General features: G+C 46.5%; 1 protein-coding gene across 1 annotated transcript; it reads right to left on the bottom strand.

Moving 5' to 3' along the window:
- Positions 1 to 24,921: 24,921 nt before the first annotated feature.
- On the bottom strand, positions 24,922 to 28,499 carry LOC123045217 (tRNA (adenine(58)-N(1))-methyltransferase catalytic subunit trmt61a). Its single transcript, XM_044468181.1, has 3 exons — positions 27,905 to 28,499; positions 26,487 to 26,731; positions 24,922 to 25,529 (listed from the first exon to the last, which is right to left on the bottom strand). Exons 1-3 carry the CDS (start codon positions 28,387 to 28,389, stop codon positions 25,252 to 25,254), a joined length of 1,008 nt encoding a protein of 335 aa, XP_044324116.1. The 5' UTR covers positions 28,390 to 28,499; the 3' UTR covers positions 24,922 to 25,251.
- Positions 28,500 to 72,089: the final 43,590 nt, after the last annotated feature.

Genomic DNA, 72,089 nt, shown 5'->3' with positions numbered 1-72,089 from the left:
ATGCTGCTTCCGCACTCCACTTGGAGCTATTCCAAATGGTTGCTCCACTATACGTATCTGGTTTGCTACTCAGAGTCATTCAGATAGGTGTTAAAGCTTGCATCGACATAACCCTTTACGCCGAACTCTTTATCACCTCCATAATTGAGAAACCTGTCCATATTTACTCCAAGGACAATTTTGACCGCTGTCCAATGATCCGTTCCTGGATCATTCTTGTACCCCTTGACTGACTCATGGCAAGGCACACTTCCGGTGCGGTACACAGCATAGCATACTATAGAGCCTACGTCTGAAGCGTAGGGGACGACCTTCGTCCTTTGTCTCTCTTCTGCCGTGGTCGAGCTTTAACTCTTAACTTCATACCTTACAACTCAGGCAAGAACTCCTTCTTTGACTGATCCATCTTGAACACCTTCAAGATCATGTCAAGGTATGTGCTCATTTGAAAGTATTATTAAGCATTTTGATCTATCTTATAGATCTTGATGCTTATTGTTCAAGTAGCCTAATCCAGGTTTTCCATTGAAAAACACTTTTCAAACAACCCTATATGCTTTCTAGAATTTCTACATCAATTCTGATCAACAATATGTCAACAACATATACTCATCAGAAATTCTATAGTGCTTCCACTCACTTCTTTGGAAATACAAGTTTCTCATAAACTTTGTAAAACCCAAAATCTTTGATCATCATATCAAAGTGTACATTCCAACTCCGAGATGCTTACTCCAGTCCATGGAAAGATCGCTGGAGCTAGCATACCTTTTAGCATCCTTAGGATCGACAAAACCTTTCTGATTGTATTACATACAACCTTTCCTTATGAAAACTGGTAAGGAAACTCGTTTTGACATCCATCTGCCAGATTGCAGCTAATGCTAACATGATTCTGACGGACTTAAGCATCGCTACGGATGAGAAAATCTCATTGTAGTCAACTCCTTGAACTTATGAAAAACTCTTCGCCACAAGTCGAGCTTCATAGACGGTGACATTACCGTCCATGTCCGTCTTCTTCTTAAAGATCCATTTATCTCAATAGCTTGCTGATCATCGGGCAAGTCCACCAAAGTCCATGCTTTGTTCTGATACATGGATCCTATCTCGAATTTCATGGCTTCTAACCATTTGTCGGAATATGGGCCCACCATCGCTTCTCCATAGCTCGTAGGTTCATTGTTGTCTAGCAACATGACCTTCAAGACAGGATTACTGTACCACTCTGAAGCAGTACGCATCCTTGTCACCCTACGAGGTACGGTAGTGACTTGATCCAAAAACTTCATGATCACTATCATAAGCTTCTACTTCAATTGGTGTAGGCGCCACAGGAACAACTTCCTGTGCCCTGCTACACACTTGTTGAAGTGACGGTTCAATAACCTCATCAAGTCTCCACCATCCTCCCACTCAATTTTTGAGACAAACCTTTCCTCGAGAAAGGACCCGATTCAAGAAACAATCCCTATTGCTTTCGGATCTGAATTAGGAGGTATACCCAACTGTTTTGGGTGTCCTATGAAGATGCATTTTATCCGCTTTGGGTTCGAGCTTATCAACCTGAAACTTTTCACATAAGCGTCGCAGCCCCAAACCTTTAAGAAACGACAACTTAGGTTTCTCCAAACCACAGTTCAAACGGTGTCGTCTCAACGGAATTACGTGGTGCCCTATTTAAAGTGAGTGCGGTTGTCTCTAATGCCTAACCCATGAACGATAGTGGTAATTCGATAAGAGACATCATGGTACGCACCATATCCAATAGGGTGCAACTATGATGTTCGGACACACCATCACACTATGGTGTTCCAGGCGGTATTAATTGTGAAACAATCTCCACAATGTCTTAATTGTGTGCCAAACTCGTAACTCAGATACTCATCTCTATGATCATATCATAGACATTTTATCCTCTTGTCACAATGATCTTCAACTTCACTCTGAAATTACTTGAACCATTCAAATTCAGACTTGTGTTTCATCAAGTAAATATACTCAACATCTACTTGAATCATCTGTGAAGTAAGAACATAACGATATTCACTGCATGCCTCAGCACTCATTGGACTGCACACATCAAAATGTGTTACTTCCAACAAGTTGCTATCTTGTTCCATCTTACTGAAAACGAGGCTTTTCAGTCATCTTGCCTATGTGGTATGATTTGCATAGCTCAAGTGATTCAAAATCAAGTGAGTCCAAACGATCCATCTGCATGGAGTTTCTTCATGCGTATACACCAATAGACATGGTTTGCATGTCTCAAACTTTTCAAAAACGAGTGAGTCCAAAGATCCATCAACATGGAGCTTCTTCATGCGTTTTACACCAATATGACTTACATGGCAGTGCCACAAGTAAGTGGTACTATCATTACTAATTTTTGGCATGAAAATGTGTATCACTACGATCGAGATTCAATAAACCATTCTTTTAGGTGCAAGACTATTGAAGGTATTATTCAAATAAACAGAGTAACCATTATTCTCCTTAAATGAATAACCGTATTGCGATAGACATAGTCCAATCATGTCTATGCTCAACGCAAACACCAAATCTCGATGATAGAGGGAGCGTGCGATGCTTGATCACATCAACCTTGGAAACACTTCCAATACATATCATCAGCTCACCTTTAGCTAGTCTTCGTTTATTCCGTAGCTTTTATTCCGAGTTACTAACACTTAACAACCGGACCGGTATCTAATACCCTGGTGCTACTAGGAGTACTAGTAAAGTACACATTAACATAATGTGTATCCAATATACTTCTATCGACCTTGCCAGCCTTCTTATCTACCAAGTATCTAGGGTAATACTGCTCCAGTGGCTGTTCCCCTTATTACAGAAGCACTTAGTCTCGGTTTTGGGTTCAACCTTGGGTTTCTTCACTAGAGCAGCAACTGATTTGCCATTTCATGAAGTGTCCCTTCTTGCCCTTGCCCTTCTTGAAACTAGTGGTTTCACCAACCATCAACAATTGATGCTCCTTCTTGATTTCTACTTTCGCGGTGTCAAACATCGTGAATACCTCAAAGATCATCTATCCCTGATATGTTATAGTTCAGCATGAAGCTCTAGCAGCTTGGTGGCAATGACTTTGGAGAAACATCACTATCTCATCTGGAAGATCAACTCCCACTCGATTCAAGTGATTGTTGCACTCAGACAATCTGAGCACAAGCTCAACGATTGAGCTTTTCTCCGTTAGTTTGCAGGCTAAGAAAATTGTCGGAGGTCTTATACCTCTTGACGTGGGCACGAGCCTGAAATCCCAATTTCATCCCTCGAAACATCTCATATGTTCCGCGACGTTTCGAAAAACGTCTTTGGTGCCTCAACTCTAAACCGTTTAACTGAACTATCACGTAGTTATCGTGTATGTCCGATATTCGCAACATCCACAGACGACGATTGGGGTTCAGCACACTAAGCGGTGCATTAAGGACATAAGCTTTCTACTGTCCGCATAATCGCTACTGTCAACTTTCAACTATATTTTCTCTAGGAACATATCTAAACAGTGGAACTAAAGCGCGAGCTTTGACATAATTTGCAAAGGGCCTTTTGACTATGTTCAGGATAATTAAGTTCATCTAATGAACTCCCACTCAGATAGACATCCCTCTAGTCATCTCAGTGATTACATGATCCGAGTCAACTAGGCCGTGTCCGATCATCACGTGAGACGGACTAGTCATCATCGGTGAACATCTTCATGTTGATCGTATCTACTATACGACTCATGCTCGACCTTTCGGTCTCTTGTGTTCCGAGGCCATGTCTGTACATGCTAGGCTCGTCAAGTTAACCTAAGTGTTCTGCGTGTGTAAATCTGGCTTACACCCATTGTATGTGAACGTAAGAATCTATCACACCCGATCATCACGTGGTGCTTCGAAACGACGAACTTCCGCAACGGTGCACAGTTAGGGGGAACACCTTCTTGAAATTTTAATGAGGGATCATCTTATTTACTACTGTCGTTCTAAGCAAATAAGATGCATAAACATGATAAACATCACATGCAATCAAATAGTGACATGATATGGCCAATATCATTTTGCTCCTTTTGATCTCCATCTTCGGGGCTCCATGATCATCATCGTCACCGGCATGACACCATGATCTCCATCATCATGATCTCCATCATCGTGTCTTCATGAAGTTGTCTCGCCAACTATTACTTCTACTACTATGGCTACCGGTTAGCAATAAAGTAAAGTAATTACATGGCGTCGTTTAATGACACACAGGTCATACAATAAATTAAGACAACTCCTATGGCTCCTGCCGGTTGTCATACTCATCGACATGCAAGTCGTGATTCCTATTACAAGAACATGATCAATCTCATACATCACATATCATTCATCACATTCTTCTTGGCCATATCACATCACATAGCATACCCTGCAAAAACAAGTTAGACGTCCTCTAATTGTTGTTTGCATGTTTTACGTGGCTGCTATGGGTTTCTAGCAAGAACGTTTCTTACCTACGCAAAACCACAACGTGATATGTCAATTGCTATTTACCCTTCATAAGGACCCTTTTCATCGAATCCGTTCCGACTAAAGTGGGAGAGACTGGCACCCGCTAGCCACCTTATGCACCAAGTGCATGTCAGTCGGTGGAACCTGTCTCACGTAAGAGTACGTGTAAGGTCGGTCCGGGCCGCTTCATCCCACAATACCGTCGAAACAAGATTGGACTAGTAACGGTAAGCATATTGAACAAAATCAACGCCCACAACTACTTTGTGTTCTACTCGTGCAAAGAATCTACGCAATAGACCTAGCTCATGATGCCACTGTTGGGGAACGTAGCAGAAATTCAAAATTTTCCTACGTGTCACCAAGATCTATCTATGGAGAAACCAGCAATGAGGGGAAGGAGAGTGCATCTACATACCCTTGTAGATCGCTAAGCGGAAGCGTTCAAGAGAACGGGGTTGAAGGAGTCGTACTCGTCGTGATCCAAATCACCGGAGATCCTAGTGCCGAACGGACGGCACCTCCGCGTTCAACACACGTACAGCCCGGTGACGTCTCCCATGCCTTGATCCAGCAAGGAGAGAGGGAGAGGTTGAGGAAGACTCCATCCAGCAGCAGCACAACGGCGTGGTGGTGATGGAGGAGCGTGGCAATCCTGCAGGGCTTCGCCAAGCACCGCGGGAGAGGAGGAGTGCTTGGGAGAGGGAGAGGGCTGCGCCAGAACTTGTGGTGCGGCTGCCCTCCCACCCCCCACATATATATAGGGGCAAGGGAGAGGGGGGCCGGCCCCCTCAGATCCAATCTGAGGAGTGGGCGGCGGCCAAGGGGGGAGGAGTGCCTCCCAAGTCAAGTGGAGGCCCTCCCCCTTAGGGTTTTCCCCTTCCCATGCGCATGGGCCTTGGGGGGCTGGTGCCCCTGGCCCATTAAGGCTAGGGCGCCCCCTACAGCCCATGCTACTGTATTGGACGTGGTGGACAAATTTCCGGACCTCCGTACCCCTCCGGAATCCTCCGGAACCTTCTGGAAGCTTCCCGGTACAATACCGAAAAAACCCGAACTTTTTCCGGAACCCGAACAACAACTTTCCATATATAAATCTTTACCTCCGGACCATTCTGGAACTCCTCGTGATGTCCGGGATCTCATCAGGGACTCCGAACAACATTCGGTAACCACATACAAACTTCCTTTATAACCCTAGCATCATCGAACCTTAAGTGTGTAGACCCTACGGGTTCGGGAGACATGCAGACATGACCGAGACGTTCTCCGGTCAATAACCAATAGCGGGATCTGGATACCCATGTTGGCTCCCACATGTTTCACGATGATCTCATTGGATGAACCACGATGTCAAGGACTCAATCGATCCCGTATACAATTCCCTTTGTCTAGCGGTATTGTACTTGCCCGAGATTCGATCGTCGGTATACCGATACCTTGTTCAATCTCGTTACCGGCAAGTCTCTTTACTTGTTCCGTAACACATCATCCCGTGATCAACCCCTTGGTCACATTGTCCACATTATGATGATGTCCTACCGAGTGGGCCCAGAGATACCTCTCCATCACACGGAGTGACAAATCCCAGTCTCGATTCGTGCCAACCCAACAGATACTTTCGGAGATACCTGTAGTGCACCTTTGTAGCCACCCAGTTACGTTGTGACGTTTGGTGCACCCAAAGCATTCCTACGGTATCCGGGAGTTGCACAATCTCATGGTCTAAGGAAATGATACTTGACATTAGAAAAGCTTTAGCATATGAACGACGATCTTTGTGCTAGGCTTAGGATTGGGTCTTGTCCATCACATCATTCTCCAAATGATGTGATCCCGTTATCAACGACATCCAATGTCCATGGTCAGGAAACCGTAACCATCTGTTGATCAACGAGCTAGTCAACTAGAGGCTTACTAGGGACATGGTGTTGTTTATGTACCCACACATGTATCTGAGTTTCCTATCAATACAATTATAGCATGGGTAATAAACGATTATCATGAACATGGAAATATAATAATAATAACTAATTTATCATTGCCTCTAGGGCATATTTCCAACAGGTAGAACATCAGAATCGTCACCACGCCGTCGTGCTGACGGATCTCTTCCCCAACATTCTGCTGGATCGGAGTACGGGGATCGTCATCGAGCTGAACATGTGCTAGAACTCGGAGGTGTCGTAGTTTCGGTGCTTGATCGGTCGGGCCGTGAAGACGTACGACTACATCAACCGTGTTGTTCTAACGCTTCCGCTTTCGGTCTACGAGGGTACATGGACAACACTCTCCCCTCTCATTGCTATGCATCACCATGATCTTGCGTGTGCGTAGGAATTTTTTTGAAATTACTATGTTCCCCAACCGTGGCATCCGAGCCTGGTTTATGCGTAGATGTTATATGCACGAGTAGAACACAAGTGAGTTGTGGGTGATACAAGTCATACTGCTTACCAGCATGTCATACTTTGGTTCGGCGGTATTGTTGGATGAAGCGGCCCGGACCGACATTACGCGTACGCTTACGCGAGACTGATTCTACCGACGTGCTTTGCACACAGGTGGCTGGCGGGTGTTTGTTTCTCCAACTTTAGTTGAACCGAGTGTGGCTACGCCCGGTCCTTGCGAAGGTTAAAATATCACTAACTTGACGAACTATCATTGTGGTTTTGATGCGTAGATAAGAACGGTTCTTGCTCAGCCTGTAGCACCATGTAAAATTTGCAACAACAAAGTAGAGGACGTCTAACTTGTTTTTGCAGGGCATGCTGTGATGTGATATGGTCAAGACGTGATGCTATATTTTATTGTATGAGATGATCATGTTTTGTAACCGAAGTTATCGGCAACTGGCAGGAGCCATATGGTTATCACTTTATTGTATGAAATGCAAATGCCCTGTAATTGCTTTACTTTATCACTAAGCGGTAGCGATAGTCGTAGAAGCAATAGATGGCGTAAATGACCATGATGCTACGATGGAGATCAAGGTGTCGCGCCGGTGACGATGGTGATCACGACGGTGCTTCGGAGATGGAGATCACAAGCACAAGATGATGAAGGCCATATCATATCACTTATATTGATTGCATGTGATGTTTATCCTTTATGCATCTTATCTTGCTTTGATTGACGGTAGTATTTTAAGATGATCTCTCACTAATAATTAAGAAGTGTTCTCCCTGAGTATGCACCGTTGTGAAAGTTCTTCGTGCTAAGACACCACGTGATGATCGGGTGTGATAGGCTCTACGTTCAAATACAACGGGTGCAAAACAGTTGCACACATGGAATACTCAGGTTAAACTCGACGAGCCTAGCATTTACAGATATGGCCTCGGAACACGGAGACCGAAAGGTCGAACGTGAATCATATAGTAGATATGATCAACATAGTGATGTTCACCATTGAAACTACTCCATCTCACGTGATGATCGGACATGGTTTAGTTGATTTGGATCACGTGATCACTTAGATGACTAGAGAGATGTCTGTCTAAGTGGGAGTTCTTAAGTAATATGATTAATTGAACTTAAATTTATCATGAACTTAGTACCTGATAGTATTTTGCTTGTCTATGTTTGTTGTAGATAGATGGCTCGTGTTGTTGTTCCGTTGAATTTTAATGGGCGCCTTGAGAAAGCTAAGTTGAAAGATGATGGTAGCAATTACACGAACTGGGTCCGTAACTTGAGGATTATCCTCATTGCTGCACAGAAGAATTACGTCCTGGAAGCACCGCTGGGTGCCAGGCCTGCTGCAGATGCAACTGACGACGTTAAGAACGTCTGGCAGAGCAAAGCTGATGACTACTCGATAGTTTAGTGTGCCATGCTTTTCGGCTTAGAACCGGGGCTTCAACGATGTTTTGAACGTCATGGAGCATATGAGATGTTCCAGGAGTTGAAGTTAATATTTCAAGCAAATGCCCGGATTGAGAGATATGAAGTCTCCAATAAGTTCTATAGCTGTAAGATGGAGGAGAATAGTTCTGTCAATGAACATATACTCAAAATGTCTGGGTATAATAATCACTTGATTCAACTGGGAGTTAATCTTCCTGATGATAGTGTCATTGACAGAATTCTTCAATCACTGCCAGCAAGCTACAAAAGCTTCGTGATGAACTATAATATGCAAGGGATGGACAAGACTATTCCCGAGCTCTTCGCAATGCTAACAACTGCGGAGGTAGAAATCAAGAAGGAGCATCAAGTGTTGATGGTCAATAAGACCACCAGTTTCAAGAAAAAGGGCAAAGGGAAGAGAAGGGGAACTTCAAGAAGAATAGCAAACAAGTTGCTGCTCAAGATAAGAAACCCAAGTCTGGACCTAAGCCTGAGACTAAGTGCGTTTACTGCAAGCAGACTGGACACTGGAAGCGGAACTGCCCCAAGTATTTGGCGGATAAGAAGGATTTCAAAGTGAACAAAGGTATATGTGATATACATGTTATTAATGTGTACCTTACTAATGCTCGCAGTAGCACCTGGGTATTTGATACTGGTTCTGTTGCTAATATTTGCAACTCGAAACAGAGACTACAGATTAAGCGAAGATTGGCTAAGGACGAGGTGACGATGCGCGTGGGAAATGGTTCCAAAGTCGATGTGATCGCGGTCGGCACGCTACCTCTACATCTACCATCGGGATTAGTTTTAGACCTGAATAATTGTTATTTGGTGCCAGCGTTAAGCATGAACATTATATTTGGATCTTGTTTAATGCGAGACGGTTATTCATTTAAATCAGAGAATAATGGTTGTTCTATTTATATGAGTAATATCTTTTATGGTCATGCACCCTTGAAGAGTGGTCTATTTTTATTAAATCTCGATAGTAGTGATACACATATTCATAATGTTGAAGCCAAAAGATGCAGAGTTGATAATGATAGTGCAACTTATTTGTGGCACTGCCGTTTGGGTCATATTGGTGTAAAGCGCATGAAGAAACTCCATACTGATGGACTTCTGGAATCACTTGATTATGAATCACTTGGTAGTTGTGAACCGTGCCTCATGGGCAAGATGACTAAAACGTCGTTCTCCGGAACTATGGAGCGAGCAACTGATTTGTTGGAAATCATTCATACTGATGTATGTGGTCCAATGAATATTGAGGCTCGCGGCGGGTATCATTATTTTCTCACCTTCATAGATGATTTGAGCAGATATGGGTATATCTACTTGATGAAACACAAGTCTGAAACATTTGAAAAGTTCAAAGAATTTCATAGTGAAGTGGAAAATCATCGTAACAAGAAAATAAAAATTCTACGATCTAATCGTGGAGGAGAATATTTGAGTTGCGAGTTTGGTTTACATTTGAAGCAATGCGGAATAGTTTCGCAACTCACGCCACCCGGAACACCACAACGAAATAGTGTGTCCGAACGTCATAATCGTACTTTACTAGAGATGGTGCGATCTATGATGTCTCTTACTAATTTACCGCTATCGTTTTGGGGTTATGCTTTAGAGACGGCCACATTCACGTTAATAGGGCACCATCAAAATCCGTGGAGATGACGCCTTATGAACTGTGGTTTGGCAAGAAACCAAAGTTTTTGTTTCTTAAAGTTTGGGGCTGCGATGCTTATGTGAAGAAACTTCAACCAGATAAGCTCGAACCCAAATCGGAGAAATGTGTCTTCATAGGATACCCAAAAGAGAGTATTGGGTACACCTTCTATCACAGATCTGAGGGCAAGATTTTTGTTTCTAAATTCGGATCCTTTCTAGAGAAGGAGTTTCTCTCGAAAGAAGTGAGTGGGAGGAAAGTAGAACTTGATTAGGTAACTGTACCTGCTCCCTTATTGGAAAGTAGTTCATCACAAGAACCGGTTCCTGTGACAACTACACCAATCAGTGAGGAAGCTAATGATAATGATCATGAAACTTCAGATCAAGTTACTGTCGAACCTCGTAGGTCTACCAGAGTAAGATCCGCACCAGAGTGGTACGGTAATCCTATTCTGGAAGTCATGTTACTTGACCATGGCGAACCTACGAACTATGAGGAAGTGATGATGAGCCCAGATTCCGCAAAATGGCTTGAGGCCATGAAATCTGAGATGGGATCCATGTATGAGAACAAAGTATGGACTTTGGTTGACTTGCCCGATGATTGGCAAGCCATCGAGAATAAATGGATCTTCAAGAAGAAGACAGACGCTGATGGTAATGTAACTGTCTACAAAGCTCGACTTGTTGCGAAAGGTTTTTGACAAGTTCAAGGGGTTGACTACGATGAGACTTTCTCACCCGTAGTGATGCTTAAGTCTGTCCGAATCATGTTAGCAATTGCCGCATTTTATGATTATGAAATTTGGCAAATGGATGTCAAAACTGCATTCCTGAATGGATTTCTGGAAGAAGAGTTGTATATGATGCAACCGGAAGGTGTTGTCCATCCTAAAGGTGCTGACAAAGTGTGCAAGCTCCAGCGATCCATTTATGGACTGGTGCAAGCATCTCGGAGTTGGAATAAACGCTTTGATAGTGTGATCAAAGCATATGGTTTTATACAGACTTTTGGAGAAGCCTGTATTTACAAGAAAGTGAGTGGGAGCTCTGTAGCATTTCTGATATTATATGTAGATGACATATTGTTAATTGGAAATGATATAGAATTTCTGGATAGCATAAAGGGATACTTGAATAAAAGTTTTTCGATGAAAGACCTCGGTGAAGCTGCTTACATATTGGGCATCAAGATCTATAGAGATAGATCAAGACGCTTAATTGGACTTTCACAAAGCACATACCTTGATAAAGTTTTGAAAAAGTTCAAAATGGATCAGGCAAAGAAAGGGTTCTTGCCTGTATTACAAGGTGTGAAGTTGAGTCAGACTCAATGCCCGACCACAGCAGAAGATAGAGAGAAAATGAAAGATGTTCCCTATGCTTCAGCCATAGGCTCTATCATGTATGCAATGTTGTGTACCAGACCTGATGTATGCTTAGCAATAAGTTTGGCAGGGAGGTACCAAAGTAATCCAGGAGTGGATCACTGGACAGCGGTCAAGAATATCCTGAAATACCTGAAAAGGACTAAGGATATGTTTCTCGTTTATGGAGGTGACAAAGAGCTAGTCGTAAATGGTTACGTCGATGCAAGCTTTGACACTGATCCGGACGATTCTAAATCGCAAACCGGATACGTGTTTATATTGAACGGTGGAGCTGTCAGTTGGTGCAGTTCTAAACAAAGCGTCGTGGCGGGATCTACATGCGAAGCGGAGTACATAGCTGCTTCGGAAGCAGCAAATGAAGGAGTCTGGATGAAAGAGTTCATTTCCGATCTAGGTGTCATACCTAGTGCATCGGGACCAATGAAGATCTTCTGTGACAATACTGGTGCAATTGCCTTGGCAAAGGAATCCAGATTTCACAAGAGGACCAAGCACATCAAGAGACGCTTCAATTCCATCCGGGACCAAGTCCAGGTGGGAGACATAGAGATTTGCAAGATACATACGGATCTGAATGTTGCAGACCCGTTGACTAAGCCTCTTCCACGAGCAAAACATGATCAGCACCAAGACTCCATGGGTGTTAGAATCATTACTGTGTAATCTAGATTATTGACTCTAGTGCAAGTGGGAGACTGAAGGAAATATGCCCTAGAGGCAATAATAAAGTTATTATTTATTTCCTCATATCATGATAAATGTTTATTATTCATGCTAGAATTGTATTAACCGGAAACATGATACATGTGTGAATACATAGACAAACTTAATGTCACTAGTATGCCTCTACTTGACTAGCTCATTAATCAAAGATGGTTATGTTTCCTAACCATAGACATGTGTTGTCATTTGATTAACGGGATCACATCATTAGGAGAATGATGTGATTGACTTGACCCATTCCGTTAGCTTAGCACTTGATCGTTTAGTATGTTACTATTGCTTTCTTCATGACTTATACAAGTTCCTATAACTATGAGATTATGCAACTCCCGTTTATCGGAGGAACACTTTGTGTGCTACCAAACGTCACAACGTAACTGGGTGATTATAAAGGAGCTCTACAGGTGTCTCCAAAGGTACATGTTGAATTGGTGTATTTCGAGATTAGGTTTTGTCACTCCGATTGTCGGAGAGGTATCTCTGGGCCCTCTCGGTAATGCACATCAAAATAAGCCTTGCAAGCAATGTAGCTAATGAGTTAGTTACGGAATGATGCATTATGTAACGAGTAAAGAGACTTGCCAGTAACGAGATTGAACTAGGTATTAGGATACCGACGATCGAATCTCGGGTAAGTAACATACCGATGACAAAGCGAACAACGTATGTTGTTATGCGATTTGACCGATAAAGATCTTCGTAGAATATGTAGGAGCCAATATGAGCATCCAGGTTCCGCTATTGGTTATTGACCGGAAACGAGTCTCGGTCATGTCTACATAGTTCTCGAACCCGTAGGGTTCGCACGCTTAAGGTTTCGATGACAATTATATTACGAGTTTATGAGTTTTGATGTACCGAAGTTTGTTCAGAGTCCCGGATGAGATTACGGACATGACGAGGAGTCTCGAAATGGTCGAGACATGAAGATTGATATATTGGAAGCCTATACTTGGATGTCAGAAGTGTTCCGGCTGAAATCGGGGTTTTACCGGAGTACTGGGAGGTTACCGGAACCCCCCGGGGGCTTAATGGGCCTACATGGGCCTTAGTGGAGAAGAGGAGAGGAGGCTAGGGCAGGGCCACGCGCCCCTCCCCCCTTAGTCCGAATAGGACAAGGAGAGGGGGGCGGCGCCCCCCTTTCCTTCCTCTCTCCCTCCTCCTTCCCCCTTCTCCTAGTCCAACAAGGAAAGGAGAGAGTCCTACTCCCGGTGGGAGTAGGACTCCCCTTGGCACGCACCTCCTTGGCCGGCCGGCCCCTCCCCCTTGGCTCCTTTATATACGGGGGCAGGGGGGCACCTCTAGACACAACAATTGATCTCTTGATCTCTTAGCCGTGTGCGGTGCCCCCTCCACCATAGTCCTCGATAATATTGTAGCGGTGCTTAGGCGAAGCCCTGCGACGGTAGAACATCAAGATCGTCACCACGCCGTCGTCCTGACAGAACTCTTCCCCGACATTCTGCTGGATCGGAGCACGGGGATCGTCATCGAGCTGAACGTGTGCTAGAACTCGGAGGTGCCATAGTTTCGGTGCTTGATCGGTCGGGCCGTGAAGACGTACGACTACATCAACCGCGTTGTTCTAACGCTTCAGCTTTCGGTCTACGAGGGTACATGGATAACACTCTCCCCTCTCGTTGCTATGCATCACCATGATCTTGCGTGTGCATAGGAAATTTTTTGAAATTACTACGTTCCCCAACAGTGGAGACACGTTCGCTCTGGAGAGGTGTTGACAAGCATGAATGCGCGATGCCAATAGGGTTTTCGGGCAGAGAGGATTTTGGATGGGACTTAAGTGGCGGACGTGTATGTGGCAGCGGTACGAACGCGCTCAAAGCCCCGTGGTTTGCGTCCCGTTTGCGGGAAAACAGAAGTATGAACCTGTCTGCAGGCGAAAGAGGATATCGTGTTGGATGCCAAACTGTATCCGAACTGCTGGGTCCAGACGGTTAGTTTAAGGGTCCACATTGAAGATGCCCTTACACTTTGCAGCAATCCACGCTCGTGGACAATGACTAGGGCATCTCCAAGGTGAATCACAAGTACATGGATAGTCAGACCGGGCGGAGGCCATCCTATGCAGTTAGTAAATAAAAACAAATATGATTTATTTTTAATATCACAGAATAGACACCGAGCTAAATTAAACTTATAAAACCATAAGAAAAACGACTACTCATCGTGAGAGTTCGACGATCCCCTTGCCAGAGCCACTGGCCTCGTCGGTGTTAGTAGCCGGTGTAAACCAGCCGGAGCTGACGACAGATGCCTCTTTAGCATCATCATCATGTTGCTCCGGCGCCTCATCATTCGAGACCTCGAGCACCCCAAAGAGGAGGTCGTGTTACGCATCATTGATGCGGACCTGACGGCGCTCACGCTCGATGTTGCAGTGCCTTTGCATGGATGCGAGCATCATCCAGTTCTCGTTGAGGACGCCCGGTCTGGAGAAGAGCTCTGCCCAGTGACGGCATCCGTGTGCTCCATCTCGAGTTGAGCCACCGTTGCGTGGTGCTCCTCCAGGAGGGCCAGGTTGTACTGTTGCATTGCCTACAGCAATGTGAACCTGGACGGCCGGGCTACATGTCGTCGACGACCATCTCCTCCCCCCTCCCCCCCCACCACCACCATGGGAGTCTCCTCCTCCACTATGGTCATGGCCATGAGATCCCGCTTCTCCTCTGACCTCGGCTCCAAAGAGCTTGGAGGTTGGCTTGCCTTAATGTAGGCCTGGCGTCGGGCGTCCACCGCGACCTCGGCATTGCGCTCAGTGTCAGGTGCTTGTATCAAGTTACCAATGAGCACACCATGGCGGACGGCGAACTCGACGGCGGGCTGTGTGTTGGGGAACGTAGCAGAAATTCAAAATTTTCTATGCATCACCAAGATCAATCTATGGAGTAACCTAGCAACGAGGGAAGGGGAGTGCATCTTCATACCCTTGAAGATCTCTAAGCGGAAGCGTTCAAGTGAACGGGGTTGATGGAGTCGTACTCGTCGTGATCCAAATCACCGATGATCCTAGTGCCGAACGGACGGCACCTCTGCGTTCAACACACATGCAGCCCGGTGACGTCTCCCATGCTTTGATCCAGCAAGGAGAGAGGGAGAGGTTGGGGAAGACTCCGTCCAGCAGCAGCACGGCGGCGTGGTGGTGAAGGAGGAGCATGGCAATCCTGCAGGGCTTCGCCAAGCACCGCGGGAGAGGAGGAGGACTTGGGAGAGGGGGAGGGCCGCGCCAGAACTTGGGTGCGGCTGCCCTCCCACCCCCAACATATATATAGGGGCAAGAGAGAGGGGGCCGACCCCCTCAGATCTAATCTGAGGAGGGGGCGGCGGCCAGAGGGGGTTGCCTTGCCCCCCAAGGCAAGGGGGCGCCCCCTTTAGGGTTCCCCAAACCCTAGGCGCCTTGGGCCCTGGTGGGGGGGCACACCAGCCCACATGGGGCTAGTCCCTTCCCACTCTTGGCCCATGCAGCCCTCTGGGGCCGGTGGCCCCACCTGGTGGACCCCCGGGACCCTCCCGGTGGTCCCGGTACGTTACCGATAGCACCCGAAACTTTTCCGGTGACTAGAACAGGACTTCCCATATATAAATCTTTACCTCCGGACCATTCCGGAACTCCTCGTGACGTCCAGGATCTCATCCGGGACTCCGAACAACATTCGGTAACCACGTACATCTATTCCCTATAACCCTAGCATCATCGAACCTTAAGTGTGTAGACCCTACGAGTTCGGGAGACACGTAGACATGACCGAGACAACTCTCCAGCCAATAACCAACAGCGGGATCTGGATACCCGTGTTGGCTCCCACATGTTCCACGATGATCTCATCGGATGAACCACAATGTCGAGGATTCAATCAATCCCGTATTCAATTCCCTTTGTCTATCGGTATAGTACTTGCCTGAGATTTGATCATCGGTATCCCGATACCTTGTTCAATCTCGTTACCGGCAAGTCTCTTTACTCGTTCCATAACACATCATCCCGTGATCAACCCCTTGGTCACATTGTGCACATTATGATGATGTCCTACCGAGTGGGCCCAAAGATACCTCTCCGTCACACGGAGTGACAAATCCCAGTCTCGATTCGTGCCAACCCAACAGACACTTTCGGAGATACCCGTAGTGCACCTTTATAGCCACCCAGTTACGTTGTGACGTTTGGTACAACCAAAGTATTCCTACGGTATCCGGGAGTTGCACAATCTCATGGTCTAAGGAAATGATACTTGACATTAGAAAAGCTTTAGCATACGAACTACACGATCTTTGTGCTAGGCTTAGGATTGGGTCTTGTCCATCACATCATTCTCCTAATGATGTGATCCCGTTATCAACGACATCCAATGTCCATGGTCAGGAAACCGTAACCATCTATTGATCAACGAGCTAGTCAACTAGAGGCTTACTAGGGACATGGTGTTGTCTATGTATCCACACATGTATTTGAGTTTCCTATCAATACAATTATAGCATGGATAATAAACGATTATCATGAACAAGGAAATATAATAATAATAAATAATTTATTATTGCCTCTAGGGCATATTTCCAGCAGACTCCCACTTGCACTAGAGTCAATAATCTAGTTCACATCGCCATGTGATTAACACTCACAGGTCACATCGCCATGTGACCAACATCCAAAGAGTTTACTAGAATAATTAAACTAGTTCACATCATCATGTGATTAAGACTCAATGAGTTCTGGGGTTTGATCATGTTTTGCTTGTGAGAGAGGTTTTAGTCAATGGGTCTGCAACATTCAGATCCATATGTACTTTGCAAATCTCTAGGTCATATTGTAAATGTTGCTTCCCCACTCCAATTGGAGCTATTCCAAATGGTTGCTCCACTATACGTATCCGGTTTGCTACTCAGAGTCATTAGGATAGGTGTTAAAGCTTGCATCGACGTAACCCTTTACGCCGAACTCTTTATCACCTCCATAATCGAGAAACATATCCTTATTCCTCTAAGGATAATTTTGACCGCTATCTAGTGATCCACTCCTTGATCACCTTTGTACTCTCTTGCCAGACATGTGGCAAGGCACACATCAGGTGCGGTACTCAGCATAGCATACTGTAGAGCCTACGTCTAAAGCATAGGGGACGACCTTCATCCTTTCTCTCTCTTCTGACGTGGTCGAGCTTTAAGTCTTAACTTCATACCTTACAACTCAGGTAAGAACTCCTTCTTTGACTGATCCATCTTGAACACCTTCGAGATCATGTCAAGGTATGTGCTCATTTGAAAGTACCATTAAGCGTTTTTGATCTATCCTCATAGATCTTGATGCTCAATGTTCAAGCAGCTTAATCCAGGTTTTCTATTGAAAAACACTTTTCAAACAACCATATATGCTTTCTACAACATTTCTGATCAACAATATGTTAGCAACATATACTCATCAGAAATTCTATAGTGCTCCCACTCACTTCTTTGGAAATACAAGTTTCTCATAAACCTTGTATAAACCCAAAATCTTTGATCATCTCATCAAAGCGCACATTCCAACTCCGAGATGCTTACTCCAGTCCTTAGAAGGATTGCTGGAGCTTTGCATACTTGTTAGCGTCTTTCAGGATTGTCAAAACCTTCTGGTTGTATCACATACAACCTTTCCTCAAGAAAATCGTCGAGGAAACAATGTTTTGACATCCTATCTGCAAGATTTCATAAATAATGCAGTAACTGCTAATATAATTCCAACAGACTCTTAGCATCGCTACGAGTGAGAAAGTCTCATCGTAGTCAACTCCTTGAACTTGTCGGAAAATATCTTAATGACAAGTCGAGCTTTCTTAATGGTGACACTTACCATCATTGTCCATCTTCCTTCTAAAATCCATCTGTACTCAACAGCCTTACGACCATTGGGTAGTTCTGCCAAAGTCTACACTTTGTTTTCATACATGGATCCTCTCTCGGATTTTATGGCATCGAGCCATTTGTCGGAATCCGGGCCCACCATCGCTTCTCCATAGCTCGTAGGTTCATTGTTGTATAGCAACATGACCTCCAAGACAGGATTACCGTACCACTCTGAAGCAGTACACGTCCTTGTCATCCTACGAGGTTCGGCAGTGACTTGATCCTAGGCTTCATGATCACTATCATCAGCTTCCACTTCAATTGGTGTAGGTGCCACAGGAACAACTTCCCGTGCCCTGCTACACACTAATTGTAGTGACGGTTCAATAACCATATCAAGTCTCCACCATCCTCCACTCAATTTTCGAGACAAACTTTTCCTCGAGAAAGGACCCGATTCAAGAAACAATCCCTATTGCTTTCGGATCTGAATTAGGAGGTATACCCAACTGTTTTGGGTGTCCTATGAAGATGCATTTTATCCGCTTTGGGTTCGAGCTTATCAACCTGAAACTTTTTCACATAAGCGTCGCAGCCCCAAACTTTTAAGAAACGACAACTTAGGTTTCTCCAAACCATAGTTCAAACGGTGTCGTCTCAACGGAATTACGTGGTGCCCTATTAAAGTGAGTGCGGTTGTCTCTAATGCCTAACCCATGAACGATAGTGGTAATTCGATAAGAGACATCATGGTACGCACCATATCCAATAGGGTGCAACTATGATGTTCGGACACACCATCACACTATGGTGTTCCAGGCGGTATTAATTGTGAAACAATTTCCACAATGTCTTAATTGCGTGCCAAAGCTCGTAACTCAGATACTCATCTCTATGATCATATCATAGACATTTTATCCTCTTGTCACGATGATCTTCAACTTCACTCTGAAATTACTTGAACCATTCAATAATTCAGACTTGTGTTTCATCAAGTAAATATACTCAGTATCTACTCAAATCATCCGTGAAGTAAGAACATAACGATATCCACTGCGTGCCTCAGCACTCATTGGACTGCACACATCAAAATGTATTACTTCCAACAAGTTGCTTTCTTGTTCCATTTTACTGAAAACGAGGCTTTCAGTCATCTTGCCCATGTGGTATGATTTGCATGTCTCAAGTGATTCAAAATCAAGTGAGTCCAAACGGTCCATTTGCATGGAGTTTCTTCATGCATATACACCAATAGACATGGTTCGCATGTCTCAAACTTTTCAAAAACGAGTGAGTCCAAAGATCCATCAACATGGAGCTTCTTCATGCGTTTTATACCAATATGACTTACATGGCAGTGCCACAAGTAGGTGGTACTATCATTACTATCTTATATCTTTTGGCATGAACATGTGTATCACTACGATCGAGATTCAATAAACCATTCATTTTAGGTGCAAGACCATTGAAGGTATTATTCAAATAAACAGAGTAACCATTATTCTCCTTAAATGAATAACCGTATTGCGATAGACATAATCCAATCATGTCTATGCTCAACGCAAACACCAAATAACAATTACTTAGGTTTAACACCAATCTCGATGGTAGAGGGAGCGTGCGATGCTTGATCACATCAAGCTTGGAAAAACTTCCAACACATATCGCCAGCTCACCTTTAGCTAGTCTCCGTTTACTCCGCAGCCTTTTATTTCGAGTTACTAACACTTAGCAACCGAACCGGTATCTAATACCCTGGTGCTACTAGGAGTACTAGTAAAGTACACATTAACATAATGTATATCCAATATACTACTATCGACCTTGCCAGCCTTCTCATCTACCAAATATCTAGGGTAATTCTGCTCTAGTGGTTGTTCCCCTTATTACAGAAGCACTTAGTCTCGGGTTTGGGTTCAACCTTGGGTTTCTTCACTAGAGCAGCAGCTGATTTGCCGTTTCATGAAGTATCCCTTCTTGCCCTTGCCCTTCTTGAAACTAGTGGTTTCACCAACCATCAACAATTGATGCTCCTTCTTGATTTCTACTTTCGCGGTGTCAAACATCGCGAATATCTCAAGGATCATCATATCTATCCCTGATATGTTATAGTTCATCACGAAGCTCTAGTAGCTTGGTGGCAATGACTTTGGAGAAACATCACTATCTCATCTGGAAGATCAACTCCCACTTGATTCAAGTGATTGTTGTACTCAGACAATCTGAGCACAAGCTCAACGATTGAGCTTTTCTCCCTTAGTTTGCAGGCTAAGAAACTCGTCGGAGGTCTTATACCTCTTGACGTGGGCACGAGCCTGAAATCCCAATTTCAGCCCTCGAAACATCTCATATGTTTCGCGACGTTTCGAAATCGTCTTCGGTGCCTCAACTCTAAACCGTTTAACATTACTGAACTATCACGTAGTTATCAAAACGTGTGTGTCAGATGTTCGCAACATCCACAGACGACGTTCGAGGTTCAGCACACTGAGCGGTGCATTAAGGACATAAGCCTTCTTCGAAGCAACAAGGACAATCCTCAGTTTACGGACCTAGTCCGCATAATCGCTACTATCAACTTTCAACTGAATTTTCTCTAGGAACATATCTAAACAGTAGAACTAAAGCGCGAGCTTACGACATAATTTGCAAAGACCTTTTGACTATGTTCAGGATAATTAAGTTCATCTTATGAATTCCCACTCAGATAGACATCCCGCTAGTCATCTAAGTGATTACATGATCCGAGTCAACTAGGCCGTGTCCGATCATCACGTGAGACGGACTAGTCATCATCGGTGAACATCTTCATGTTGATCGTATCTACCATACGACTCATGCTCGACCTTTCGGTCTCTTGTGTTCCGAGGCCATGTCTGTACATGCTAGGCTCGTCAAGTTAACCTAAGTGTTTCGCGTGTGTAAATCTGGCTTACACCCGTTGTATGTGAACGTTAGAATCTATCACACCTGATCATCACGTGGTGCTTCGAAACAACGAACTTTCGCAACGGTGCACAGTTAGAGGGAACACTTTCTTGAAATTTTAATGAGGGATCATCTTATTTACTACCGTCGTTCTAAGCAAATAAGATGCATAAACATGATAAACATCACATGCAATCAAAAAGTGACATGATATGGCCAATATCATTTTGCTCCTTTTGATCTCCATCTTCGGGGCTCCATGATCATCATCGTCACCGGCATGACACCATGATCTCCATCATCATGATCTCCATCATCGTGTCTCCATGAAGTTGTCTCGCCAACTATTACTTCTACTACTATGGCTAACGGTTTAGCAATAAAGTAAAGTAATTACATGGCGTTGTTCATTGACACGCAGGTCATACAATAAATTAAGACAACTCCTATGGCTCCTGCCGGTTGTCATACTCATCGACATGCAAGTCGTGATTCCTATTACAAGAACATGATCAATCTCATACATCACATATCATTCATCACATTCTTTTGGCCATATCACATCACATAGCATACCCTGCAAAAACAAGTTAGACGTCCTCTAATTGTTGTTTGCATGTTTTACGTGGCTGCTATGGGTTTCTAGCAAGAACGTTTCTTACCTACGCAAAACCACAACGTGATATGTCAATTGCTATTTACCCTTCATAAGGACCCTTTTCATCGAATCCGATCCGACTAAAGTGGGAGAGACTGGCACCCGCTAGCCACCTTATGCAACAAGTGCATGTCAGTCGGTGGAACCTGTCTCACGTAAGTGTACGTGTAAGGTCGGTCCGGGCCGCTTCATCCCACAATACCGTCGAAACAAGATTGGACTAGTAACGGTAAGCATATTGAACAAAATCAACGCCCACAACAACTTGTGTTCTACTCGTGCATAGAAACTACGCATAGACCTAGCTCATGATGCCACTGTTGGGGAACGTAGCAGAAATTCAAAATTTTCTACGCATCACCAAGATCAATCTATGGAGTAATCTAGCAACGAGGGAAAGGGGAGTGCATCTACATACCCTTGTAGATCGCTAAGCGGAAGCGTTCAGGTGAACGGGGTTGATGGAGTCGTACTCGTCGTGATCCAAATCACCGATGATCCTAGTGCCGAACGGACGACACCTCCGCGTTCAACACACATGCAGCCCGGTGACGTCTCCCATGCCTTGATCCAGCAAGGAGAGAGGGAGAGGTTGGGGAAGACTCCGTCCAGCAGCAGCACGACGGCGTGGTGGTGAAGGAGGAGCGTGGCAATCCTGCAGGGCTTCGCCAAGCACCGTGGGAGAGGAGGAGGACTTGAGAGAGGGGGAGGGCTGCGCCAGAACTTGGGTGCGGCTGCCCTCCCACCCCCCACATATATATAGGGGCAAGGGAGAGGGGGCCGGCCCCCTCAGATCTAATCTGAGGAGGGGGCAGCGGCCAGAGGGGGTTGCCTTGCACCCCAAGGCAAGGGGGCGCCCTCCCCCCCCCCTTTAGGGTTCCCCAAACCCTAGGCGCCTTGGTCCCTGGTGGGGGGGCGCACCAGCCCACCTGGGGCTGGTCCCTTCCCACACTTGGCCCACGCAGCCCTCTGGGGCCGGTGGCCCCACCTGGTGGACCCCCGGGACCCTCCCAGTGGTCCCGGTACGTTACCGATAGCACCCGAAACTTTTCCGGTGACCAGAACAGGACTTCCCATATATAAATCTTTACCTCCGGACCATTCCGGAACTCCTCGTGACGTCCGGGATCTCATCCGGGACTCCGAACAACATACGGTAACCACGTACATCTATTCCCTATAACCCTAGCGTCATCGAACCTTAAGTGTGTAGACCCTACGGGTTCGGGAGACACGTAGACATGACCGAGACAACTCTCCGGCCAATAACCAACAGCGGGATCTGGATACCCATGTTGGCTCCCACATGTTCCACGATGATCTCATCGGATGAACCACGAAGTCGAGGATTCAATCAATCCCGTATTCAATTCCCTTTGTCTACCGGTATAGTACTTGCCCGAGATTCGATCGTCGGTATCCCGATACCTTGTTCAATCTCGTTACCGGCAAGTCTCTTTACTCGTTCCGTAACACATCATCTCGTGATCAACCCCTTGGTCACATTGTGCATATTATGATGATGTCCTACCGAGTGGGCCCAGAGATACCTCTCCATCACACGGAGTGATAAATCCCAGTCTCGATTCGTGCCAACCCAACAGACACTTTCGGAGATACCCGTAGTGCACCTTTATAGCCACCCAGTTACGTTGTGACGTTTGGTACACCCAAAGTATTCCTACGGTATCCGGGAGTTGCACAATCTCATGGTCTAAGGAAATGATACTTGACATTAGAAAAGCTTTAGCATACGAACTACATGATCTTTGTGCTAGGCTTAGGATTGGGTCTTGTCCATCACATCATTCCTAATGATGTGATCCCGTTATCAACGACATCCAATGTCCATGGTCAGGAAACCGTAACCATCTATTGATCAACGAGCTAGTCAACTAGAGGCTTACTAGGGACATGGTGTTGTCTATGTATCCACACATGTATTTGGGTTTCCTATCAATACAATTATAGCATGGATAATAAACGATTATCATGAACAAGGAAATATAATAATAATAACTAATTTATTGTTGCCTCTAGGGCATATTTCCAACACTGTGCACTTGGACGGCAGGGAGTGGACTCGGACAGCGGACCAAGGGACTCGGATGGGCTCGGAGGTGCATTTTTAGGGGTGGCCAACCTGCTTTAAATAGTTTGAGTAGTGCAGGTTGAATGTGGGCAGCCAGAATAGGCCTCTTAGGCAGCGCGCCGGCGTGAATGCGAGTAGGCAGACAACTGGCCAAGCTGTGTGAATGCGCGGAGGTTCAAGAATCAGCCGATAAGCGGAGCGAAGAGTGTGTTTGGGGTGGGTTTAGGGTGTCGGAGTTCGATGTGGCGGACGTCCGGACGCTCTACTTGGGGCTGGTTTGTGAGATTTTGGGCGTCTAGACTGATGGCCCCCGATTTGCGGCTGGTGTGTGAGATTTTGGACATCTAGACTGGGCTGGCCTCGTGTTGGATGGCTAAAAATATTTTGTATGATTGGCGTTGAAGATGCTTTTAGTAGGAGTATTGTTATAAGAAGGTGTAGATACTACACTTTTAGCACAACGCTAGACAGCCAAAAAAAATGTTTTGTATGTAAAAGCGAACACTAGGTACACTAGTAATCGGCCCTCAGTAGCATACACTCATATGCTGCCATGCTCCAAGGTACAAAACATAAATTTGAATGTTTCAAAAAGATTCCAATTTTTTTGTGGGCGCTCACAAGACATTTATTGCTACATCCTCCCGGAAGTCCAAATCCAAGTTTGAAACGCACATAGAAAAACAAAAATGACATATACACCATGTATAGTGTCAAAAAAAAGAAACACTATTCACATCTACTCCTCCATCACATAATATAAGATGTTATTACAACGAATATACTCACGTATTGATTGTAATAACATCTTATATTACAGGACCGAGGGAGTAGATTTGTCTTTTTGTTTCTTAATGTGTATTTTGGTTTTAGATTTGAAATTTTTAGGGATAACGGATACATGTCTTGAGAACATTCAGAATTTTGTACGTATCTCTTTCGTGGTTCATCTCTCAGCGAGTAATTCCGCTTTGCTTTTCTTCTCAAGCAACCTAACCTGTCACAAGAATCTTGTACGTATCGATTTCCATGCGATTACTATAGTCAATCATACTAGAAATCATCTAGCTCGATTGGAGTTTGATGTAACTCCACGAAGGAGACGAGAGAGGAGGACGATGTTTTTTCAACTGTGTGCAGCATAGCACTTACGCTATCAGCACAAGACGATGTCAAGCTCAACGCATCAAACCAAATGAAAGATGACCAAAACTAGCATAGAAAACTAAGGCCTGCATGCAGAGATGACGTTACAGATATACGTTGAGATCACAAAGACAAAGATAGATATATAAATCATTTATAAGTTCGATAGTTACTACAACGCCGTTCACAACAATCTGAAGGTATCATGCCCATTGGCTACGACCATATCATAATTCATCAAGTAGATCCACTGGCCGCATCACGCCACGACTTTGCTTCACACTTTGTTGTTCCCTAAGGCATAATATTCTCCCTACCACGTCCGCAAATGGTTACAACTCAGTGCAGGTTAGAGGAATTCTGCAGCGGTGTGCACTATGAATGAAGGAATAACAGCGCATACTTCGGATGGGAAAAATTCGGGCACCAATGTGCATTTTTACTGGTCTAAGATGTGGGGCAAACTTCAGTGGCCCCAGTTTGGCTCCCATGCACACTTTTCCTTGCAAACGTCAAGTAGCCAGTGTGTCCTCTAGCTGTGCTGCAAGGCCTAGCAATAACAGAGGATGTCTGAGTGCTGTCTAAGGCTTCTCCAGCTGACCGAATTTTCCGTTTCTTCCCAGGAAGTGAAGAACCCTCGCTAGAGGCTTCGTTGGCGGTTGCACTCTTCAGAGCACCTTCATGTACTTCATAGGTGCGAAGAAGAATTTCAAAAGTTCTAATATCTGCACAACACAACAGTATGAAAAATAAACTTTCTGCCTGCGCACTATTCTTGAAACGGAGTAACTCAGGAATAAGAGATCGCCATACTTTTAGGCAAGTTCTGTAGTTATTTATTTTCCCCTAAACAGGATAAACTATGATCATTTTATCATTCACGGTTCAATCATCAACAAAAACCAAGAACTCCAGGATGCAATGTCTCGTGCACTAAATCATGGTGAGTCCATTAAAGAAACCATTAAAACACATAAACAAATTAGAACTATATACGTGACATGGGAGATGATAGGGATGTGGCAATCTGTGCCCGTGGAAGAGATTGTATGAAAGAGGCAGAAATGAGATTAAAATTATGCTCGAGTCAATGAATCTGCTTCGGTAACTAATTCGGAGCATTTTTACGTATGCAGGTTTCCGATAGACTTCAGATAAATACCCCACAACTTTAGATGACCACAACAAACTTTTTGAACACTCCAGGCTTATGCTTGGACTGCAAATGCACAAGAACTTACAATTATGTATGTTATCGTACCTCTGAAATAAGCATACCAAAATTGAGCTATATTACAAATCAATCAAGCGAGTTCATCACAAGGGCGTACCCAGTGCTGAAAGCTCTCACACAAGGTGGGTCCGAGGAAGGGAATTTCTAGACAGCCTTACCCCTTGCACAATAATTCTGCGAGGAGGCTGGTTCAAACCCAGGACCTCAAGGCCACACACAAGTGGAGAGACTCTACCACTGCGCCAGACCCACCCTTGTGAGAAATGACAGTTTCAGACAGATCATTGGAAAAGAACCAGCTGGGAAAAGTACAGCCTAACTCCATTCAGTGTCAACTCCATAAAGTTTCTAACTGAAGTAACTATACGAGTCTGTGAATCATGTTCACTCGTATCAGAACATTATAAAGTTTCTAGCATAAGTAACAAATTCAGAGCAACATACCAACCTGTGAAACAAGACCTCATAGTTTCGCAAGCACGCTGTACTTGTTCAATGCAAGGTGAAAAGGAGCATAGAACACCATCTTGTCGTAGCATTGTACCAGCTGACGGTATTGCCAACCAAGGCTGGGGTAAGTCCAGGAACACACCATCAGCAGCTCCAGAGTACTCATCTGGGAATCCTTCTCCTTGTATGTCCCGAACAGCAACTGTAATAAGGCTGCTTAGGCCATTCTTCTCAAAATCTTCCCTATTTACCAAAGGAGCTCAAGTCACAATAGCACAAAGCATATATCAATTAAACCACATGACTGACAAAAACATTCAGCCTTGTAGCAACATTTTTTTTCCAAGTAACCGGCAGGAGCACTGCCTTTCAAATAGAAGAAAAGAAATTGTTACAGGTATTTACACCGGGCTTTTTGAAGGATAAAGCTAAGAGGAACCACATGCGGATTACTCACGCAAGAGGAACCTACTAGGTCTATGCATACAGAAATCTCCCAAAGCAAGACGCGCCACCTCACAGTGGGACATCTTTTGGGCCGTGAATACTTCCCGGTTCCTCTCCTTCCAGATGCTCCATGAGGCAAATCAAGAGGCTACTGCGCTCACATGTCAAATGATCACAAATACTATCTATTACCGCAAAGATAGGTAGTAGCTAGCCAGAGGCTTCTGTGCTCTTGTAAAATATATATTGCATTATTTGTGAAATCATGAGGTAACGGGTTCGAGTCCTGGAGATAGCCTCTTGCAGAAATGCAGGGAAAGGCTGCGTACTATAGACCCAAAGTGGTCGGACCCTTCCCCAGACCCTGCGCAAGCGGGAACTGCGTGCACCAGGCTGCCCCCTATGAAATCATACAGTTGTACTTCAATTGATGTCACTGTACTCTGAGTTGCAAGTGCTGCTTGAAAAAGAAGTGATACTGAAGTCATATCTTTGTGCCGTTTAAGAGGTCACCCTTGAAAGTTTGATAAACCCTAGATGTTGCAAAGACATGGATAGTTTTTAGGCAACAAAGCATGGGTTTTCTTAAATCTTGTATATCTTATTTGTAATTGCAGGCAATCTATTGTATGTTTGTATCCAATACCATGTCACAGATGTTTAACAGATTGTTTCTGATTGTATCTGTTCTCATATCTAAGCTCGCTCATTTACAAACTAATAGTTCTATATACTGCAAAACAAGTTTAGAAAACCCATGCAAGAAAAACATCAAAATCATCCTTCTTGTGCATTGTTCCCATGCTCTGTATTGCAAATACAGATCCAAAAACTATGCTGCACATGTAAGGTTGTTAGTTTCCACATAATAGTCTAAATCGAATCTCGTAGAGACTCCTGAGCTTTGATTTGTGAAGCAAGCAGACAATCACCTCTGAGATGTTAATTAGCCCTCAGGTGTTTGCTTACCTTGCCGAGTCTGCCCTCTGGTCGTGGAAATCAAACGTGTACACGCGCCCATGCGGCGCGACGGCGCGGGCCAGAGAGGTGGTGAGCGAACCGCTGCCCGTCCCGGACTCCAGCACGACGCACCCAGGGACGAGCTCGAGGTAGGCAACCACGAGGCTGATATCGGCAATGTAGAGGATCTGTGTCCGGTGGCTGAGCACAAGCGTCCAAAGCAACGGGGTGGGCGCGAGGAGGTGGACGAACCCGCCGCCGGCCTTGCGACCGCCCTTGCCCCCGACACCGCCGCTGCTGAATACCTTGGATCCGAAGTGGCGGCCGAGCCAGTCGGCGTGGCGGAAGACGCCGAATCGGTTCTGCAGTACGCCGGCGGCGCTGACGGTGACTGCGCGCATCGAGTCGTGCCGTTCGTACACCACGACGGTGTCGCCCTCCGTGATGCGGCGCTGCGAGGTGGGCTTGTTGCATGGATCGAGTGGAACCATCATCACGACCGGGAGACGAGAGTCTGGGCGGCGGCGGCGGCGGCGGCGTGCGGTTTATGTGTAAACCCTTGAATTTGGGGAGGTTTCTGTGACTGAGTTGAGCCCTCCGAATTACAGTAGGATTTTGTCGGTCAAGAAAGATGTTTGGATTCGTAGCTGGGACAGAGATATTTTTGAATTCGGAATTGTTTAAAGTATTGTTTGGTGACCTGCTCCATCCCATATTACGAAAACCAAATAATCCCAAAACACTTAGGCGCGATGCGTTAAATTCTATCTCATTTCTTGTTTCTTGACATATCAACCAATAAGAGATGTGGAGTGTGCATGTTTTTAATGACTTGAGATTATCAAACACGACATGCAGTGGTTAGTTCATTGCATGCAATTCTATTAATTAGCAAATGAACATTAAGTTCTCTTGTTTTTTCCTCCCAAACTGCCTTGCGTACAATATTTTTCCCATACGATTTTGTACGACAAGATACAGGCCCGTTCCCAACGTTTGGGCCCACTACATCAGAACAGTCTGCTCGTACATAAAATCGTATGGAGTTTGATCGTACATATAACAGCGCTCTTTCCCCTCCTTCTTGGTCACGGTGTACAACCTAAGATGACTTACTCACTGTCGGGTTTCCGGTTCCAGCAGACCCTTAAGGTTCGAACTCTACGGTGCGCACGAAGATCTTTCCCCTACCGACTCACGACTCGAAGCCTCGCAAGGAATCTAGGCTAGACAGAAGAACACACAAGGGACACGAGGTTTATACTGGTTCAGGCCACCATTGTGGTGTAATACCTTACTCTAGTGTGTGGTGTGGTGGATTGCCTCAGGGGCTGACGATGAACAATACAAAGAGAGAACGGCCTCGCGAGGGGCTGTTCTTGGGCTGGTGAGATGAACTGCTTGGGTGAGTTCAGTCGCCTCTCTCTCTCTAGTCTACCCCAAAAACCTCGTTGCCTACTCTGTGGTGGCTAGCTCTATTTATAAAGGGAGGCCTTGGGCCTCTTCCCAAATAATGAGCGGGAAGGGCGGCAATAATTGGCCATTTTGAAGGGGAACATCTAGTACACTTGTCCAGATTAAAGTTGGTCTTCGACTGCCAAAGACTCTCACGGTGACGCCGTCCTGGGCTCCATGATGACCTCCATCCTGCCATTCTGCTGGTCTTGATCTTGTTGCACCGAAACGGTAACCTTTGCCTGATGCCTTAGCCTGTGCTTGCCCCCTTTGCACCCAAGGGGAAACAAGAACACTACGCAGGCCGGCGCCCGCCTGGCACCCGATCGTCATGGCTTGCGTCACGGGCACCTCGTGAGGTACCCTGCCTTGATCTCTCCGCCTCCTCGCGAGCCCACCTGATGAGGTTGCTCCTTGTTGGGGAACGTAGTAATTTCAAAAAAAATCCTACGCACACGCAAGATCATGGTGATGCATAGCAACGAGAGGGGAGAGTGTTGTCCACGTACCCTCGTAGACCGAAAGCGGAAGCGTTTGAACAACGCGGTTGATGTAGTTGTACGTCTTCACGGCCCGACCGATCAAGCACCGAAACTATGGCACCTTCGAGTTCTAGCACGCGTTCAGCTCGATGACGATCCCCGAACTCCGATCCAGCAGGGTGTCGGGGAAGAGTTCCGTCAGCACGACGGCGTGGTGACGATCTTGATGTTCTACCGTCACAGGGCTTCGCCTAAGTACCGCTACAATATTATCGAGGACTATGGTGGAGGGGGCACCGCACATGGCTAAGAGATATTGGAGATCAATTGTTGTGTCTTAGAGGTGCCCCCCTGCCCCCGTATATAAAGGAGCCAAGGGGGGGCGGCCAAGGAGGGTGCGCCAAGGGGGAGTCCCACTCCCACCAGGAGTAGGACTCCCTTCTTTCCTAGTTGGAGAAGGAGAAGGGAGGAAGGAGGAGGAAGAGGGGAAGGAATGGGGGGGCGCCGCCCCCCTCTCCTTGTCCTATTTGGACTAGGGGGGAGGGGGCGGCCAGCCCTTTCCTCCTCTCTTCCTCTTCACTAGGGCCCATGTAGGCCCATTAAGCCCACAGGAGGGTTCCGGTAACCTCCCGGTACTCCGGTAAAATCTCAATTTCACCCGGAACAATTTCGATATCCAAATATAGGCTTTCAATATATCAATCTTCATGTCTCGACCATTTCGAGACTCCTCGTCATGTCCGTAATCTCATTCGGGACTCTGAACAAACTTCGGTACATCAAAACTCATAAACTCGTAATATAACTATCATCGAAACCTTAAGCGTGCGGACCCTACGGGTTCGAGAACTATGTAGGCATGACCTAGAACTGTTTTCGGTAAATAACCAATAGCGGAACCTGGATGCTCATATTGGCTCCTACTTATTCTACGAAGATCTTTATCGGTCAAACCGCATAACAACATACGTTGTTCCCTTTGTCATCGGTATGTTACTTGCCCGAGATTCGATCGTCGGTATCCAATACCTAGTTCAATCTCGTTACCGGCAAGTCTCTTTACTCGTTACGTAATGCATCATTCAGTAACTAACTCATTAGCTAAATTGCTTGCAAGGCTTATAGTGATGTGCATTACCGAGAGGGCCCAGAGATACCTCTCCGACAATCAGAGTGACAAAACCTAATCTCAAAATACGCCAACTCAATATGTACCTTTGGAGACACCTGTAGAGCTCCTTTATAATCACCCGGTTACGTTGTGACGTTTGGTAGCACACAAAGTGTTCCTCCAGTAAACGGGAGTTGCATAATCTCATAGTTGTAGGAACTTTGTATAAGTCATGAAGAAAGCAATAGCAACATACTAAACGATCAAGTGCTAAGCTAACGGAATGGGTCAAGTCAATCACGTCATTCTCCTAATGATGTGATCCCATTAATCAAATGACAACACATGTCTATGGCTAGGAAACATAACCATCTTTGATTAATGAGCTAGTCAAGTAGAGGCATACTAGTGACATTAAGTTTGTCTATGTATTCACACATGTATCATGTTTCCGGTTAATACAATTCTAGCATGATAATAAACATTTATCATGATATGAGGAAATAAATAATAACTTCATTATTGCCTCTAGGGCATATTTCCTTCAGTCTCCCACTTGCACTAGAGTCAATAATCTAGATTACACAGTAATGATTCTAACACCCATGGAGTCTTGGTGCTGATCATGTTTTGCTCGTGGAAGAGGCTTAGTCAACGGGTCTGCAACATTCAGATCCGTATGTATCTTGCAAATCTCTATGTCTCCCACCTGGACTTGGTCCCGGATGGAATTGAAGCGTCTCTTGATGTGCTTGGTCCTCTTGTGAATCTGGATTCCTTTGCCAAGGTAATTGCACCAGTATTGTCACAGAAGATCTTCATTGGTCCCGATGCACTAGGTATGACACCTAGATCGGAAATGAACTCCTTCATCCAGACTCCTTCATTTGCTGCTTCCGAAGCAGCTATGTACTCTGCTTCGCATGTAGATCCCGCCACGACGCTTTGTTTAGAACTGCACCAACTTACAGCTCCACCATTTAATAAAAACACGTATCCGGTTTGCGATTTAGAATCGTCCGGATCAGTGTCAAAGCTTGCATCGACGTAACCATTTACGACTAGCTCTTTGTCACCTCCATAAACGAGAAACATATCCTTAGTCCTTTTCAGGTATTTCAGGATATTCTTGACCGCTGTCCAGTGCTCCACTCCTGGATTACTTTGGTACCTACCTGCCAAGCTTATTGCTAAGCATACGTCAGGTCTGGTACACAGCATTGCATACATGATAGAGCTTATGGCTGAAGCATAGGGACCATCTTTCATTTTCTCTCTATCTTCTGCTGTGGTCGGGCATTGAGTCTGACTCAACTTCACACCTTGTAATACCGGCAAGAACCCTTTCTTTGCCTGATCCATTTTGAACATTTTCAAAACTTTATCAAGGTATGTGCTTTGTGAAAGTCCAATTAAGCGTCTTGATCTATCTCTATAGATCTTGATGCCCAATATGTAAGCAGCTTCACCGAGGTCTTTCATTGAAAAACTTTTATTCAAGTATCCCTTTATGCTATCCAGAAATTCTATATCATTTCCAATTAACAATATGTCATCTACATATAATATCAGAAATGTTACAGAGCTCCCACTCACTTTCGTGTAAATACAGGCTTCTCCAAAAGTCTGTATAAAACCATATGCTTTGATCACACTATCAAAGCGTTTATTCCAACTCCGAGATGCTTGCACTAGTCCATAAATGGATCGCTGGAGCTTGCACACTTTGTTAGCATCTTTTGGATCGACAAAACCTTCCGGTTGCATCATACACAACTCTTCTTCCAGAAATCCATTCAGGAATGCAGTTTTGACATCCATTTGCCAAATTTCATAATCATAAAATGCGGCAATTGCTAACATGATTCAGACAGAGTTAAGCATCGCTACGGGTGAGAAAGTCTCATCGTAGTCAACTCCTTGAACTTGTCGAAAACCTTTCGCAACAAGTCGAGCTTTGTAGACAGTTACATTACCATCAACGTCAGTCTTCTTCTTGAAGATCCATTTATTTTTGATGGCTTGCCGATCATCGGGCAAGTCAACCAAAGTCCATACTTTGTTCTCATACATGGATCACATCTCAGATTTCATGGCCTCAAGCCATTTTGCGGAATCTGGGCTCATCATCGCTTCCTCATAGTTCGTACGTTCGCCATGGTCAAGTAACATGACTTCCAAAATAGGATTACCGTACCACTCTGGTGCGGATCTTACTCTGGTAGACCTACGAGGTTCGGTAGTAACTTGATCTGAAGTTTCATGATCAATATCATTAGCTTCCTCACTGATTGGTGTAGTTGTCACATGAACCGGTTCTTGTGATGAACTACTTTCCAATAAGGGAGCAGGTACAGTTACCTCATCAAGTTCTACTTTCCTCCCACTCACTTCTTTCGAGAGAAACTCCTTCTCTAGAAAGGATCCGAATTTAGCAACAAAAATCTTGCCCTCAGATCTGTGATAGAAGGTGTACCCAATAGTCTCTTTTGGGTATCCTATGAAGACACATTTCTCCGATTTGGGTTCGAGCTTATCTGGTTGAAGTTTCTTCACATAAGCATCGCAGCCCCAAACTTTAAGAAACGACAACTTTGGTTTCTTGCCAAACCACAGTTCATAAGGCGTCGTCTCAACGGATTTTGATGGTGCCCTATTTAACGTGAATGCGGCCGTCTCTAAAGCATAACCCCAAAACGATAGCGGTAAATCAGTAAGAGACATCATAGATCGCACCATATCTAGTAAAGTACGATTACGACGTTCGGACACACCATTTCGTTGTGGTGTTCCGGGTGGCGTGAGTTGCGAAACTATTCCGCATTGTTTCAAATGTAAACCAAACTCGTAACTCAAATATTCTCCTCCACGATCAGATCGTAGAAATTTTATTTTCTTGTTACGATGATTTTCCACTTCACTCTGAAATTCTTTGAACTTTTCAAATGTTTCAGACTTGTGTTTCATCAAGTAGATATACCCATATCTGCTCAAATCATCTGTGAAGGTGAGAAAATAACGATACCCGCCGCGAGCCTCAATATTCATTGGACCACATACATCAGTATGTATGATTTCCAACAAATCAGTTGCTCGCTCCATAGTTCCAGAGAACGGCGTTTTAGTCATCTTGCCCATGAGGCACGGTTCGCAAGTACCAAGTGATTCATAATCAAGTGATTCCAGAAGTCCATCAGTATGGAGTTTCTTCATGCGCTTTATACCGATATGACCCAAACGGCAGTGCCACAAATAAGTTGCACTATCATTATCAACTCTGCATCTTTTGGCTTCAACATTATGAATATGTGTATCACTACTATCGAGATTTAATAAAAATAGACCACTCTTCAAGGGTGCATGACCATAAAAGATATTACTCATATAAATAGAACAACCATTATTCTCTGATTTAAATGAATAACCGTCTCGCATCAAACAAGATCCAGATATAATGTTCATGCTTAACGCTGGCACCAAATAACAATTATTTAGGTCTAAAACTAATCCCGATGGTAGATGTAGAGGTAGCGTGCCGACCGCGATCACATCGACTTTGGAACCATTTCCCACGCGCATCGTCACCTCGTCCTTAGCCAATCTTCGCTTAATCCGTAGTCCCTGTTTCGAGTTGCAAATATTAGCAACAGAACCAGTATCAAATACCCAGGTGCTACTGCGAGCATTAGTAAGGTACACATCAATAACATGTATATCACATATACCTTTGTTCACTTTGCCATCCTTCTTATCCGCCAAATACTTGGGGCAGTTCCGCTTCCAGTGTCCAGTCTGCTTGCAGTAGAAGCACTCAGTCTCAGGCTTAGGTCCAGACTTGGGTTTCTTCTCTTGAGCAGCAACTTGTTTGCTGTTCTTCTTGAAGTTCCCCTTCTTCTTCCCTTTGCCCTTTTTCTTGAAACTGGTGGTCTTATTGACCATCAACACTTGATGCTCCTTCTTGATTTCTACCTCCGCAGCCTTTAGCATTGCGAAGAGCTCGGGAATAGTCTTGTCCATCCCTTGCATATTATAGTTCATCACGAAGCTCTTGTAGCTTGGTGGCAGTGATTGAAGAATTCTGTCAATGACACTATCATCAGGAAGATTAACTCCCAGTTGAATCAAGTGATTATTATACCCAGACATTTTGAGTATGTGTTCACTGACAGAACTATTCTCCTCCATCTTACAGCTATAGAACTTATTGGAGACTTCATATCTCTCAATCCGGGCATTTGCTTGAAATATTAACTTCAACTCCTGGAACATCTCATATGCTCCATGACGTTCAAAACATCGTTGAAGACCCGGTTCCAAGCCGTAAAGCATGGCACACTGAACTATCGAGTAGTCATCAGCTTTGCTCTGCCAGACGTTCTTAACATCGTCAGTTGCATCTGCAGCAGGCCTGGCACCCAGCGGTGCTTCCAGGACGTAATTCTTCTGTGCAGCAATGAGGATAATCCTCAAGTTACGGACCCAGTCCGTGTAGTTGCTACCATCATCTTTCAACTTAGCTTTCTCAAGGAACGCATTAAAATTCAACGGAACAACAACACGAGCCATCTATCTACAACAAACATAGACAAGCAAAATACTATCAGGTACTAAGTTCATGATAAATTTAAGTTCAATTAATCATATTACTTAAGAACTCCCACTTAGACAGACATCTCTCTAGTCATCTAAGTGATCACGTGATCCAAATCAACTAAGCCATGTCCGATCATCACGTGAGATGGAGTAGTTTCAATGGTGAACATCACTATGTTGATCATATCTACTATATGATTCATGTTCGACCTTTCGGTCTCCATGTTCCAAGGCCATATCTGTATATGCTAGGCTCGTCAAGTTTAACCTGAGTATTCCGCGTGTGCAACTATTTTGCACCCGTTGTATTTGAACGTAGAGCCTATCACACCCGATCATCACGTGGTGTCTCAGCACGAAGAACTTTCGCAACGGTGCATACTCAGGGAGAACACTTCTTGATAATTAGTGAGAGATCATCTTAAAATGCTACCGTCAATCAAAGCAAGATAAGATGCATAAAGGATAAACATCACATGCAATCAATATAAGTGATATGATATGGCCATCATCATCTTGTGCTTGCGATCTCCATCTCCGAAGCACCGTCGTGATCACCGTCGTCACCCGCGCGACACCTTGATCTCCATCGTAGCATCATTGTCGTTTACGCCATCTATTGCTTCTACGACTATCGCTACCACTTAGTGATAAAGTAAAGCAATTACAGGGCGTTTGCATCTCATACAATAAAGCGACAACCATATGGCTCCTGCCAGTTGCCGATAACTTTGGTTACAAAACATGATCATCTCATACAATAAAATATAGCATCACGTCTTGACCATATCACATCACAACATGCCCTGCAAAAACAAGTTAGACGTCCTCTACTTTGTTGTTGCAAATTTTACGTGGCGACTACGGGCTGAGCAAGAACCATTCTTACCTACGCATCAAAACCACAACGATAGTTCGTCAAGTTAGTGCTGTTTTAACCTTCGCAAGGACTGGGCGTAGTCACACTCGGTTCAACTAAAGTGAGAGAGACAGACACCCACCAGTCACCTTTAAGCACGAGTGCTCGTAACGGTGAAACCAGTCTCGCGTAAGCGTACGCGTAATGTCGGTCCGGGCCGCTTCATCTCACAATACCGCTGAACCAAAGTATGACATGCTGGTAAGCAGTATGACTTCTATCGCCCACAACTCACTTGTTTCTACTCGTGCATATGACATCTACGCATAAAACCAGGCTCGGATGCCACTGTTGGGGAACGTAGTAATTTCAAAAAAAATCCTACGCACACGCAAGATCATGGTGATGCATAGCAACGAGAGGGGAGAGTGTTATCCGTGTACCCTCGTAGACCGAAAGCGGAAGCGTGTGAACAACACGGTTGATGTAGTCGTACGTCTTCACGGCCCGACCGATCAAGCAACGAAACTACGACACCTCCGAGTTCTAGCACACGTTCAGCTTGATGACAATCCCCGAACCCCGATCCAGCAGGGTGTCAGGGAAGAGTTCCGTCAGCACGACGGCGTGGTGACGATCTTGATGTTCTACCGTCGCAGGGCTTCGCCTAAGCACTGCTACAATATTATCGAGGACTATGGTGGAGGGGGGCACCGCACACGACTAAGAGATCTTGGAGATCAATTGTTGTGTCTTAGAGGTGCCCCCTGCCCCCGTATATAAAGGAGCCAAGGGGGAGGGGGCGGCCGGCCAAGGAGGGCGCGCCAAGGGGGAGTCCTACTCCCACCGGGAGTAGGACTCCCTTCTTTCCTAGTTGGAGAAGGAGAAGGGGGGAAGGAGGAGGAAGAGAGGAAGGAAAGGGGGGGCCCGCCCCCCCCTCTCCTTGTCCTATTCGGACTAGGGGGGAGGGGGCGCGGCCAACCCTTGCCTCCTCTCTTCCTCTTCACTAGGGCCCATGTAGGCCCATTAAGCCCCCCGGGGGGTTCCGGTAACCTCCCGGTACTCCGGTAAAATCCCAATTTCACCCGGAACAATTCCGATATCCAAATATAGGCTTCCAATATATCAGTCTTCATGTCTCGACCATTTCGAGACTCCTCGTCATGTCCGTAATCTCATTCGAGACTCTGAACAAACTTCGGTACATCAAAACTCATAAACTCATAATATAACTGTCATCGAAACCTTAAGCTTGCGGACCCTACGGGTTTGAGAACTATGTAGACATGACCTAGAACTGTTTCCGGTCAATAACCAATAGCGAAACCTGGATGCTCATATTGGCTCCTACATATTCTACGAAGATCTTTATCGGTCAAACTGCATAACAACATATGTTGTTCCCTTTGTCATTGGTATGTTACTTGCCCGAGATCCGATCGTCGGTATCCAATACCTAGTTCAATCTCGTTATCGGCAAGTCTCTTTACTCGTTATGTAATGCATCATTCCGTAACTAACTCATTAGCTACATTGCTTGCAAGGCTTATAGTGATGTGCATTACCGAGAGGGCCCAGAGATACCTCTCCGAGAATCGGAGTGACAAAACCTAATCTCGAAATACGCCAACTCAACATGTACCTTTGGAGACACCTGTAGAGCTCCTTTATAATCACCCAGTTATGTTGTGACGTTTGGTAGCACACAAAGTGTTCCTCCAATAAACGGGAGTTGCATAATCTCATAGTTGTAGGAACTTTGTATAAGTCATGAAGAAAGCAATAGCAACATACTAAACGATCAAGTGCTAAGCTAACGGAATGGGTCAAGTCAACCACGTCATTCTCCTAATAATGTGATCCCATTAATCAAATGACAACACATGTCTATGGCTAGGAAACATAACCATCTTTGATTAATGAGCTAGTCAAGTAGAGGCATACTAGTGACGTTAAGTTTGTCTATGTATTCACACATGTATCATGTTTTCGATTAATACAATTCTAGCATGAATAATAAACATTTACCATGATATGAGGAAATAAATAATAACTTTATTATTGCCTCTAGGGCATATTTCCTTCACTCCTGAGGAAGCTTCCTGTCGTCCGCCCCGTGAGGCCTGGCCCCTCGTGAGGGTCTTGAGCTTGAGCCAATGAAGCTGGGCTACACTGGGCCTCCGCTTGAGCCACGCCGCAGGCCGCAGGCAGGCAAGTCTGGGGACTCCCATTCCCAGAACACCGACAGTAGCCCCCGAGCCCAAGGCGCGCCTGGACTTGGCTTAGCAGAGAGGCGAAGGGGCAAGTGCGAAGCGCCGCGGGCCCCAATAGCCTGCAGCCTTGGGTGTCGCATGGTGATTGATTAGAAATGGGCGTCCCCGCTTCCCCACGACGCCTCGGCAACCGCATGACTTGACAAGTCCCTGCATGCAAAAACGGGTCATGATTACCTGCGATCATGGTGGCCGACGGTTGGCCTCCTTCCGCTATAAGTATGGAACGGCACGAGCCCTTCCAGTCCATCTCTCCCTGCTCCGCCTCTTCTTATTCACCTCTCCCTTGCTCCACCTTACGCCAATGGCGTCGATCCGCCGGTTTTCCGCTGAAGAGAAGGGAAAGGCCCCCCGAGAGGGTCCCGACCCGCTTCCGCCGAAGAAGCGGCCAGTCCCCTGCCGCCGAGATGAGGGTGCTCGGCAGAAGGCGTCGAGGCCCTGGTACGAGCGGCCGCTATCTGGGTTTCCGCTGCCCTTGTACGCCCGAATCGAGGGCCCTGGAGAAGAAGGCGTCGAGCGACACTGACGGTGCCGCCGTCGACGCCGGCGAGTCATGGCGGTGCGTGTTGTTCCCCCTGGAGTTCATGCCGAGGGCTCCTCTCGCGAGCTTGTGCTTCACGCCGCCATGCCTCCTCGATCTTGGATTCGCCTTCCTCCCTCCTTTGCCTTCGAGATTCCGCCGAGGGGGCCTCGGGAGCTCTGGCTGCAGCACACCGACTGCAACACCCACGCGACTGAGGCGGAGGTCGAGGTTGTCGCCCCGGACAAGGTCTTCCTGACCCGTGGCTGGGGCGAGGTCGGATGGGTCTGTCAGACAGGAGGCGCCCTCGTAATCCATCTCGAATACGATGGCGCCTCCTTGATGTTCTTCAAGGTATTGGATGCGGAAGGTGTTGGAAATATGCCCTAGAGGCAATAATAAAAGTGTTATTATTATATTTCCTTGTTCATGATAATCGTTTATTATCCATGCTATAATTGTATTGATAGGAAACTCAGATACATGTGTGGATACATAGACAACACCATGTCCCTAGTAAGCCTCTAGTTGACTAGCTCGTTGTGATCAACAGATAGTCATGGTTTCCTGGCTATGGACATTGGATGTCGTTGATAACGGGATCACATCATTAGGAGAATGATGTGATGGACAAGACCCAATCCTAAGCATAGCACAAAGATCGTGTAGTTCGTTTGCTAGAGCTTTGCCAATGTCAAGTATCTCTTCCTTTGACCATGAGAGCGTGTAACTCCTGGATGCCGTAGGAGTGCTTTGGGTGTATCAAACGTCACAACGTAACTGGGTGACTATAAAGGTGCACTACAGGTATCTCCAAAAGTATCTATTGTTTTATGCGGATCGAGACTGGGATTTGTCACTCCGTGTAAACGGAGAGGTATCTCTGGGCCCACTCGGTAGGACATCATCATAATGTGCACAATGTGACCAAGGGGTTGATCACGGGATGATGTGTTACGGAACGAGTAAAGAGACTTGCCGGTAACGAGATTGAACAAGGTATCGGTATACCGACGATCGAATCTCGGGCAAGTAAAATACCGCTAGACAAAGGGAATTGTATACGGGATCGATTGAGTCCTTGACATCGTGGTTCATCCGATGAGATCATCGTGGAACATGTGGGAGCCAACATGGGTATCCAGATCCCGCTGTTGGTTATTGACCGAAGAACGTCTCGGTCATGTCTGCATGTCTCCCGAACCCGTAGGGTCTACACACTTAAGGTTCGATGACGCTAGGGTTATAAAGGAAGCTTGTATGTGGTTACCGAATGTTGTTCGGAGTCCCGGATGAGATCCCAGACGTCACGAAGAGTTCTGGAATGGTCCGGAGGTAAAGATTTATATATAGGAAGTCCTGTTTCGGCCATCGGGACAAGTTTCGGGGTCATCGGTATTGTACCGGGACCACCGGAAGGGTCCCGGGGGCCCACCGGGTGGGGCCACCTGCCCCGGGGGGCCACATGGGCTGTAGGGGGTGCGCCTTGGCCTACATGGGCCAAGGGCACCAGCCCCAAGAGGCCCATGCGCCTAGGGAACCCTAGAGGGAAGAGTCCTCAAGGGGGAAGGCACCTCCGAGGTGCCTTGGGGAGGATGGACTCCTCCCCCCCCCCTCTTGGCCGCACCCCTTTCTTGGAGGAAGGGGCAAGGCTGCGCCTCCCCCCTCTCCCTTGCCCCTATATATAGTGGAGGGGAGGGAGGGAATCTATACCGGAGCCCTTGGTGCCTCCCTCCCTCCCGTGACACCTCCTCCTCTCCCGTAGGTGCTTGGCGAAGCCCTGCAGGATTGCCACGCTCCTCCAGCACCACCACGCTGTTGTGCTGCTGCTGGATGGAGTCTTCCTCAACCTCTCCCTCTCTCCTTGCTAGATCAAGGCGTGGGAGACATGGCCGAGCTGTACGTGTGTTGAACGCGGAGGTGCCGTCCGTTCGGCACTAGGATCATTGGTGATCTGAATCACGACGAGTACGACTCCATCAACCCCGTTCACTTGAACGCTTCCGCTTAGCGATCTACAAGGGTATGTAGATGCACTCTCCTTCTACTCGTAGCTGGTTTCTCCATAGATAGATCTTGGTGACACGTAGGAAAATTTTGAATTTCTGCTACGTTCCCCAACAGTGGCATCATGAGCTAGGTCTATTGCGTAGATTCTTTGCACGAGTAGAACACAAAGTAGTTGTGGGCGTTGATGTTGTTCAATATGCTTACCGTTACTAGTCCAATCTTGTTTCGACGGTATTGTGGGATGAAGCGGCCCAGACCGACCTTACACGTACTCTTACGTGAGACAGGTTCCACCGATTGACATGCACTTGGTGCATAAGGTGGCTAGCGGGTGCCAGTCTCTCCCACTTTAGTCGGAACGGATTCGATGAAAAGGGTCCTTATGAAGGGTAAATTGCAATTGGCATATCACGTTGTGGTCTTGTGTAGGTAAGAAACATTCTTGCTAGAAACCCATAGCAGCCACGTAAAACATGCAAACAACAATTAGAGGACGTCTAACTTGTTTTTGCAGGGTATGCTATGTGATGTGATATGGCCAAGAAGAATGTGATGAATGATATGTGATGTATGAGATTGATCATGTTCTTGTAATAGGATTCACGACTTGCATGTCGATGAGTATGACAACCGGCAGGAGCCATAGGAGTTGTCTTTATTTATTGTATGACCTGCGTGTCATTGAAGAATGCCATGTAAACTACTTTACTTTATTGCTAAACGCGTTAGTCATAGAAGTAGAAGTAGTCGTTGGCGTGACAACTTCATGAAGACACGATGATGGAGATCATGATGATGGAGATCATGGTGTCATGCCGGTGACAAGATGATCATGGAGCCCCGAAGATGAAGATCAAAGGAGCTATATGATATTGGCCATATCATGTCACTACTCTATTTGATTGCATGTGATGTTTATCATGTTTATGCATCTTGTTTGCTTAGAACGACGGTAGTAAATAAGATGATCCCTTACAACAATTTCAAGAAGTGTTCTCCCCTAACTGTGCACCGTTGCTACAGTTCGTCGCTTCTAAGCACCACGTGATGATCGGGTGTGATGGATTCTTACGTTCACATACAACGGGTGTAAGACAGTTTTACACAGCGAAAACACTTAGGGTTAACTTGACGAGCCTAGCATGTACAGACATGGCCTCGGAACACGGAGACCGAAAGGTCGAGCATGAGTCGTATAGCAGATACGATCAACATGAAGATGTTCACCGATGATGACTAGTCCGTCTCACGTGATAATCGGACACGACCTAGTTGACTCGGATCATGTAATCACTTAGATGACCAGAGGGATGTCTATCTGAGTGGGAGTTCATAAGATGAACTTAATTATCTTGAACATAGTCAAAAGACCTTTTTGCAAATTATGTCGTAGCTCGCGCTTTAGTTCTACTGTTTTAGATATGTTCCTAGAGAAAATATAGTTGAAAGTTGACAGTAGCGATTATGCGATCAGAAGAAAGCTTATGTCCTTAATGCACCGCTTAGTGTGCTGAACCCCAAACGTCGTTTGTGGATGTTGCGAACATCGGACATACACGTTTTGATAACTACGTGATAGTTCAGTTAAAAGGTTTAAGTAGAGGCACCAAAGACGTTTTTCGAAACGTCACGGAACATATGAGATGTTTCGAGGGCTGAAATTAGGATTTCAGGCTCGTGCCCACGTCAAGAGGTATGAGACCTCCGACGATTTTCTAAGCCTGCAAACTAAGGGAGAAAAGCTCAATTGTTGAGCTTGTGCTCAGATTGTCTGAGTGCAACAATCACTTGAATCGAGTGGGAGTTGATCTTCCAGATGAGATAGTGATGTTTCTCCAAAGTCATTGCCACCAAGCTGCAAGAGCTTCGTGATGAACTATAACATATCAAGGATAGATATGATGATCCTTGAGGTATTCGCGATGTTAGACACCGCGAAAGTAGAAATCAAGAAGGAGCATCAATTGTTGATGGTTGGTGAAACCACTAGTTTCAAGAAGGGCAAGGGAAAGAAGGGATACTTCATGAAACGGCAAATCAGTTGCTGCACCAATGAAGAAACCCAAGGTTGAACCCAAACCCGAGACTAAGTGCTTCTGTAATAAGGGGAACAACCACTGGAGCAGCATTACCCTAGATACTTGGTAGATGAGAAGGCTGGCAAGGTCGATAGAAGTATATTGGATATACATTATGTTAATGTGTACTTTACCAGTACTCCTAGCAGCACCAGGGTATTAGATACCGGTTCGGTTGCTAAGTGTTAGTAACTCGAAATAAAAGCTACGGCATAAACGGAGACTAGCTAAAGGTGAGCTGACGATATGTGTTGGAAGTGTTTCCGATGTTGATATGATCAAGCATCGCACGCTCCCTCTACCATCGAGATTTGGTGTTTGCGTTGAGCATAGACATGATTGGATTATGTCTATCGCAACGGTTATTCATTTAAGGAGAATAATGGTTACTCTAATTATTGAATAATACCTTCAATGGTCTTGCACCTAAAGGAATGGTTTATTGAATCTCGGTCGTAGTGATACACATTTTCATGCCAAAAGATATAAGATAGTAATGATAGTACCACTTACTTGTGGCACTGCCATGTAAGTCATAATGGTATAAAACGCATGAAGAAGCTCCATGTTGATGGATCTTTGGACTCACTCGTTTTTGAAAAGTTTGAGACATGCTAACCATGTCTATTGGTGTATACGCATGAAAAACTCCATGCAGATGGATCGTTTGAACTCACTTGATTTTGGATCACTTGAGATATGCAAATCATACCACATAGGCAAGATGACTGAAAAGCCTCGGTTTCAGTAAAATGGAACAAGATAGCAACTTGTTGGAAGCAACACATTTTGATGTGTGCAGTCCAATGAGTGCTGAGGCATGCAGTGAATATCGTTGTGTTCTTACTTCACTGATGATTCAAGTAGATGTTGAGAATATTTACTTGATGAAACACATGTCTGAATTATTGAATGGTTCAAATAATTTCAGAGTGAAGTAGAAGATCATTGTGACAAGAGGATAAAATGTCTATGATATGATCATAGAGATGAATATCTGAGTTACGAGTTTTGGCACACAATTAAGATGTTGTGGAAATTGTTTCACAATTAATACCGCCTGGAACACCATAGTGTGATGGTGTGTCCGAACATCATAGTTGCACCCTATTGGATATGGTGCGTACCATGATGTCTCTTATCGAATTACCACTATCGTTCATGGGTTAAGCATTAGAGACAACCACATTCACTTTAAATAGGGCACCACGTAATTCCGTTGAGACGACACCGTTTGAATTATGGTTTAGAGAAACCTAAGTTGTCGTTTCTTAAAGGTTTGGGGCTGCGACGCTTATGTGAAAAAGTTTCAGCTTGATAAGCTCGAACCCAAAGCGGACAAAATGCATCTTCATAGGACACCCAAAACAGTTGGGTATACCTCCTAATTCAGATCCGAAAGCAATATGAATTGTCTCTAGAATCGGGTCCTTTCTCGAGGAAAAGTTTCTCTCGAAAGAATTGAGTGGGAGGATGGTGGAGACTTGATGAGGTTATTGAACCGTCTCTTCAACTAGTGTGTGATAGGGCACAGGGAGTTGTTCCTGTGGCACCTACACCAATTGAAGTAGAAGCTTATGATAGTGACCATGAAGTTTCGGATCAAGTCACTGCTGTACCTCGTAGGGTGACAAGGATGCGTACTACTTCAGAGTGGTACGGTGATCCTGTCTTGAAGGTCATGTTGCTAGACAACAATGAACCTACGAGCTATGGAGAAGCGATGGTGGGCCCGAATTCCGACAAATGGTTATAAGCCATGAAATCCGAGATAGTATCCATATATCAGAACAAAGCATGGACGTTGATGGACTTGCCCGATGATCGGCAATCCATTGAGATAAATGGATCTTTTAAGAAGAAGACGGACGTGGATGGTAATGTCACCATTAAGAAAGCTCGACTTGTCGTTAAGATGTTTTCCGACAAGTTCAAGGAGTTGACTACGATGGGAATTTCTCACTCGTATCGATGCTAAGAGTCTATTAGAATTATGTTAGCGATCACTGCATTATTTATGAAATCTTGCAGATAGGATGTCAAAACATTGTTTCCTCGACGATTTTGAGGAAAGGCTGTATGTGATACAACCGGAAGGTTTTGTCAATCCTGAAAGATGCTAATAAGTATGCAAGGCTCCAGCAATCCTTCTGAGGACTGGAGTAAGCATCTCGGAGTTGGAATGTGCGCTTTGATGAGATGATCAAAGATTTTGGTGTATACAAAGTTTATGAGAAACTTGTATTTCCAAAGAAGTGAGTGGGAGCACTATAGAATTTCTGATGAGTATATGTTGTTGACATATTGATGATCAGAAATGATGTAGAATTTCTAGAAAGCATATAGGGTTATTTGAAAGGTGTTTTTCAATAGAAAACCTGGATTAAGCTACTTGAACATTGAGGATCAAGATCTATGAGGATGGATCAAAACGCTTAATGGTACTTTCAAATGAGCACATACCTTGACATGATCTTGAAGGTGTTCAAGATGGATCAGTCAAAGAAGAAGTTCTTGCCTGAATTGTAAGGTACGAAGTTAAGACTTAAAGCTCGACCTCGGCAGAAAAGAGAGAAAGGACGAAGGTCGTCCCTTATGCTTTAGACGTAGGCTCTTCAGTATGCTATGCTGTGTACCGCACCTGAAGTGTGCCTTGACATGAGTCAGTCAAGGGGTACAAGAGTGATCCAAGAATGGCTCACAGGACAGCGGTCAAAGTTATCCTTAGTAACTAGTGGACTAAGGAATTTTCTCGATTATGGAGGTGGTAAAAGAGTTCGTCGTAAAGGGTTACGTCGATGCAAGCTTAACACCTATCCGGATAGCTCTGAGTAGAGATACCGGATACGTATAATGGAGCAACGATTTAGAATAGCTCCAAGTAGAACAGTTATTTGGAATAGCTCCAAATAGAACGTGGGAGCTACATCTAGGAGATGACATAGAGATTTGTAAAGCACACACGGATCTGAAAGGTTCAGACCCGTTGACTAAAACCTCTCTCACAAGCAGAACATGACCAAACCCCAGATCTCATTGAGTCTTGATCACATGATGTGAACTAGTTTAGTGACACTAGTAAACTCTTTGGATGTTGGTCACATGGTGATGTGACCTGTCAGTGTTAATCACATGGTGATGTGAACTAGATTATTGACTCTAGTGCAAGTGGGAGACTGTTGGAAATATGCCCTAGAGGCAATAATAAAAGTGTTATTATTATATTTCCTTGTTCATGATAATCGTTTATTATCCATGCTATAATTGTATTGATAGGAAACTCAGATACATGTGTGGATACATAGACAACACCATGTCCCTAGTAAGCCTCTAGTTGACTAGCTCGTTGTGATCAACAGATAGTCATGGTTTCCTGGATATGGACATTGGATGTCGTTGATAATGGGATCACATCATTAGGAGAATGATGTGATGGACAAGACCCAATCCTAAGCATAGCACAAAGATCGTGTAGTTCGTTTGCTAGAGCTTTGCCAATGTCAAGTATCTCTTCCTTTGACCATGAGAGCGTGTAACTCCTGGATGCCGTAGGAGTGCTTTGGGTGTGTCAAACGTCACAACGTAACTGGGTGACTATAAAGGTGCACTACATGTATCTCCAAAAGTATCTATTGTTTTCTGCGGATCGAGACTGGGATTTGTCACTCCGTGTAAACGGAGAGGTATCTCTGGGCCCACTCGGTAGGACATCATCATAATGTGCACAATGTGACCAAGGGGTTGATCACGGGATGATGTGTTACGGAACGAGTAAAGAGACTTGCCGGTAACGAGATTGAACAAGGTATCGGTATACCGACGATCGAATCTCGGGCAAGTAAAATACCGCTAGACAAAGGGAATTGTATACGGGATCTATTGAGTCCTTGACATCGTGGTTCATCCGATGAGATCATCGTGGAACATGTGGGAGCCAACATGGGTATCCAGATCCCGCTGTTGGTTATTGACCGGAGAACGTCTCGGTCATGTCTGCATGTCTCCCGAACCCGTAGGGTCTACACACTTAAGGTTCGATGACGCTAGGGTTATAAAGGAAGCTTGTATGTGGTTACCGAATGTTGTTCGGAGTCCCGGATGAGATCCCGGACGTCACGAGGAGTTCCGGAATGGTCCGGAGGTAAAGATTTATATATAGGAAGTCCTGTTTCGGCCATCGGGACAAGTTTCGGGGTCATCGGTATTGTACCGGGACCACCGGAAGGGTCCCGGGGGCCCACCGGGTGGGGCCACCTGCCCCGGGGGGCCACATGGGCTGTAGGGGGTGCGCCTTGGCCTACATGGGCCAAGGGCACCAGCCCCAAGAGGCCCATGCGCCTAGGGAACCCTAGAGGGAAGAGTCCTCAAGGGGGAAGGCACCTCTGAGGTGCCTTGGGGAGGATGGACTCCTCCCCCCCTCTTGGCCGCACCCCTTTCTTGGAGGAAGGGGCAAGGCTGCGCCTCCCCCCTCTCCCTTGCCCCTATATATAGTGGAGGGGAGGGAGGGCATCTATACCGGAGCCCTTGGCGCCTCCCTCCCTCCCGTGACACCTCCTCCTCTCCCGTAGGTGCTTGGCGAAGCCCTGCAGGATTGCCATGCTCCTCCATCACCACCACGCCGTTGTGCTGCTGCTGGATGGAGTCTTCCTCAACCTCTCCCTCTCTCCTTGCTGGATCAAGGCGTGGGAGACATCGTCGAGCTGTACGTGTGTTGAACGTGGAGGTGCCGTCCGTTCGGCACTAGGATCATCGGTGCTCTGAATCACGACGAGTACGACTCCATCAACCCCGTTCACTTGAACGCTTCCGCTTAGCGATCTACAAGGGTATGTATATGCACTCTCCTTCTACTCGTAGCTGGTTTCTCCATAGATAGATCTTGGTGACACGTAGGAAAATTTTGAATTTCTGCTATGTTCCCCAACAGAAGGACGCCGGCTGGAATGCTGCCCCAAGGAAGGCGACCGGGGCATCGGAGTGGCGAGGACTAGGCCTGCCAATTGCTCCCCAGCAGCTCCTCAGGCAGCAGCGAAGGAGAAGGAGGGTCCAGCGACTTCGCCGAGCTTCACGCGACTCCGGAGACAAGCGACGACAGCTACGAGCCCCCGAGCTCGCGTTGCACCCTGAGCAGGGCGACTGCATCAGGCCGTCGGCGCTGCTGATCTGGATGGGGTTGGCGCCGGCGCCTGATGACCCACTGTTGATGACGGCGTCTCCTGCGGAGGCGCGCGTAGTTATCGCTCCTTAGCACCTTTTGTTCCCCACGAGGAATCGAAATGACACCCCATGGGGGTATGTAAGGCGCCTGCCATGTCTTTCGTGAATTGTACATCCTTATCATGAAACGATGCGAGAGGCATGTTCTGCCCCGGCTCAGCACCCCCTTTCTTTCCTCATGAGGGCTTGGTGCTCTACCCCGACAGGTCCCGGTCCCTAGGCAGGCTTCAGCCGTCGCTGGTATGCCAGGTCGCGATGCCGTGGTCAAGGCCAGGAGGTGAGCGGCCCAAGGTCCGGTAAGAGCCCCTGGGTCGCGATGCTCAGGAGGTCCCCTTTAGCGCTCAAGCATCCTCCGCTGGGCAAGAAAGGCAGGCAACGTTGCCGTGACAGAGCTGCAGTAGGCGAGGGTTTAGCGCTGAGTCGATTCAGTTTTTGCGTGACTTATCTCGTAGGTTTTGAGTGGTTTTCGGCGAGGTGCCGGGCTTGCGTGGTGGCAGTTGGGGTGTTACTGAGTTAGGCCCTTGTGAGCTTCTTCCCTCTTCTCCGCACTTTCCTTCATGCTCTACATCCTCAGGTCCCGGCCCTCGAGCGAGCTCAACCGCCGCTGGTATGACAGGTCGCGATGCCGTGGGTCAAGGCCAGGGGGTGAGGGCTGGAGAGCCAGTAAGAGCCCATGAGTCGTGATGCTCAAGCGCCCCCCTTTTAGCGCGTGAGCGGATCGTGCCGGAGAGAGGGAGAGAAAGCTCGCGACGCCCCCATTGTTACTCCTGGAGCGGGACCTGTATACCAATCATGAGGGAAAACGGGGTCTGCTGTTACGGTTGCCAGCCAACCATTGGTTGCTCCAAGGGAGTGATTGGGGCACTGAGGGCCTGGTGAGGTGGCGCCTTGCGGGGCTGCCGCGGCCAGAGCTCGGCCACTCAGATTTGTCGGTGCTGCAGGGACGGACCCATACGCAAGCGCCGTGCCAGAGCGAGCGGCTCCAAAGGTAGGTGTCAATCGAGCAGGCGATTAAGTCAAGCAGGTTAAGCATGAAGGAGCAAATTCATTTAGACAGATGCGGAAAAAGCAAACGCCACTGGGTCGGGCCCGAGCAGCTTGGGGATAATGCAGCCCGGGGGGGCGCCCCCAATAAGGTAGGCCAAGAACATAAGCAAAACGGATACATGCCATAGGGACGGACCCACGCGACCTGGGAATGATGCAGCCCTGTGGGCGCTCCCAGCTGAAAATGGAATTTTGAAAGATGTCACATGATACCGTTGGAGACGAAGGGATGCTGAAGCAGCGGACGACGCATGGTGAGGAAGCCGACCTCACGAGCTCCCGAGACCAGGAGCCTCGGGAGGCTCCGGGGGCGCAGGTGGATCCTCGAGGACCATCTCCATCTTTGCCAGGACCGCGCAATGCCTGACCTCCTGAGCCTCCAGAATGCTCCTCAACAGGCGTTGATGAGCAGCGGCCGCATTCGGCAGGCCGAAAGGCATGCGAACGTAGCTGTGAGGTGGACCCTCACAACGCCCCACGCGTGAAGGCCAGAGGCACTCCTGAGACACGGCTCGGTTGAGCCCTGGCACGTCGATGCAGACGCGCCACCATCCTCGCCTGGATGGGGGGCTACGGCGGGTAAGCGGTGGCTGCCGCGCATGACTCTTGACTCCTGTAGCTCCTGAGTGTTTCTCGCGATGATCTCCTGAGGGTTTGGCCCTCCTTGCCTCATACCTTCCTGAGGGAAACGTGCTTTGAAGCACGCCTCCAAGTGGTGCCCGAGCGCCTCCCTCGTGACCTTGGCAAAGTCGGTGGCCCTCCAAGAAAGAGCCCCCGAGCCCTGCCCGAGGAGGGCACCGGGCGCTCCTTCCTATGCGACAGAGGGTGGCGCCCCTTGAACGGGCACGGATCCTGACGCAACGCCTCCGGAGGTGCCTGCCTCCTGATGGTTTGGGCCAGGTGAAGTCTTCTTCTTAGGGGCTGCCTCGGGAAGGCTCCCGCTCCTGTGATCTGGGTCTTCGATTGCCGCGGCTTGGAAGGCACGCTCAAGAGAACACACTGCATCTTTTTCTTCACAGGGGACTGTGATGACTCCACCGCTTCCTGGCATCTTAAGGACATTGTAGCCATGGCGAGTCACTGCCATGAACTTGGCCAGGGCTGGGTACCCGAGGATGGCATTGTATGGCAGGAGAATGTGGGCGACGTCGAAGTCAATGAGCTTGGTGCGGTAGTTGTTGCGCTGCCCAAAGGTGACAGGAAGGCGAACCTGCCTTATCGGAATGGTGGAACCATCAGTGACTCCTGAGAAAGGCTTGGTCGGCTGAAGCTGATCATATGGCACTTGGAGACTGTTGAACGTCTGGACGGACAGGACGTTGAGTCCTGCTCCGCCATCGATGAGGGTCCTGGTGACTTGCACATTGCTGATGACTGGGGAACAAGGCATTGGGAGGACACCGGCCGTTGCCGCACACTTGAGCTGATCCGCTGAGCTCAATGTGATAGCGCATGCAGACCACCTGAGAGGGCGTGTAGCCTCAAGCTTGGGGAGGACTGCATTCACCTCACGAGCGAATGCTATGTCTTGAGCTTGCGTTGGTTTTCCTCGAAGAGGAGAGGGTGATGCAGCAATAGTAGCGTAAGTATTTCCCTCAGTTTTTGAGAACCAAGGTATCAATCCAGTAGGAGGCTCCTCAAAAGTCCCGCGTACCTACACAAACAAACTGAGAACTCGCAACCAACGCGATAAAGGGGTTGTCAATCCCTTCACGGCCACTTGCGAAAGGGAGATCTAATAGAGATAGTATGATAAGATAAATATATTTTTGGTATTTTATAATATAGATGCAAAAAGTAAAGATGCAAATAAAAGTAGATTGAAAGCAAATATGATAAGAGATAGACCCGGGAGCCATAGGTTTCACTAGAGGCTTCTCTCAAGATAGCATAAGTATTACGGTGGGTGAACAAATTACTGTCGAGCAATTGGTAGAAAAGCGCATAGTTATGAGATTATCTAGGCATGATCATGTATATAGGCATCACGTCCATAACAAGTAGACCGACTCCTGCCTGCATCTACTACTATTACTCCACACATCGACCGACTCCTGCCTGCATCTAGAGTATTAAGTTCATAAGAACAGAGTAACACATTAAGCAAGATGACATGATGTAGAGGGATAAACTCATGCAATATGATATAAACCCCATCTTGTTATCCTCGATGGCAACAATACAATACGTGCCTTGCAACCCTTTCTATCACTGGGTAAGGACACCGCAAGATTGAACCCAAAGCTAAGCACTTCTCCCATGGCAAGAAAGATCAATCTAGTAGGCCAAACCAAACTGATAATTCGAAGAGACTTGCAAAGATAACTCAATCACACATAAAAGAATTCAGAGAAGATTCAAATATTATTCATAGATAAACTTGATCATAAACCCACAATTCATCGGATCTCGACAAACACACCAAAAAAGAGTTTACATCGAATAGATCTCCACAAGAGAGGGGAAGAGCATTGTATTGAGATCAGAAAAGAGAGAAGAAGCCATCTAGCTAATAACTATGGACCCGTAGGTCTGTGGTAAACTACTCACAACTCATCAGAGGGGCAAGGATGTTGATGTAGAAGCCCTCCATGGTCGATTCCCCCTCCGGCAGAGTGCCGACGAAGGCTACAAGATGGGATCTCGCGGATACAGAAGGTTACGATGGTGGAAATTGTGTTTCGTGGTGCCCCTGGATGTTTTCGGGGTACGTAGGTATATATAGGAGGAAGAAGTACGTTGGTGGCCGCCCAAGGGGCCCACGAGACAGGGGGCGCGCCCTACAGGGGGGGGCCTCCTATCTCATGGGAGCCTCGGGTGCTTCTTGACTTGCACTCCAAGTCCTCTGGATCACGTTCGTTCCAAAAATCACGCTCCCGAAGGTTTCATTCCGTTTGGACTCCGTTTGATATTCCTTTTCTTCGAAATACTGAAATAGGCAAAAAAAAACAGCAATATGGGCTGGGCCTCCGGTTAGTAGGTTAGTCCCAAAAATGATATAAATGTGTAAAATAAAGCCCATAAACATCCAAAAGGGGTAATATAATAGCATGGAACAATAAAAAATTATAGATACATTGGAGACGTATCAAGCATCCCTAAGCTTAATTCCTACTCGTCCTCGAGTAGGTAAATGATAAAAAAGAAATTTTTGATGTGGAATGCTACCTAGCATAATTCTCAATGTAATTTCCTCTATTGTGACATGAATGTTCAGATCCAAATGATTCAAAATAAAAGCTTATAAAACATAAAAATAATAATGCTTCAAAGCATACTAACAAATAATCATGTCCTATCAAAATAGCATAGCCAAAGAAAGCTTATCCCTACAAAATCATATAGTTAGGCCATGCTTCATTTTCATTACACAAAATACTCCCATCATGCACAACCCCGATGACGAGCCGAGCAATTGTTTCATACTTATTAACACGCTTCAGCTTTTTCAACTCTTACGCAATACATGAGCGTAAGCCATGAACGTAGCACTATAGTGGTATATGGTGGTGGTTGTGAGCACAAAAAGGGAGAAGATAGTATCACATCAACTAGGCGTATTAACGGGCTATATAGAGATGCCCATTAATAGATATCAATGTGAGTGAGTAGGGATTGCCATGCAACGGATGCACTAGAGCTATAAATATATGAAAGCTCAACAAAAGAAACTAAGTGGGTGTGCATCCAACTTGCTTGCTCACAAAGACCTAGGGCATTTTGAGGAAGCCTATCATTGGAATATACAAGCCAAGTCCTATAATGAAAAATTCCCACTTAGTATATGAAAGTGACAGCATAGGAGACTCTCTATCATGAAGATCATGGTGCTACTTTGAAGCACAAGTGTGGAAAAAGAGATAGTAGCATTGTCCCTTCTCTCTTTTTCTCTTTTTTTTCTTTTTTTTCTTTTTTTCTTTTTCTCTTTTTTCCTTTGGCCTTTTTTTGGCCTTTCTCTTTTTTTCTTTTTGTAAAGTCTGAAGTCTCATCCCAACTTGTGGGGGAATCATAGCCTTCATCATCCTTTCCTCACTAGGACAATGCTCTAATAATGAAGATCATCACACTTTTATGGATTTACAACTCAAGAATTACAACTCAAAGCTAGAAAAAGATATGACTCTATATGAATGCCTCCGGCGGTGTACCGGGATATGCAATGAATCAAGAGTGACATGTATGAAAATTATGAAAGTGGCCTTTCCACGAATACGATGTCAACTACATGATCATGCAAAGAGCAATATGACAATGATGGAACGTGTCATAATAAATGGAACGGTGGAAAGTTGCATGGCAATATATCTCGGAATGGCTATGGAAATGCCATAATAGGTAGGTATGGTGGCTGTTTTGAGGAAGGTAAATAAGGGGTTTATGATACCGGCAAAAGTTGCACGGTAATAATAAAGGCTAGCAAAATGAAAGGATGAGTGTGCATATATCCATGGACTCACATTAGTCAAAAAGAACTCATATACTTATTGCAAAAGCCTACTTAGCCCTTGAAGCAAAGTACTACTACGCATGCCCCAAGAGGGATAGATTGGTAGGAAAAGACCATCGCTCGTCCCCGACTGCCACCCATAAGGAAGATAATCAAAAGAGCACCTCATGCAACAAATTTGTCACACAACTTTTACCATACGTGCATGCTACGGGACTTGCCAACTTCAGCAAAAGTATTTATCAATTTCATAATTACCCACTAGCATGACCCTAACATTACTACCTTTATATCTCAAAACAATTATCAAGCATCAAATTGATCATAGCACCCAATTCTTTTTCTATGATAGTTTTTATTATACCCAACTTGGATGCTCATCATTCTAAGACCAACTTTGTAACCATAGCAAATACCATGCTGTTGTAAAAGACTCTCAAAAAGATATAAGTGAGGCATGAGATACTAGGAATTTCTTCAAAATTAAGACACCACCGTGCTCAAAAAGATATAAGTGAAGCACTAGAGCAAAAACTATCAAGCTCAAAAAATATAAGTGAAGCACATAGAGTATTCTAGCAAATTCTAATCAAATAGGCTTCTCCCAAAAGGTGTGTACAGCAAGGTGATTGTGGTAAACTAAAAAGAAAATACTAATATAATACACGACGCTCCAAGCAAAACACATATCATGCAACGAATAAAAATATAGCTTCAAGTAAAGTTACCAATGAATGAAGACGAAAGAGGGGATGCCTTCCCGGGGCATCCCCAAGCTTAGGCTTTTGGCTATTCTTTAATATCTTGGGGTGCCTTGGGCATCCCCAAGCTTAGGCTGTTGCCACTCCTTATTCCATAGTCCATAAAAGCTTTACCCAAAACTTGAAAACTTCACAACACAAAACTCAACAGGAAATCTTATAAGCTCCATTAGTGAAAGAAAACATAACCACCACATAAGGTACTGTAATGAACTCATTCTTTATTTATTTTTATGTTAAACCTACTGTATTCCAACTTCTTTATGGTTCATAAACTATTTTACTAGCCATAGATGCATTGAAATAAGCAAACAACACACGAAAAACAAAATCTGTCAAAAACAGAACAGTATGTAGCAATCTGTAACTAATGCAAACTTATGGAACTCTAAAAATTCTACCAAAATAGGAAGTCCTGGACAATTTGTTTATTGAACAGAAGCAAAAAGAATCAACACAAAATCACGTTCCTGTGATTTAACAAAATTATATTCGTGCGTGCAAAGTTTCTGTTTTTCAACAGAATCAAATCAACTATCATCATAGGTTATCCTATAGGTTCTACTTGGCACAAACACTAATTAAAAGATAAAAACACATCTAAGAAGAAGGTAGATTCAAGATTTATTACTAAACAGGAGCAAAAACAAAAAAACATAAAGAAAATTGGGTTGCCTCCCAACTAGCGCTATCGTTTAACGCCCCTAGCTAGGCATAAAAGCGAAGATAGATCTAAGTAGTGCCATCTTTGTCACTCGGAGAGGAGGATCTCCTTTCTATGGCATTCATTATTCTATTTAAGGTAAGCACATGGCCATTAATGGAAGAAGTAAGATTAAGCATGTTACGGAAGTTTTCCTCTAAACTAGACTTCATCTCTTTAATAATTTCATTTTGATAAAAGCACAAGAGAGTAGTTGATTCAACCTTATCATTCATAGGGTGCCCAAATAGGGTTTTCATTTTTTATAAGTATCTATAGCATCCCTTTCAAGAAAACTTCCTTCAAAAATAGAATCTAAAACTTGTTTAAAAGAAGCGGGCAAGCCAACATAAAAACTTTTTAAGTAATCTGTAATTTGATATTGTGGCACATAGCTAGCCCGAATCCTTAATAACCTATCCCAAGCATCTTTTAAAGACTCATCAAGTAAATAGCAAAAAATTCCAGAGTCATCCTCATCAAAATTATTCAAGCTCTCATTGGAGACCCTGGTGGGTCTTTCTATAGCGTCATTATTCATGAGCTTAGAGAGGATAGAGGGGTTATCCAAGGTACTAGAACGTAGGAAAGGGCCCTTAGTTCTTTTTGATTCGTCCATGGCAATGGGAAGGCAAACGAAAAAGAGAGGAGGAGATTGGGAAAGAGAGGGCGAATAAAATGGCAAGGGTGAAGTTGGGGAGAGGAAAACGAGAGGCAAATGGCAAATAATGTAAATGCGAGGGAGATGGCTTTGTGATGGGTACTTGGTATGTTGACTTGAGCGAAGACCTCCCCGGCAATGGCGCCAGAAATCCCTCTTGCTACGTCTTGAGCTTGCGTTGGTTTTCCTCAAAGAGGAGAGGGTGATGTAGCAATAGTAGTGTAAGTATTTCTCTCAGTTTTTGAGAACCAAGGTATCAATCCAGTAGGAGGCTCCTCAAAAGTCTCGCGTACCTACACAAACAAATTGAGAACTCGCAACCAACGCGATAAAGGGGTTGTCAATCCCTTCATGACCACTTGCGAAAGGGAGATCTAATAGAGATAGTATGATAAGATAAATATATTTTTGGTATTTTATAATATAGATGCAAAAAGTAAAGATGCAAATAAAAGTAGATTGAAAGCAAATATGATAAGAGATAGACCCGGGGGCCATAGGTTTCACTAGAGGCTTCTCTCAAGATAGCATAAGTATTACGGTGGGTGAACAAATTACTGTCGAGCAATTGGTAGAAAAGCGCATAGTTATGAGATTATCTAGGCATGATCATGTATATAGGCATCACGTCCATAACAAGTAGACCGACTCCTGCCTGCATCTACTACTATTACTCCACACATCGACCGACTCCTGCCTGCATCTAGAGTATTAAGTTCATAAGAACAGAGTAACGCATTAAGCAAGATGACATGATGTAGAGGGATAAACTCATGCAATATGATATAAACCCCATCTTGTTATCCTCACTGGAAACAATACAATACATGCCTTGCAAGCCTTTCTGTCACTGGGTAAGGACACCGCAAGATTGAACCAAAAGCTAAGCACTTCTCCCATGGCAAGAAACATCAATCTAGTAGGCCAAACCAAACTGATAATTCGAAGAGACTTGCAAAGATAACTCAATCACACATAAAAGAATTCATAGAAGATTCAAATATTATTCATAGATAAACTTGATCATAAACCCACAATTCATAGGATCTCGACAAACACACCGCAAAAAGAGTTTACATCGAATAGATCTCCACAAGAGAGGGGGGGGGAACATTGTATTGAGATCCAAAAAGAGAGAAGAAGCCATCTAGCTAATAACTATGGACCCGTAGGTCTGTGGTAAACTACTCACAACTCATCCGAGGGGCAAGGATGTTGATGTATAAGCCCTTCATGGTCGATTCCCCCTCCGACAGAGTGCCGGCGAAGGCTCCAAGATGGGATCTCACGGATACAGAAGTTTACGGTGGTGGAAATTGTGTTTCGTGGTGCCCTGGATGTTTTCAGGGTACGTAGGTATATATAGGAGGAAGAAGTACGTCGGTGGCCGCCCGAGGGGCCCGCGAGACAGGGGGTGCGTCCTACAGGGGGGGGGGGGGCCTCCTATCTCGTGGGAGCCTCGGGTGCTTCTTGACTTGCACTCCAAGTCCTTTGGATCACGTTCATTCCAAAATTCACGCTCCCGAAGGTTTCATTCCTTTTGGACTCCGTTTGATATTCCTTTTCTTCGAAATGCTGAAATAGGAAAAAAAATAGCAATATGGGCTGGGCCTCTGGCTAGTAGGTTAGTCCCAAAAATGATATAAATGTGTAAAATAAAGCCCATAAACATCCAAAGGGGTAATATAATAGCATGGAACAATAAAAAATTATAGATACGTTGGAGACGTATCAGCGAACTGCTTGAAGATGCGCTGTGAGGCTGGGGCCTGGGTGCCGCCCAGGATGCAAGCGATTGCACGCGGCTCCTGGAAGCCCCCAGCCCTCTCGTCCTGATGCTAGTTGAGGGAGTCCCGGACTAGGGGGTGTCCGGATAGCCGAACTACCATCATCGGCCGGACTCCAAGACTATGAAGATACAAGATTGAAGACTTCGTCCCGTGTTCGGATGGGACTTCCCTTGGCGTGGAAGGTAAGCTTGGCAATACGGATATGTAGATCTCCTACCATTGTAACTGACTCTGTGTAACCCTAGCCCTCTCCAGTGTCTATATAAACCGGATGGCCTTAGTCCATAGGATGAACAACAATCATACCATAGGCTAGCTTCTAGGGTTTAGCCTCCTTGATCTCGTGGTAGATCTACTCTTGTAACCCACATCATCAATATTAATTAAGCAGGATGTAGGGTTTTACCTCCATCAAGAGGGCCCGAACCTGGGTAAAAACATTGTGTCCCTCGTCTCCTGTTACCATCCGCCTAGACGCACAGTTCGAGACCCCCTACCCGAGATCCGCCGGTTTTGACACTGACATTGGTGCTTTCATTGAGAGTTCCTCTGTGTCGTCACCGATAGGCTCGATGGCTTCTTCAATCATCATCAACGACGCAGTCTAGGGTGAGATCTTCCTCCCCGGACAGATCTTCGTATTCGGCGGCTTTGCACTGCGGGCCAATTCGCTTGGCCATCTAGAGCAGATCGAAAGTTACGCTCCGGGCCATCAGGTTAGATTTGGAAGTTTGGACTTCACGGCTGACATCCGCGGGGACTTGATCTTCGACGGATTCAAGCCACAGCCGAGCATGCCGCACTGTCACGTCGGGCATGATTTAGCTCTGCCGCCGGACAGTACCCTGGAGGCCGCACTCGAAACCACTCCGATCTTCAATTCGGAGCCAGCTCCGCAGATCGAGGATGGATGCCTAGACACCGCCTCGGGAGCTGCAACCTCTACGGTGATAGAGCCGAACACCGATCTTGTCCCCCATGAAGCTCGTGACTCCGAGGTGCCGGACTCCTTGCCGGACTCCGGACCTCCCGTGCCCCCTCCAGTCGAATCCGATTGGGTGCTGATCATGGAGTTCACCGCGGCGGACATCTTTTAACACTCACCTTTTGGCGACATCTTGAGTTCGCTAAAGTACCTCTTGTTATCAGGAGAGGCCTGGCCGGACTGCGGCCAGGACGGTTGGGATGCGGACGACGAAGAAATTCAGAGCCCACCCACCACCCACTTGGTAGCCACTGTCGACGACCTAACCGACAAGCTAGATTACGACTCTGAGGACATCGATGGTATGGACGACGATGCCGGAGACGACCAAGAACCAGCACCCACCGGGCACTGGAAAGCCACCTCTTCATACGACATATACATGGTGGATATCCCAAAGGAGGGGAACGGCGAAGGAATAGCGGAGGATGACCCCTCCAAGAAACAGCCCAAGCGCCGGCGTCAGCGGCGCCGCTCTAAATCGCGCCATAGCAAGAATGAGGATTCCGGCACCGGAGACAATAATACACCGGATAGCGCCGAAGACAACCCACTCCAGCAAGATCCCGCACAGGAGGAGGGGGACGCCAGCCCTCATGAGAGAGCGGCCGAAGAAGAGGTAGAGGACTATATGCCTCCCTCCGGAGACGAGGCAAGCCTCGACGACGACGAATTCGTCGTGCCTGAGGATCCCGTCGAACAGGAGCGTTTCAAACGCAGGCTTATGGCCACGGCAAACAGCCTCAAGAAAAAGCAGCAACAGCTTAGAGCTGATCAAGATCTGCTAGCCGACAGATGGACCGAAGTCCTCGTGGCCGAAGAGCATGAACTCGAACGCCCCTCCAAAAGCTACCCCAAACGTAAGCTGCTCCCCCGATTAGAGGTGGAGGCATATGATCCCGCTTCACCAGGAGACAATACGGCTGATCGACCACCCCGTGGTCGCAACAGAGAGGCCTCAAGGCCCTTCACTAGACCCGTACCCTGGCATCACTCGAAAAGCACAAGGCCACAGGGGAACACTCCGGACCTGCGAGACATATTGGAGGATAAGGCAAGACAATCAAGATCGATCTATGGATCACGTGGGCGCCCCACGATACGTGACGATCACCGTCACCCCAGACACAGTAAGTCCGGCCGGGCCGAACACAACAGACAAAGCTCTTTTGAGCTCCGTCGCGATATCACCCAGTACAGAGGCGCCGCACACCCACTGTGCTTCACAGATGAGGTAATGGATCATCAAATCCCAGAAGGGTTTAAACCCGTCAATATTGAATCTTATGATGGCACAACAGACCCCGCGGTCTGGATCGAGGACTATCTCCTCCACATCCACATGGCCCGCGGAGACGATCTCCACGCCATCAAATATCTCCCACTCAAACTTAAAGGACCAGCCCGACACTGGCTTAACAACATGCCAGCAGAGTCAATCGGGAGTTGGGAGGACCTGGAAGCCACATTCCTCGATAACTTCCAAGGCACGTACGTGCGACCACCAGATGCAGATGACCTAAGCCACATAATTCAACAGCTAGACGAATCGGCCAGACAATTCTGGACACGGTTCTTAACCAAGAAAAACCAAATCGTCGACTGTCCGGATGCCGAGGCCCTCGCGGCCTTCAAGCATAACATCCGCGACAAGTGGCTTGCCCGGCACCTGGGACAGGAAAAGCCGAAATCCATGGCAGCCCTTACATCACTCATGAACCGCTTCTGTGCGGGTGAGGACAGCTGGCTAGCATGCAGCAACAACCTCAACAAAAATTCTGGCAGTCCGGATATCAAGGACCATAGTGGCAGGTCGCGTCGCAACAAAAACAAACGCCGCATTAATGGTGATAACAGTGAGGATACGACAGTCAATGCCGGATTCAGAGGCTCTAAACCTGGTCAACGGAAAAAGCCATTCAAAAGAACAACTCAGGGTCCGTCCAATTTGGACCGAATTCTCGACCGCTTGTGCCAGATACATGGCACCCCTGAAAAGCCAGCTATCCACACCAATAGGGACTGTTGGGTGTTCAAGCAGGCAGGCAAGTTAATTGCCGAAAACAGCAACAAGGGGCTACATAGCGACGACGAGGAAGAGACCCGACCGCCGAACAATAGAGGACAGAAGGGTTTCCCCCCACAGGTGCGGACGGTGAACATGATATATACCACGCACATACCCAAAAGGGAGCGGAAGCGTGCACTCAGGGATGTATACGCGATGGAGCCAGTTGCCCCGAAGTTCAATCCATGGTCCTCTTGCCCGATCACCTTTGACCGAAGGGACCACCCCACCAGCATTCGCCATGGTGGGTTCGCCGCATTGGTTCTAGACCCAATCGTCGATGGATTTCATCTCACCAGAGTCCTGATGGACGGCGGCAGCAGCCTAAACCTGCTTTATCAGGACACGGTGCGCAAAATGGGCATAGACCCCTCAAGGATTAAACCTACCAAGACGACCTTTAAAGGCGTCATACCATGTGTAGAAGCCAATTGTACAGGCTCAGTTACGCTGGAAGTGGTCTTCGGATCCCCGGATAACTTTCGAAGCGAGGAGTTAATCTTCGACATAGTCCCGTTCCGCAGCGGCTATCATGCCTTGCTCGGACGTACCACGTTCGCAAAGTTCAACGCGGTGCCGCACTATGCATACCTCAAGCTCAAGATGCCAGGCCCTAGAGGAGTCATCACGGTCAACGGAAACACTGAACGCTCCCTCCAAACGGAGGAACATACAACGGCTCTCACGACAGAAGTACAAAGCAGCCTTTTAAGGCAATTCTCGAGTCCGGCTGCCAAGCGGCCGGACACAGCTAAGCGTGCCCGGAGTAACCTACAACACGACCACCTGGCACGTTCCGAGCACGCGTAGCAGTGCGGCCCCAACCCTAGCCCCTGTAAAACATTAAGACAGACCCTTCGCGTACTCCATTACGCTCTGAAGATACCATGGGCATGGGGCAAGGGGCTCGACCATGATAAGCCCAGACTGCGGCTCAACCGCACCAGGGGCTCTTAAGTGTGTCGTTCTTTTTCTTTTCCTTTTATTTTTTACCTACAGGACTCCGTTCGTCAGAGGCCCTGTCCGGCAGCAGACATGCCGAACCCACGATGCAGCAGCCAGGGAAGGAGAAAGGCTACAACGAAAACCCAGGTGGTCTCCATCATGAGCATTAAATCTGTTTTATGCATTATTCTGTAGCCTACCCCTGGAGGGGGACATGTTAAACAGTCCCATCCCTTGCTTACCGCACCACTTGTATCGTCCTGCACTTACAGCAGTTTTTATTGAATAAAGCAATGCAGCACATTTTTGCTTCTAATTGCATTTCTTTCTTACACATATGTTCATCTATGACATGTTGCATCCGTATGTTTTGGTACGGCTAAATACACCAGGGGCTTATGTTTCCCGCGTTATGGTGTGATAAGTCCGAACACTTCCACAAGTGCGGCACCCCGAACTTATAGCATTATATGCATCGGCTCCGAATCATGTTCTTGGGTCAATCGTTGGGTTTGCCCGGCTCCCATGTTTTGGTACCTTACGTTCCGTTTTATCGGCTAAGGTAGCACTGGGAGAACCACTGCGATTGCGCCCCAGTTGAGCTGGGTTAACGCCTCAGTGGAGAAAGCTAAAACTGACCGTCATGATGAGGCGAGAGCTGGTCGCTGTTCGAGAGGTTATTTGCGAGTCCCTAAAGACTTATGCCGCTTCGAGCGAGGAGCCGGATTCTGTCCGGCCAAGGCGTGGATAGCGCCCCAAATTCGGCCTTCCGAAAACTAGGGGCTTCGCCGAAATTTAAAATTATAGAATTATATGGCTAAGTGAGAGTGTTCAAGCATTATAAGTCCGGTTGCCTTGTTCGTTGTGTTGAGCGCCTCCCTAGATGGACCCAAAAATGGGAACAAGAGCGCTCGAGTTTATCCCGAACACCCCAGCACTCGCGGCATGGGGGCTGAAGCCGACGACTTGCCATCTCTCAGATTTGATAAACAGCCGCACAGAAGGTAATATTTTAAATTAACAAGCGTTGCTTAGCGCATATGAACCAAGTTTTCAGCGCACATGTGTCACACCCTAGCTAGTTCATGCATTAGAGTGTTGCATCATGTCTATTCTTTCATCAGAAACCTGAAATGGGGATGACAGAACCCCCAGCCCCCTCTGAAACCAACTAGGGTTTACTAAAAACTTTTTCAATGAACCTGAAATGCCCTTCTAAAATGCCCATCATTTTTGTCTTGGTTCAGAACCTCTGCCAAAAGTGGTGCACATTTTCCTAGGTCATCTTAGGGTCTTTGAATTAAATCATAGATATTTGAATTTGGGCATTTAAAATTATATAAAATATTTCAAATGCTCAAATATCTCCAAACTAAAAAGTTTCATGTTGGAAATAATCCAACTATGGACCAGGAGTAGTTTGGTGATTTTAGGAGTTGCCTAAGTATTTTTAATAATTCAACAGAGTTGCAGAGGAATTAAAAAAACAGAAACAGGAGAATAACAAAAAACTTACCTGGCGCCCAGCACCCGGCCCACCTGCCGGCCCAGCCCAGCACCGCGCCAGCGAGCTGCTTGCCGGCCAGGCAGGCAGGCAGGTGCCCGACGGCGGCCGCAGCGTGCGCCACGCAGCTGGCCGTCGCCCTGCTTCACCTCCTCGCCTCGTTGCTGGATGGATGAACTCCACGCCGAGCTGTGAACCCCCAGGACACCTCCATTCTCCCCCAACTCCTCTCTCTCGCACTCCCCCGCCATGGCCGACGCCATCGCCGCCACCCCCTCGCCGTAGCCACGCCCTCCGTCAACCCCACGCCGTGCCGCCGTGTCCAGGAGCTCCGCCACCCTCCTCTCCTTCGAGCAAGCCGAGCCCCGAGCACTCGCAAGGCCCGAGTCCACCGCATCGACCTCGACCGAACCGCCGTCGTTGGAGATCCCCTTCAACGCCGTCGTCGCTCCGACCCGTCCCCGGCCGCACCAAGTGCTTCGTCGAACTCCCCGTGAGCTTAACCATCTTCCCCTCCCTTCTTTTCTTGCTCCCGAGCTATGTAGTGACCTCCCGGAGCTCAACCGCACCCACCGCCGCGGAGCTCATCGCCGACGTGCTCCCGGTCACCCTCCGGCCACAACTTGGTGTCCATCATGCTCACCACGTCACGTAGCACCTATCCAGCTACTCCCCGCACCTCACCGACCCCTCTAGCATCAAGTTCGCCCTCGGCCGAACTCCGGTGGCCGCCAAAGTCGTCGCCGGCGCCAACTCCGGCCACCACGACCCCAACGGACTCCACCAAGAGCTGCGGCTCCTCCTCAGCTCCACTCCGATGGCCTCCGCGACTCGTTTGGTTGCCGGAACGGCCAAAACCACTTCCGCCGCCGCGTCGGGCTCGCCGGCGGCTAAACGCCGGTGCAGCCGACCTGGCTTTGACCACGGGTGGGCCCTGGTTGACTCCGATGAGTCAATGACAGGTGGGGCCCAGCCCTGTTAACTAAATAGGGTTAGTTTTAATTAAACTTTAAACTAAACTAATTACCCTGACACCCTGGACCCACAGTCAGGTTTGACCTGGACGTCTCCGTTGACCCTGACGTCATTCTGACGCATGGCTGACGCAATAAATTAATTTCTGGATTTATTAGGAAATTCCAGAATATAGTTTAAACTTCAAAAATTCATAACTTTTAATCTGTAACTCCAAATCAAACAAGTTATATATGAAAAATGATCAGAAAAATCCAATCTACCCATCTGTACTATTTCATGCATGATTAAACAAGTTAACTTGATGTTTAATGCAGAACAAGATAAAACACTTTAAAGGGCCATGTATGAGTTTGAAATTTGAATCTTTGGTTCAAATTGGTTCAAACCCTTCTGGTCTTAGTTGCATTAGCCCAACACACTCATATTGCCATGTTTCGTGCATGCATCATATTGTCGCACATTGTTTGGTGATGGTTGTGTATCGATGTTCTTTGCGGCAGGTTCTGCCTCCGAGGAGTACCGTGATTACCCTAACGGAGAACCGTATCAGTGCATCGAACCATCAGGCAAGCAACCAACCATTTGATCATATCGATACAATCCCATGTTCTCGCTCCTGCTCTCTTTTACTGCATTAAGACAACGCGTTTCAAACTGCTGTGTGCTACGGTAGTTGAACCCATTTCCTCTGCATGACCTGTCATTGCCACAGTAACTAGATGAAACCCACTAGCATGTGTAGGAGTTGATTGAGCCATATGTATGTGTTGTTCCTACCTTGCTATGCCTGCTATGCTTAGAGTCGTGTCAGGTCTGGTTCATCTGGGTGATGGGCTAGAGTGAAATGATTATGTCGGTAATGAGAGTGGTGTGGTGAACACGATTTGGTAAAGGTATCGATGAGAGGCCATGTAGGAGTACATGGTGGGTTGTTTCATTGAAGCCGACCTTAAGCACTGAGATCTGTATGTGTGATTTAAGATTCAGGTACTACCTTGCATTGGGCCCGAAACCAATGGACCCTCTCGACTTCTTATTCACCCTAGTTCTGTGTCCAGGAGTTGCAAGTACTTTTTGGTGTTTGTAGCCTACTGGAGGCCGTGGACAGCGCTGACCATAGGGGTGGGCTGTGATGCGGTAGGTACGTGGCCGGGTATCCGGGCACCCGTTAGGTGTCTCGGAACCCTGTTCACATCGTTTGGGGCTGTGAGCGAAACCTCGGCCGGATCTCCTCATGGATGGAACCCGAATAGGCGATAAACCTGGACTAGAGACTTAGGTGATTAGGTAGGTCGTGGCCGACACCCACGTTGGGCTTCCGCTTGAAGGTTGCCGAGTACATGTCGTGTAAACGACGGTAAGTGGTGAGAGCGTGTATGAAGAAGTACACCCCTGCAGGGTTATCATGATCTATTCGAATAGCCGCGTCCGCGGTAAAGGACTACTTGGTTGCCTATACAGTTCATAGACAAGTAAATGGAAACTACTAAAAGCCTCAAGATAAGTGTGAGTGCCGAGGATGGCTCTTCCGTAGGAAGACGGAGGTGGATCCTCGGTAGTGTATTGAAGTGGTGAGTAGTGGACTCGTGTGCGCAAAACCATTTCAAGTTGGAGTCTCGTAGGATAGCCTAGCCAAGAGTCAAAGCTGGCTTGCTGCAATAACTCCACCAACCCTTCTTGATAATGTGCATGTATGTAGGATCTGATGTAAGTCTTGCTGAGTACCTTTGTACTCATGTTGCTATAATTTACATTTTTACAGAAGACGCTGCAACCCCTTCTGATGGGTTCTTCGTAGACGTTGACATCAATGAGTAGGCTAAGGCCCAGGTGGTGATCCTGAGCTTGTGAAGGACCACGTAGTATAGCTAGGCTTTCCAAGCCTCTTTTATTTTACTAGTTGTCTGTACTCAGACAAGTTACTTCCGCTGCTGGTTTGTATGACTGTATGACTTGAATGCTGGGTCGTGTGACCCGTACCTATGTGTATGTTATGTATGGCTCTCTGAGCCTTAAATAAAGTACTTGTGTCGTAGAGTCATGTTGTGATGCCTTGTTGTATTTGCACATATCGAGCATATTGTGTGTATGATTGAAATGCTTGGTATGTGTGGGATCTGACTATCTAGTTGTTTATCTTTAGTAGCCTCTCTTACCGGGAAATGTCTCCTAGTGTTACCACTGAGCCATGGTAGCTTGCTACTGCTCCGGAACACTTAGGCTGGCCGGCATGTGTCCTTCTTCGTTCCTGTGTCTGTCCCTTCGGGGAAATGTCACGCATTGAGTACCGGAGTCCTGTTAGCCCGCTACAGCCCGGTTTACCGGAGTCCTGCTAGCCCAGTGCTACAGCCCGGACCCACTTGCTGATGACCGACACGTTCGATGCTGGGTCATGGATGCCTGTCCCTGTAAGTCTGTGCCACTTTGGGTTTACGACTAGTCATGTCAGCCCGGGCTCCTTATCATATGGATGCTAGCGACACTATCATATACGTGAGCCAAAAGGCGCAAACGGTCCCGGGCAAAGGTAAGGCGACACCCGTGGGGATACCGTGCGTGAGGCCGCAAAGTGATATGAGGTGTTACAGGCTAGATCGATGTGACATCGAGTCGGGGTCCTGACAGCGTTGGCATCAGAGCCGGACTGCCTGTAGGTTCTCCAAGCCAAACTGGTCGATGTTGAGTCTAGAAATTCTTTAGTTATATGTAGGGGAATTGTTTGTGGGTTGGAACGTAAGGCTCTTTTTACTCCTTTATCTTATGACATTCTGATCTGAGTCAGTCTATTCTTCCACCGGGGGTTAAGGAATTAGGATCTTTTCTCTCTATCAGGTTCACGTGTTACTAATCAGTAGTACCTTATAGGTTTGATGGATACAAGCCTAGTTCAGTTCTACTACCACATTATGTTGCTAGGATGGACTCAGAACTTTGATATGATGTTGTTGAGTGTGTATGAAATCCTTTGTCAAATGTCTCAAAATCCTTTTTGAGCATTTACAGCTGTTATGCTGTCGAAATTTTGCTAGAAATTCTAATGCCTTTGCATTATGGTTGTGCTTTCAGATGGCCACTCGCGACCTCAATCAAGTGGTTCGCCTGACTCGATGCCTAGATGTACCCGGCCATACTGCCATGTTGGTCAGGGTAATGACTGAGGCTGGATACCGTTGGTATCCTGAGTACACGGTCGAAGAGCAATTTCGAGACTTTAATCAAAGCCAGTATCTTTGCACTGTCAGGATATTTCCATCTTATCCTGGATCCACCGAGCCCCTTCACTGCTCCTATGGACTCGGGGTTACTATTGAGATGGCTGTGCAGGATGCCGCCTACTCTATGATGACCATCATGCGAGTCAGGACTGGCCTATTTCGGGACTCTGATTTCCGGTATATGCCAGCATCACTTCCGGGAGCACAAGGGTATCTCCAGGCTATCTATGCTGACCCCACTCAGGAGGATTCACGGACTCGCACCACTGCTGAGATGCTCGAGGATAAGGACCGTGAAAATCGGGCCTTGAGGCTAGAGCTTTTCAATACCCGTGCTGACCATTGGGCCACTTTGACTCGGTTTGCACCGGCTGTGCAAGCTGGATATTCGGATATGCGCGATCTCTATCCTGTGAGATCTGCTCTGCCAGACGTGATGGGTTGGCGTGATGTAGGAGGCATCACCCCACCTCGCGGTCCCCGCAGGCCACCGTCTGTTGGTCCAAGACCTCATCCTAGCCCCTATGGTCCACAAGCTCCGCGAGATCGTCTGTTCCCGGATGATCATGTTGAGCTTCCAGGCTATGGAGGTGACTTCTACGAGGACTACTACGGATCGGTCTGAGTTAGTGGTAGTATCACTAGTTCGTACTAGCTGTGTCGTCTATCGTCCTGCGTGACTCGTGGGATATGACCTAGTTTGTACCGCCTTCCGGAGGTGTAGAAAAATAATGTATAGGAGCTTGGGATGCCTCCGATGAGATGTAATCCTCTTTTCACCGTAATAGTACCTTGTTTGGTCTTGTACTAAACCTTGTATGGTGTGTATGACGATGGAATAAAAGAAGCAGTTTCTGTATCTACCATGTCATACGGATGATCATCTTGCATTCCGAGTTATTCCTTACATTCTGTATTCTATGTCGGAATCTTATCATTCTGACTAAATCATTGTCTTGTTTACCTAGGATGGTCAACACGCGCAATAACCCTGCTCCTCAAGAGCAGGCCGAAGGCAGTGAAGTCGGGAATGCAAATCCGCCTCACCCTCCTTCCCTAGCCGAAGTTATGCTGGAAGCCGAGAGAAACAAGCGGGAGACCAACCGTTTGTTGGAGCGTATTGAACAGAACACAGCACACCATCAGAGGACTAACTTGGTGTCACTCAGTGATTTCATCAAGTTACATCCACCCACGTTCCACCACTCCGTCGAGCCTCTCGACGCTGATGACTGGCTTCGCAGTATTTCTCACAAACTGCGCTCCGCGCTAGTAGCTGAGGCTGACAAGGTCACCTTTGCTGCATATCATCTTGAAGGCCCCGCCAGTCTCTGGTGGGAGAATTATGGAGCTATGCGCCCAGCGGACCATGTCACTACTTGGGCTGAATTCAGCGAGGCTTTCCGTGAACATCACATTCCGGAGGGTCTCATGGACCGTAAACGTGAGGAATTTTGCAGTTTCACTCAAGGCCGACTCTCTGTGGATGCTTACAGCAGGGAGTTCGGTAACCTCGCACGATATGCAACTGAGGAAGTTTCTACTGATGCCAAGAAGCAAGCAAGGTTCCGTAAGGGACTTAGTCCTGAGCTTCGCCGCGACCTCCGTCTGCATGAGTGCACATCTTTTCAGAAGCTTGTTAACAAGGCCATCAGTGCTGAGACTGGTCAGACTGATTATGACGCAACACGCAAGCATGGCCGTGACGTGGGTTCCTCATCCGGTGCTGGTCCTCAGAAGCGCCGCGTGTGGGTGCCTAACACTGCCCTGCCACCCAGGTTCACACCGAGGCCATCCTTCCAGGCGCCTCGCCCCGTTCAACAGTCTGCACCAGCCAAGCCCTATGGTGGTCCAACCAACAATGCTCCTCCACGTACCAGTTCCGTGACTTGCTTTAAGTGTGGGGAATCTGGCCACTATATGCGCGAGTGTCCCCAGACCAACCCCAACCAATCTGCTAAAGCTGTTGGCCGTGGCAAGCCGACAGGGAAAGTGTTCTACGCCAAGCCGGCCACCGCTGCACGTGGCCATGTCAACTGTATCTCTGCCGAAGAAGCTCAAGAGGATCCCAACGTCGTTCTCGGTACGCTCCTTGTTAATTGCCACCCGGCATCTGTTCTTTTCGATACAGGAGCATCTCATTCATTTATATCCGAGAACTATGCTCGCTTGCATAACACCGCATTCTGTGACATGCCATCTACTATGGAAATTTCCACTCCCGGTTCTAGATGGCAAACCTCCAGGGTAAGTCATGGAAATGAAATCCAAGTCGACAGACTTGTTTTCCTTGCATCTTTGATAGCTCTTAAATCTTCAGATATTAATATCATCTTGGGTATGGACTGGATGTCAGCCCATCATGCCAAAATTGATTGCTTCTCTAGGACTGTTCAACTCACCCATCCTTCGGGGAAGATAGTCAATGTCTTGACCCGAATAGCCAAGCGACAGTTATATTCTCTTAACGCCAGCCCTTTGCCAGACCTTGAGGACGTTCCGGTAGTCCGTGACTTCCCGGATGTCTTCCCAGAGGAATTGCCAGGTGTTCCACCTGACAGGGATGTTGAGTTCGTAATAGACCTTATTCCAGGAACCGTCCCGATTGCTAGAAGACCCTATAAGATGGCACCACTAGAACTAGCCGAGCTTAAGAAACAACTCGATGAGTCCTTGAAAAAGGGTTTCATCCGACCTAGTTCATCTCCGTGGGCTTGCCCCGTCCTCTTCGTCAAGAAGAAGGATGGTACGGACCGGATGGTTGTAGATTATCGACCTGTCAATTTGGTCACAATCAAGAACAAATATCCGCTCCCCAGGATCAACGACCTGTATGATCAGCTCGCTGGATCCTCAGTCTTCTCCAAAATGGATTTGAGGTTGGGCTACCATCAAATCAAAATCAGGAACGGGGACATTCCTAAAACGGCCTTTGTTACTCGTTATGGCCAATACGAGTACACCGTCATGTCCTTCGGTTTAACCAACGCTCCAGCCACCTTTTCTCGGTTAATGAACTCAATCTTCATGGAGTATTTGGATAAATTCGTCGTGGTTTACCTCGATGATATACTCATCTACTCCAAGAACGAGGAAGAACATGCCGAACATCTAAGGCTAGTGTTGAAGAAACTTCGAGAGCATCGCCTTTATGCCAAATTTTCTAAATGTGAATTTGGTTGTCAGAAGTGACCTATCTGGGTCATGTAATATCTGGTAAAGGTATTGCTGTTAACCCTGAGCGAGTTCAAGCCGTCCTTAATTGGACTCCACCTGAATCGGTCAAGCAAGTTCGGAGTTTTCTGGGCTTAGCGAGCTATTGCCGTCGCTTTGTCGAAAATTTCTCCAAAGTTGCTAAACCTCTAACAGAACTCCTCAAGAAAGATAAAAAGTTCGAATGGACTCCACAATGTGAGCACAGCTTTCAGGAACTGAAAAGACGCCTGACTTCTGCTCCCGTACTGGTACCGCCAGATTTCTCTAAGGACTTTGTTATCTACTGCGACGCCTCGCGACAAGGACTAGGCTGTATTCTCATGCAAGATCGACACGTAATTGCTTACGCTTCACGGCAATTGCACCCACATGAGGAGAATTATCCTACTCATGATCTAGAGCTTGCAGCTGTAGTCTATGCACTTAAAACCTGGCGACATTACCTCCTCGGTAATCGTTGCGAAATATTCACTGATCACCAAAGTCTGAAGTACATCTTCACCCAACCGGATTTGAATCTCAGGCAAAGACGTTGGGTCGAGTTGATCACAGATTTCGACTTAGGAATAACTTACACCCCAGGGAAAGCCAACGTCATGGCTGATGCGCTAAGTCGTAAATCTTATTGTAACAACCTGATGTTACAACAAAGTCAACCGCTTCTCCATGAGGAATTTCGGAAGCTTAACCTTCACATTGTTCCTCAAGGATTTCCTTTCCACCATGGTGGCGAAACCTACCCTTATGGATCAGATCATCAAAGCACAGAAGGTAGATCCGGGAATTTCCCGCATCAAGAGAAACATCAAGAAAGGAGTTGCGAATTGTTTCTCCATTGATGATCAAGGGGTCGTATACTTGGGAATCGGCTAGTGGTTCCCAAGGTGCGAAACCTGAGGCGATTGATCCTTAAGGAAGCTCATGAATCTCCTCTCACCATTCATCCCGGTAGTACTAAGATGTATCAGGACCTACGCCAGAGGTTCTGGTGGACTAGGATGAAGAGAGAAATTGCTCAGTATATTGCTAATTGCGACGTCTGCCGTCGTGTAAAAGCAGAGCATCAACGGCCTGCTGGCACCCTTCAACCCCTAGCTATTCCTGAATGGAAATGGGATAAAATTGGTATGGACTTCATCACCGGTTTTCCCAGGACCAAGAGAGGGAATAATGCTATCTTCGTCGTTGTCGATCGTCTTTCCAAGGTAGCCCATTTCTTACCTGTTCGTGAGAGTATAACTGCTAGTCAGTTAGCAGACTTGTACATCTCCCGAAT

This window comes from Triticum aestivum, chromosome 2B, assembly GCF_018294505.1.
Source record: "Triticum aestivum cultivar Chinese Spring chromosome 2B, IWGSC CS RefSeq v2.1, whole genome shotgun sequence".
Classification (NCBI taxonomy): domain Eukaryota; kingdom Viridiplantae; phylum Streptophyta; class Magnoliopsida; order Poales; family Poaceae; genus Triticum; species Triticum aestivum.
This window is presented reverse-complemented; position numbering and strand designations above follow the sequence as displayed.

Bases quoted from the DNA above. Each gene is read 5' to 3' on its own strand.
- LOC123045217 (XM_044468181.1), bottom strand. From the start codon at position 28,389: ATGATGGTTCCACTCGATCCATGCAACAAGCCCACCTCGCAGCGCCGC. The intron at 26,732-27,904 runs GTAAGCAAACAC...TTTGGTAAATAG, and splicing joins CAGAGGGCAGACTCGGCAAG to GGAAGATTTTGAGAAGAATG. The intron at 25,530-26,486 runs GTTGGTATGTTG...TGTGTTGTGCAG, and splicing joins TATGAGGTCTTGTTTCACAG to ATATTAGAACTTTTGAAATT.